A 57,268-nucleotide genomic window follows, 5' to 3' on the forward strand; every position below is an offset into this window, starting at 1 on the left:
CACCTAGGGGCTGGGAAGATGGCCCAGTGGTAGAGCGCTTGCCTTGCATGCCTGAGGCCCTGGGTTCGATTCCTCAGCACCACATAAGCAAAAAGAAAAAAGCCGGAAGTGAAGTTGTGGCTCAAGAGGTAGAGCGCTAGCCTTGAGCTGAAGAGCTGAGGGACAGCGCCCAGGCCCAGAGTTCAGGCCTCACGACTGGACCCAAAAAAAAAAAAAATTAAAAAAAATAAAAAGCACCTATTCTAAGGCTGGGAAGGTGGCTCAGTGGTAGACTGCTTGCCTTACATGCATGGGGCCCTGGATTCAATTCCTCAGTACCACATAAGCAGAAAAAGCCGGAAATTGGCACTGTGGCTCAAGTGGTAGAACACTAGCCTTGTGTTGAAGAGCTGAGAGACAGTGCCCACTACCCAGAGTTCAGGCCTCATGATGGAAGAAAAAAAAAAAAAAAACACCTATTTTACCCTTGTGACAGCCTTATAGTGCCACCTGCAGTTTCTAGCTAAGACCACGTTAACCATACACCTCTTGGGAGCATAGAATCCATTGTTTAAAGACAAAAACAAAAAACTAAGAAAGTAAATTCAAGTCATGCATCCTCAAAACCCTCCTGGGATAAAGCAAATATAGCTTTAAGACATAGTGCCTAGGAAATGGTCTAAGGGCCTCTATTGGCTACTAGGTCAATGAGTCACATATAGCAAAGAAAAAAGAAAGAGAGGAAAAAAAGCTAATACATTCTAGGCTGCTTGATTTAAAGGATGATATATTGTACAGACCTTGAGAACTTAATAGCCCCACAGTACCTTGCTCTGTCTGAGAATTGCATTTCATTCTGGACACTACAATTTAAGAGCAATATTGACAAGAGCTGTAAAAATGGTCATACCCTTTGACCTAGTAATTTCACTCTTGGGAATTTATTCTAAGGAAATAATTCAAGAGAACAGATAAATTAGAGGCATGAAGATATTGGTGCAACATCCTTCAAAACACTAAGTACGTATGCATCTGCATATATAAAATAAATGTCTCTAAAAAAAGAGGTTATTGCACAGCATTAAAATAGAATAGTGGGCCAGGAATGTGGCTTGGTGGTAGAGTGCTTGCCTAGCATGCATGAAGCCCTGGGTTCGATTCCTCAGTACCATATAAATAGAAAAAGCCAGAAGTGATGTTGTGGCTCAAGTGGTAGAGTGATGCCTTGAGCAAAAGAAGCCCAGGGACAGTGCTCAAGCCCTGAGTTCAAGCCCCAGGGCTGACAAAAATAAATAAAATGTGAGGCCAGGCACTGGTGGCTCATGCCTATAATCCTAGATATCCTGTAATCCTAGTACTCCTCCTGAGATCTCAGGATTGTGGTTCAAAGCCAACTTGAGTAAGAAAGTTCATGAGGCCCTTATCGCCAATTACCCACCAGAAAATATGAAATGGAGCAGTGGCTCAAAGTAGTAGAGCTCTAACTTTTAACAAAAAAGTTCAGTGAGGGGCTGGGAAGGTAGCTCAGTGGTAGAGCGCTTGCCTTGCATGCTTGAGGCCCTGGGTTCAATTCCTCAGCACCACATAAGCAAAAAAGAAAAAAAGCCGGAAGTGGCACTGTGACTCAAGTGGTAGAGCGCTAGCCTTGAGCTGAAGAGCTGAGGGACAGCGCCCAGGCCCAGAGTTCAGGTCCGGTCCCAGACAGACAGACAGACAGACAGACAGGCTTATACCTATAATCTTAACTACTAGAGGGATGAGATCTAGGGATCACAGTTCAAAACCAGCCCAGGCAAGAAAGTCTGTGAGATTCTGTGTGTGCGTGTGTGTGTGTGTGTGTGTGTGTGTGTGTGTGCGCGCGCGCGCGCACTGGTCTTGGCCCTTGAACTCAGGGCCTAGACTCTGTCGAGTTTTTATGCTCAAGGCTAGTGCTCTACCACTTGAGCCACAGCTCCACTTCTGGATTTTGTGGTGATTAATTGGAGAGAAGAGTCTCATGGACTTTCCTGCATGGGCTAGCTTTGAACTATGATCCTCAGATCTCAGCCTCCTGAATTAATAAGATGACAGGCCTGAGCTGCCAATCTCTGGCTGAAAGCATTTATTTATTTGTTTATTTATTTATTCTCTTTTATTTTTCCCAGTACTGGGGCTTGGGCTCAGAGCCTTGATCTTGCTTAGCCTGCTTGCTCATGGCTAACACTCTACTACTTGAGCTATACCTTCAATCCAGTTTTTTGCTTAATTGGAGGTAAAAGCAAGTAGATTTTCCTTCTTTGACTAGCTTTGAACTTTGATCCTCCAGATCTCAACCTCCTGAGTAGCTAGGAATACAAGTTTGAGCCATCTATTCCCAATTTATTAAGTTACCTTTTATAGAATGAAATATGCTTCCCAGCTACACAAAAAGAGTCAAATAACCTTCTTCCATCACAATGCAGTGAACCAGAGGTGGGATAAGGTGTATAGTTTCAAAGTTATTTTATTTGTTTTTATAATATGCCTTTAATTTTCTATTTTTAAGAAAATATGATCAAGAATACAATAACTAAGGGGCTGGGGGTTTAGCTCAGTGGAAGGGTGCCCGCTTGGCGAGCACAAGGCCCTGGGTTTGGTCCTCAGCCCTGGGGAAAAAAAAAAGAATACAATAACTAAGACTTTTTAAAAAGTTCAAAATGCAAGTATACTTTCTTTTCCTTTCTTTTTTTCTTTTTTCTTCTTGCTGGTCCTGGGGCTTGAACTCAGGGCCTTGGCGCTGTCCCTGAGCTAGTCTCAGGGCTAGTCTCAGAGCTAGTCTCCTCTACTACTTGAGCCACGACTACTTCTAGCTTTTTTTTTTTTTTTTTGTAGTGGAGCCTGAACTGTGAGTCTGGGAGCTATCCGTGAGCTCTTCAGTTCAAGGCTAGTGCTCTACCACTTGAGCCACAGCACCACCTCAGGCTTTTTCTGCTTATGTGGTACTGAGGAAATGAACCCAGGGCCTCATGCATGCAAGGCAAGCACTCTACCACTGAGCCACCTTCCCAGCCCTTCTTCTAGCTTTTTGTGGGAATAATTAATTAGAAATAAGAGTCTCATGGACTTTGAACTATGAGTCTGGCTTTGAACTGTGATCCTTGGATTTCAGCCTTCTGAATAGTTAGGATTACAGACATGAGCCACCAACACCTAACCTTTCAAGTACATTTTCATTTCATTTTTTTCTTTTTCCTTTTTTTTGGGGGGGCCAGTCCTGGGGCTTGAACTCAGGGCCTGGTCACTGTCCCTGAGCTTCTTTTGCTCAAAGCTAGCAGTCTACTACTTGATTCACAGCGCCATATCTGGCTTTTTCTGTTTCTGTGGAACTGAGGAATCGAACCCAGGGCTTCATGCATGCTAGGCAAGCACTCTACCACTAGGCCACATTCCCAGACTACAAGTAAATTTTCTATCACTATCTTTCTCACTCTGTAAAGGTTTTCCTCATTTCTACTGAAAGCAGTTTCTTTAACATTGGTAGAATGTCCTATATGTACAAAGCCAGACTTGATACATTGCCTGGATCTGCTAGAAGTCCATCCTCTGAGGGAAGATTTTTCCTCACTTCCTGGGTCCCCTGGATTTCCTGGGCTGATTCAAGATTTCATACGCAGCCTGGATCTCCAGAAAGTGCCTTTGGGCCTCATCCTTCTGGTGCTGATTGTGGTCAGGGTGCCAGACTTTTACTAGCTCCCTGTAACTCCGATGTATTTCTTCATTTGTTGCCCCTTCTGAAAGGCCCAAAACCTTAGGGAAACAGAAGTTGACAAATCAGAATATGTCATTTTTTTTTAATTTTTTTTAATTTTTGGGTCCAGTCATGGGGCCTGAATTCTTTTTTTTTTTTTTTTTTTTTTATGGGGCCTGAATTCTGAGTGTGGGCGCTGTCCCTCAGCTCTTCAGCTCAAGGCTAGCACGCTACCACTTGAGCCATAGCACCACTTCCGGCTTTTTTTTTCTGCTTATGTGGTGCTGAGGAATCGAACCCAGGGCCTCATGCATGCAAGGCAAACACTACCACTGAGCCACCTTCTCAGCCTCACATTTTTTTTTTTTAGAGTAACTAGGTCTCTCTCTCTCTCTCTCTCTCTGGTCCTTTGATAAATCAGCCTAATGGGTATCTCTTGAACAACCTAGAATCTCAGATTTGAAAAATGCCAATCCAGGAGTGGTGGTTCATACCTGTAATCACAGTACTTGCTTGAAATTGTAACACTAGGAAAGCTAAAGGAGAAAGATATTGAGTTTCAGCCTAGCCTAGGCTTATCTAGTAAGATCATATCTCAAACAAAGATGTCAGATACAAAGGAATACACAGTAAAGAATTCCATTTAGGGCTGTGAAGGTGGCTTAGTGGTAGAGTGCTTGCCTGGAATGCATGAGACCCTAGGTTTGATTCCTCAGCACCACATAAACAGAAAAGGCTGGACGTGGCACTGTGGCTCAAGGGGCAGAGCCTTGAGCTGAAGAACGCAGGGACAGGGCCCAGGCCCAGAGTTCAAGCCCCATGACTGACCAAAAAAAAAAAAAAGAAAGAAAGAAAAAAAAAAGAATTCCATTTATTTGATGTTAAAGAATGGACAGCCGGGCGCTGGTGGCTCACACCTGTAATCCTAGCTACTCAGGAGGCTGAGATCTGAGGATCGCGGTTCAAAGCCAGCCCGGGCAGGAAAGTCTATGAGACCAATAAACCACTAGAAAACCAGAAGTGGCAGAGTGCTCGCCTTGAGCTGAAGAGTGCAGGGACAGCGCCCAGGCCCAGAGTTCAAGCCCCACAACCAACCCAAAAAAAAAAAAAAGAATAGACAAAAATAGCGCACACACACACACACACACACACACAAAAGAATGATTAAAAATTTATTAGGGAACAGGGCATTGGTAGCTCATGCCTGTAGTCTTAGCTACTCAGGAAGTTGAGATCTGAGGATCACAGTTCAAAGCCAGTCCAGGCAGGAAAGTCCATGAGCCTCTTTATCTCCAATTAACCACCAGAAAACTGGAAGTGGTGCTGTGTCTCAAAGTGGTAGAGTGCTAGCCTTGAACAAAAAAGCTTAGGGACAGTGGCAAGGCCTTGAGTTCAAGCTGCACAACCAACAAAAACAACAAAACAACACCAAGGAAAAAAAAAAAAAACTTGTTAAGAAGCTGGGCACCAGTGGCTCACACTTGTATTCCTAGCTACTCAGAAATCAAAGCCAGGGGCTGGGAAGGAGGCTCAGTGGTAGAGTGCTTGCCTTGCATGCCTGAGGCCCTGGGTTCGATTCCTCAGCACCACATAAGCAGAAAAAGCCAGAAGTGGTGCCTTCAGCTGAAGAGCTCATGGATAGCACCCAGACCCAGAGTTCAGGCCCCACAACAGGCAAAAAAAAAAAAAGAAAGAAAAGAAATCAAAGCCAGCTCAGGCAAGAAAAATTCTGTGAGACTCTTATCTCCAATTAACCAGCAAAAAGAGTGGAGCTGTGGCTCAAGTGATAAGAGTTCCAGCCTTGAGCAAAAATAGCTAAGGTACAATGTTCTGACCTTGAGTTCAAGCCACAGTACAGCACCAATATTTTTTTGTTAGGGCTAGGGATGTAGCTCAGTGGTACAGTGCTCACCTAGCATGCACGTGAAACCTTGGATTTGATCCCTCATCCCCAAGGAGGAAAAGAAAGAGAGGCTGGAGCCAGTGGCTCACACCGGTACTCCAGGCTACTCAGGAAGCTGCAATCTGGAAATCATGGTTTGAAACTAGCCTGAACAGAAAAATCCTTGAAACTTTATCTCCAATTAGCCAGCAAAATGCCATGCTAGAGGAGTGGCTCAAGTGGAAAACTGCCATTTGTGAGCAAGAAAGCGGAATGAGAGCACAAGGTCCTAAGTTCAAGCCTTAGAAGCCGCATCACAAAGAAAGGAGAAAAAACACTATGGTATGCAGAAAGCTTTTTGGTGGTTCCATGCCTTGATTTGCATTGTATATGCATAAAATAGTTTATTTTATATATGTTATACCTCAATAAAAGAAACTAACATAGACATACATTTCTCCAAGAGTGTGCCCAAAGAAACCTTTGAAAATACTTGGGAAGGGGGGGTGGTAGTGGAGACACTAGTTCTGACACCAGTTCTAACAGACCTCAGACAAGACAACCACTTGGCCCAGAGAAGAAAGCAAGCCTTACCTGGTAAGCCAGCTGCCGCTTCTCATCCTGAAAACTGTGAACAAACTCATAGAGCCTCTCCCACTCCTGGAAGTAGCTACCATTGAAGCCAAGATCTCCTACCAGTAGCCACCAGATCCGGTAAGGCAGAAGGAGTATAGTCTCCAGGAGTCGGCCAAGAAGGGGGAAGAAGCTGAACCAGCTCAAGAAAGTGCCAAGAGTTTCTGCTACATAGCTGAAAGTGGCAGCTGTGTTGTACAGGGCACTATATGCCAGGGGTCCAGTGAAAGCGAGGTAAGCTAAGCCTAGCCGGTAGAGCCGCACACTAAGCGTCTCTGATGCCACTGAAGCTTTGTAGCGGCGATGCTTCTGGGCTGTGATACTGGCAGCCAAGCTGATGGGTAGAATGGCTATAGGACGGCCATAGAAAATAGGGGAAGTAAGGAATGCTACCCCTAGAGTGTTCTTAAAGTCGGAGGTCTGGTTGCCAACAGCAGACACCAGCAAGACTCCTAAGCCAATTGCCAGTGGGAGACCAACAATGTAGAAGTTGGCCATGGAAGAGAGACTAATCAGAGCCACAAGGCCAAAATAGATGCCCACTATTATCTGGGCAGTAAAGCGAATAAGACTGAGGGGAGGTGTCCCCTTTCCTGGGCTCTGCTTCTGCCCCTGGAGTTTGTTGGCTTGAGCTACGAAGCTTGGAAGCTTCCAGAATTCCCATAGCCAACCCAATCCACCACCCCCCAGAGTAAGCATCCAGAGTAGGGCATGGCTGTCTCTTCCCAGGTATAGATGGTGGAGTCCAGCAGGACCCCCAACAGCCCAGAGGACATAGGTAATCAGAAGTCCCTTGGCCATCCTCTAGGGTAAAGGTCTCAGAACAAATCCAGTGGCACCTGACATTGCTTAGACTGCAGAAACTTCAGGGTCCTCTGTGACAATAAAGACCACCATAGCCCCAGAATTTATCCTTAGATCCTAAGAGAATGGGAGAAAAAAAAAAAGGCAGGATCATAAGACTATTACCAGGTCCCAACACAGCAACCGATCCCCCTTCCAGTAAAAGTCATGTCCAGATATACCACCATATCTGTGGAGTGCAAGGGTTTCATTCTTTTTCTAGTACCTCAATTCTATTCTTTACAACCACAGTGACTCCAAATTTAGGAGAGGAAATTGCAGAACTCAGTGCAGAGATTAAAAAAAAAAAATCAGGTCCAAAAAGAAATGTACTCTGTACTTGACTTATGTAACTGTAACCCCTTTGTACATCACTTTTATAATAATAAAATTTAAAAAAATAATCAGAAGCAGCCAGGCACCAGTGGCTCATGCCTGTAATCCTAGCTACTAAGGAGGCTGAGATCTGAGGATCACTGTTCAAAGCCAGCCTAGGCAGGAAAGTCCATGAAACTCTTTTTTTTTTGGGGGGGGGGTCCAGTCGTGGGGCCTGAACTCTGGGCTTGGGCACTGTCCCTCAGCTCTTCAGCTCAAGGCTAGTGCTCTACCATTTGAGCCACAGTGCCACTTCTGGCTTTTTTTTTGCTTATGTGGTGCTGGGGATTCGAACCCAGGGCCTCATGCATGCAAGGCAAGTGCTCTACCACTGAGCCACTTTCCCAGTCCATCCATGAGACTCTGATCTCCAAAACCATCAGAAAATTGGAAGTGGCACTGTGGCTTAAGTGGTAGACATTAGCCTTGAGCTGAAGAGCTGAGGGAGAGCGCCCAGGCCCAGAGTTCAAGCCTCCTGACTGACAGGAAAAAATAAACAGAAGCTTACTTTTCAGACCTTTCTGCAAACCACTAGTAAGGAAATATCTCATGGGTAGGAGAGGGGAGGAAAAGGACTAGGTAGGATGCTTTCCCAAACCCATACCTTTCCTTCCCCCTTAAAGTTGTCTATGACTCTTCTCAGTCACCTGGCTAAGGTTTTAAATCTCTCTCCAGCTTTCTCCCCTCTCCAGTCCATGTTAATTCCCCACAAGTTAAGCTTAGAAGGAATCCTGACTTCTCATCCATTAAACATTTTGGAAAATGTTTTATCTAGTCCTTGGCACCCCACAACTCAGCCACCTCCTCTGAGACAGGCCTCTCCAAAGAAACTGGACAAATCCCCAGAATATCAAACTAGATGCCAAAGCTTGCTGGCCTGACAATCTGTCTCCTCTAGGTCCATGGGGCCTCCTTTCCCGCCAATCCCAAGTGGAACAATACCTGGCTGCCCAGGCTCTCAGCACACCGCAATCCAGTCATTTTCCTTTGACCAGAGAGTCAAAATGGCCCCTCTCATTCGGCTCCCACTTCCATCCAAGTGGACTTTGCCTCTGTGTCTGCTGTGTCACGGAAGTCAGGCCTCTCCCCAAAGCCAGCCCCTTTGGGGGGGTCACCTTTACAGCACACACTCTTCTGGCCTGCCCTTTCGGATAAACTGAATGGAAAGCTTTCCCGGCGGACAGCACACCTGCACTTTGTAGGGGCTGGAATCTCCCCTGTCCCACCCCAGCCAGAAAACGCCTCTGGCAGTGCAGCACTGCAACCGCCAGGTGGCACTGCCGTTTACAGAAGAGAGAGTTGGGGAGGGTCGTCTCAAGGCCGGGGCACACTAGCTCAGAATAGTCCCTTCCGAGGGTCCTGCTCCCCCGCTGTCGAATCTGTACCGCGAAGAAGAGGAGAAAAAGAAGAAGAAAAAGGAGAAAGAAGAGGACGAGGACGAGGACGAGGAAGGAAGGAGGAGGAAGGAAGGAGGAGGAAGGAGGAGGAGGAAGGGAGGAAGAGGAGGAAGAGGACTTAAACAGGCCAATGGTTGCTTATTCTCACCGCCACAAACTGGACCTCAGCACCACAGGCTGCGCTCTTCCTGCTGCATTGCCCTCCAAGAATGCCCTGGTTGGTGGTTGGTTATAGTTCCCATTCCTCTAAATCATAGAAACCCACTGACAGTCTGCACACACGCACACCACGCACACGCGCACACAGGCACACTACTACTACCACCACCACCACCACCACTAGCACACCACACCTCTGAGTTCCCACCACACCTCTACCCTTCCAGTGGATACTGGAAACCCTGAGGCTGCTCTGTCCCATAAGCTAAAGGTGAAGAAGAAAAAAGACTAATTAAAATAAGAACAGATGGGCTGGGAAGGTGGCTCAGTGGTAAAGCGCTTGCCTTGCATGCCTGATGCCCTGGGTTCGATTCCTCAGTGTCCCATAAGCAAAAAGAAAAAAGCCGGAAGTGGCGCTGTGGCACAAGTGGTAGAGCCTTGAGCTGAAGAGCTGAGGGACAGCGCCCAGGCCCAGAGTTCAGGCCCCACGACCGGACCCTCCCAAAAAAAATTTAAAATAAGAACAGAGGATGGGAGCGCCCCACTACGGAGAGTAAGGTGTCAAGGAGACCGCAATCGTCCTTCCTCCAGCCTGAGTGCTAGAAAGGAGCAGGGGGTGCAAGACGCCTTAGTCTCCACGTCCCTTGCTCCAATCCTGGGTTTCAGCTCTATGACCTTGGCCAAATCACACCGCTTCTTGGGCCTTGCTTTTCTCTTTGTAAAGGAGAGGGGCTTGGATCCCCCGAATCCCCCCCCACTTTTGACTTAAGGGAGTTCTTGGGTTCTCTCCAAATCCCTTGCCCCTTAGTGCACCCCCTTTGCGGAGCTGAGGAGGGGGCTGGAAGGGGGAAATGCCGCACCCCCTCCCCATGGAGGCCCCTTCGGGGTTGGTGAGGGGCCTGGACAGGGAGGGACAGAGACGCAACTTCTCAGTGGCGGGCTGGGGGCGGGGGAAGACGGGGCACTGAATAATGAATGAGACTTAATTGGGCCCGCACTGCGCGCCGGCTCGCTAAGCTTGGCAAATAGTGCGGGCAGCGGCGGCAGCCACTGGACAAACAAACTAGCTCTGGGTGCGGGGAGCGGAAGGGAGGAGGAAGACTCCGAGGCAGCCGGAGGGTCGGGGGGTAGAAGGTGTGTGTGTGGCGCGGGGGGGGGGGGGTGGAAGGTGCGCAGCTCGCCCCAGCTGGGCGGTTCAAGGCACCCGGAGAGTGTGAGGCTACGCTGGCTTCCAGAAAGAGCTGGGAGGGGAGGGAACGGGGCTCGCAGCTCCTCTCTAGAAGCGAGAACTGGGGAGGGAAAAGAAGCGGATTGTGCGGGAGAGCCTGGGGCCCAAGGGCAATGTAAGCTCAAGGAAGAAAAAAAGATGGAGAAAGGAGTGGAGGGCGGAGGAGAGAGGGAGAAGTGAGCGAGGGGAAATTTAAAACACACACACACACACACACACACACACACACACATCGAAGCGCACCGAGGGAGTGGGAGTGGGGAGGAAAGCGGTTACGGAGAGGAAAAGGGAAGAGCGATGGAGGAACAAGCGAAGGGAGGTGCGGGCAGCTGAGAGAAGAGGAATTGGAGAGGAGTCGGGGAGAGACGAGGGAGGTGATCAGAATGAAAACAAGGTTTGGGGGGTGGGGGCGGTGGCCCAGACGGGCGCGCGGCGCCCCAGCCTGCGCCTCGCCCCGCCGGCGCTCCCGCCCTAAGCGCTCTCTCCAGTCGCCCGCACTCACTTTGTCACAATTACGGGGCCGTCACTCGGCCGGGATTGTTTTCCCCAAATTGTTGTTCTATAAACTGGCGCAGAGTGGGGAGGTGGGGGATCTGACAAGCTGGAGCAGCAGCCCAGGAAGCCTGGTGGCCTGGGTTTGGGCCCGGTGAATCAGAGCTCCGGCTGGGACTTCTAGATGGTACCGTCAGCCTCCTCACCGAGGCTGCTTTCACCCTCCAGGTCCATCTTGGCCTTGGCTACCTCGGTTTCCCCAGCCGAGCGCATTGGAAGGAACATTTGGAGTTGGGAGGCCAAGAAGCAGCCCGAACTGCCCTGACCACTCCATTTTTCTTTCTTTCTTTCTTCACTACCCAGATGTGCCTGGTCACCTTCCCAAGCAGCTTGGTCACCCTCGGGTCCCCCACTAAGTCTAGATTACCTTCCACCGAGCCCACTCTCTCTCGCCCCCCCTTCCACGGTGTCCCAGGCCACCTTGCTGTCCTACAATTCCGCAAACATCTGTTGCGCGCCCACTGAGCGCCAGAACTGCGTCCGCCAACCTCCCTTCCTTCCCCTCCCCCTTCCCCTCCCCGGCTCACCCTCCTCCACCCGCCCGCCGGGCCTGTCGGCTCCGTGACAGCCGCCGCCGAAGCCCAAGCCCCGCGGGAGCGGCCGGAGAGGAGCCGCCGCATGGCTGGCTCTGACACCGGCCCTCCCGGGCGGCTCCAAAAGCAACAGAGGGTGGCGGCCGCTGAAGCGAGACCAGAGCAGGCCGAGAGAGTTGGCAGGGCTAGACGGGGGAGGGAACAGGCCCTGGGTGGGCTTCTCTCTGGTTCTCCAAATCCTGCGGTTCTCTTTCGGTCGTCCTCAGGTCTCGCCCGGGGCCTCGACCCTGCCTTGGCTCCCGCGTGCCCGGGACGCAGTAGGCTTCCCGGCTCCCCTTCCCCCCAGCCCCGGTGATTTACACGCGGTCTCTGAGCAGCGGCCGCTTCCCAATCAGGAATATCGACCCCGGGCGGGGCCCTCGGGCCGCATCGATCCCTCTAAGGCTCGGGATTTAAAAATGTCAAATTTGCCTTTTCCAGGCGGGTGGAGGGGAGCAGGGGCCAGGAGGAGGGCCTTTTGGAGGAGGAACGGACAGCAGGGCATCGACCTAGTGCTTGTGTCCAGAATGAGAAGTGACCCTGCTCGCCCCAGCCCTAACATAACCTGGCCTTCGTTGGATAATCAGTTGCCTCTGAATATGAAGAAGGAAGTCCTGCTCTCCCCCCAAGCCATCCCCATTGAAATGGAGTATTTCTAGAGGGCAGAACCCAAGAGGGGCAAAGATCCTTCCCAAAATTTAGGGAGGAAAAATTGGAAGAGATCTGTAAAGGTGGAAATATGCAGACAGAAAGATAGGGACAAAGACAAAGATATACAGGCTCCAAGGAGAGCCTAGCCTGGCTAAATAAAACAGGGGGCTAGAAGCCCCAAAGCACCTCAACTCTCTGCTCTGCTGGCACACATTCTACACAGTATAACAACCGGCCAGGCAGCTAGGCTCAACTTCTTCCCGGTTTGGGAATGGGGAAGGAGAGTAGAGACAAAGCTAGGCGAAGAGACCGGTATTTTAGAAAGGAGAATTAATAGTATAATCAGCATTATCCCTCCAAGTTGTCAAATAATAGCCAACTATACCTGAAATTCAAAAGGTTGCTGAGTGCTGGTGGCTCATGCCTGTTAGACTGGCTACTAAGAAGGCTGAGATCTGAGGATCATGGTTTAAAGCCAGCCTGGGCAGAAAAGTCTGAGAGATTCTTATCTCCAATTAATCACCAGAAAACCACCAGAAGTGGAGTGGTAGCTCAGAGTGGTAGAGCACTAGCTTTAAGCAAAAGCATTCAGGACCCCCCACCCCAAATTAAGGTACCAGTAGCCAGGTCTTCAAGAGGTGTCTACCTTTTGGAAATGAGGTGTGTCCCCTCTACTTCTTAAGCTTTAATACAGGTATCTGGTGTCTTTTCATCATCCTTCTCTCAGAAGATCAGCAGCCGAAGAAGACCAATTGGAGATCACATTTTGTATTGGGCACTATATATATATATATATATATATATACATATATATGTATATATATATATATATATACACACACACACACACATACATATATAGAGAGTTATGGGCTGTGAAGAATGCTAGCAGTAATCGTCAGGCTTTGGAAAAGAAAAAAAAATCCATTACTTGTAATGCTTTGGGAAGGGCTGTTTGTGATGAGGTGGTAAAAGAGAGTTGTCCTGACCAGCACTCTCACAGTTAACATATATCACACACCCCTCAGCAACACACCTCAGCTGTCACCAAGCTAGTGCACTGCCATTTCCTCCAGAACTGCAGACAGAACTGACAGCAAGGAGGGGGGGGAGAGGCACACACAGGGCTCATCCTCAAACACAGGAAGCTCACACCTCCACTGACAAAATCAGGCCCACACGTCTCTGGCATTGACACATACAGTCACTGATCCTGACGGCCTCTACACTTGTCAATCCCTGCCATACACACCATCTCTGAGCAATCTCACACAATCCCTCCGGGGCTATCCACACCCTTTCTTAACATCTCAGACCTTAAATGCCTAACCCAAGGATAGACTCTATGTCCACCACTCCTCCACCCGCTCCTCCACCTTCCTTAATTCTACAATCAGAGCCAGGGCCAACAACTGGGAGGGTGAGTTCAAGGAAGTCAAGTACCAAGGTCTAGGTGATGAACCATGAGCAAATAGAGTGATGGGACTGTTAAAACCTCCCTCATTCCCCCTCCTGCCCCTGGCCTCTTTCCTGGCACGTCCACTCTGGCCGCTTGCCTGGCCCGTTGCCCGCCTGTCAGTGGAGTAATGAATGCGCACTCCGGGCCCTGGGCCCCGCCCTCTCTCCCCCCCAGTCGTTCATCACTGCCAGCACCGCCCACCTCTCTGCCTTCCCGCCGGGAGGGTTCAGCAGCCAGAGCCGCGAGAGCCCCTCTCCCCGCACCCCACCTCAACCACTAATTGTCAGATTGAGATGTTGATTTGTCAGTTGGGAGCCAGCGCCAAAGAATCCACAGTAAAACCTGGATTCCTTGAACTTGCTTTTGACTCCACTCAGCTTCGCCCGGATTTTGGAGCTTTTCTTGATTTGATATGGATGGGTTGGATTTTTTTACCCGAGTGAGTGCGTATGAGCAATGCAATGGCACTCTATTCCGATAGGAGGCGCCATAAGCCAGAGAGCCTCAGTTTTCCTCAAATGGGTGGTCTTGGGCTTCCTTCCACTTGTTGGGCCCGGGGACCTTAGGAAACCGTCCTGGAGTGCCCGGCAGGGGGCACCCTGAGCCTCGATCCTTCGGTCTCGCCTGTCTAGTCCTATCTTCTCGGCAAGAAGACCTCAGGCTACCCGACCCAGTCTGGCTTAGAAGACGCCTGGGGGCAAAAATCTTCTTTTCCAGTCGCCTCCGGCTTCAGTCCTGGGCTCTGGCGCTGCCGAGGCACCTGCTGCAGGTCCGCCCTTGCCCGGCCCTGGGCGCCTAGGCTGCAGGCCCAGCCCCGCCCTCTCCCGGGCTCGGGAGCTCCCGGGCGGCCGACTGAGTGACGGGCAGCCGGTGATTATGCGGAAGGGGGAGCGGGGTGCGCCGCGGGCGGCAGCGCTGACCCTTCACATTTCCGATCCGCCGGGACCCTCATCCATCCGAAGCTGCTCTTTGTCTGGCCGCCTAATTGCCGGCGGACAGGATGGATGGCGGGACCGACAGCCGCGGAATCCCTAATAAAGGCCGCGGCCGCCGGGGAGGGAGCGTAGCAAGGGGGGGGGGGTGGTGGATGAAGGAAAAGGATGGTTAGGAGGTGGGAAGGAGGAGCTCGGCCGAGCTTCGAGACGCTGACTTGAAGAGCCCTCTGCAGCCCAGGATGGGGGTCCCCTCCTGCCCAGGTACTACTGTGGGTGTGAGGCTCGTTAAATCTACTGCTGGTCAGGGAAAAGAAGAGAGAATTAGGAACCCCAGGGAGAGAGACATCCTAGGGCCTACGCCAACTTAGTTGAGCCCTAACTAGAGGCTCCTGGCCTCGGAGCTTTCACCAGCCCACGCCCCTCCCTCAACTCCCCGCAACACATTCCCCTCCTTCCACCTGTCGGACTCCCTGTGCGCGATCCAATATCCTGAAATGAGGGGCCTGACAGCTGTCTGTGCAGCCAATTGCCACAATTCATTAAGCGGAGCATGCAGAGGGCCAGGGGTGGGTAGGAGGGGAGCGCCTAGGAAGATGGTGGTGGTGGAGGAGGGGGGGGGGGGGAAGGGCTAGGAGCTTCACCTGATTAGGGTTGGAGAGCTTCTTCGGAAGGGAGTGGGCCACAAGTTTTGTCCTACCAGACACCTTGTGATTTCTACCTACACGCTAGAGAGCTGAAGAGTTGCACTTCAGCCCCAAGGCCCCTGATGCAATCTTTTGATCTCACTGATGCATGGAGTGAGAACCCTGGGCCTGGTTGGTTGCACCCTCTGTCCCCCATGGAAGCATAGACAGCAAAGTATGCTCATGTTCTTGGACCACTCCTTTTTTCCCAACCACTGCCATGGAGGAACCGGCTCAATTTTCTCTTCTGCAACTGAAGCAGACTAGTTCTCTTGTTTTCCACTCCTTTCTTTTCTTCTTACCCCCCTCCCCCCCAACCAAGGCTGGAACTCAGGGTCTCACACTCTCACTTGGCTTTTTTTTTTCTTCTTCTCAAGGTTGGCATACTACTTGAGCCACACCTCCATTTTAAGATTTTTTTTTCTGATTATTTAGAGAGAAGAATCTCTCCAGTTTGTCTTCCTGGATTGGCTTCAAATCACAATCCTCAGATCTTAACCTCTAGTAGCTAAACTTAGAGGTCTGAGCCACCAGTGCCCGGCCATTCCTTCCTGTTTCCATACCTTCTCCTCCTCCTCCATCTGAACAATTCTCTGTAAATAACATTGACTTCCCTTAGCCAACAGTTGAGTCCTGTTGGGTGTCGGAATTGACAGCATTAGGGCATCCAATACCCCACCATGTTAGCCTCATGCTTACAAATTTCTCCAATCAAGTCTTGATGGATGCCGAGTTTGATTCTGTCTCTTCCTCCCATTACCTGGGATGTACTTCTGCAGAGCACTGAGAGGAAAGCCAAGAACATCCGAATTCCACTTTTGAGACTTTTCCTTACAGGGTGGTAACTGGATACTGGATAAACTATTTTCCCCTTCTGGGCCTCAGTTTCTTTATCTGTAAACGAGGGATAATAATCTGCCTCTCAAGGACGGATTGCCAAGTCATAGATTGCCATCCAACGAGAGAAAGTAAGCATCAGATACCTAGCCTTGGACAAAAGAAAAAAAAAACACCTCTAAAATAGAGCCCCATACAAGTGGCTCACATCTGTAGTCTGATTCTGATCTATTCAGGTTTGAAGCCATTAGGAAGAGAAAAGTCTGAAAGACTTTATCCCCAATTAACCAGCAAAAAATGATGGACTGGAGGTAAAGCTCAAGTGGTAGTATGCCAGCTATAAGGGGATAAAGCTAAGGAAACACTTGAGGTCAAGCTTGAGAACCTGCACACACACACACACACACACACACACACACACAATACACACATACACACACACACACACACCTCTAAAATATGCTAAGCATTTGTGATATTTCCATGTATTCTCTTCATCTCAAGTGGACAAATCCTTTCTCTTCTTCATACTCAGAGCTTAGTAGCAAGAAACCCAATCTAGCTGGGCACCAGTGGCTCATGCCTGTAATCCTAGATACTTAGGAGGCTGAGATCTGAGGATCACCTTTCAAAGCCAGCACAGGCAGGAAAATCCATGAGACTCTTATCTCCAATTAACCACCAGAAAACTGGAAGTAGCGCTGTTGCTCAAGTGATAGAGCATTCGCCTTGAGCTGAAGAGCTGAGGGACAGTGCCCAAGCCCAGAGTTCAAGTCCCACGACCAAAAAGAAAAGGAAAGAAACCCAGTTTAGATCCAGTTTATGTCATCTCTGATAATGGGAGCTGACTGCCAGAGTGTGAGAGGGGAAGAGAAAAGCACTCCTTGGCTGGTCATGAAGATGTGGAAGAAGAGAGAATGAGAACAAGAGGGGAAGTACTGCTTTGTTATACCACTAGATAATTTCTTTCTTCTTACAGATGAGGAAACTGAGGCTTTACAAGTGGTGGCAGTATATCACACTTCTTGTCTTCCTCCCATGGGTCCTTTGCTGCTTACCTCCCTCACCCCCTTTCTTCCCTTGGGTGGGGGGGCTAGGTCAGTGACAAGAAGTGTGAGAGAAGGAATAAAAAGAATGTTCAAGGAGCCAGGACCTTTCCAGGAGACTTCATAAAAATTTAATACAAAAACTTCTGCAGAATAGAAAGCATATAAAACATGCAAATCATATGCTAATAACATGCTAATCAAAAGTCTGGTCCTTGGAGAACTCTGACACACACTAGGCTATAACCCTAAGGGATATTCTAGGGGAAAGCCCTGGGTTCCAGGACAGGTGGGGATATACTTTAGGGTCAGGTTATGGAGTTAAGATTCAGTTTAGGATTGGAGGGGAGTGAATTTGGGACTAGGGTCAGGATTAGTAAAGGTTAGTACAGATAGAGGTCAGTACAAGATTCAGACTAGGTTGTGTTTTCCATTGGGGGATCAGAGGAAAGTCCTCCATATTAAAAACTCGAAAATACATCAAGCTTTCAATAACATTATTTCCTCTCCTCTCTTCTTCCCACCAACCCTACTCCCACCTCCACAGCCCTTTCTTTGTCCTGCAGCACACCTTGCCTTGCTTGCTTCCCATCCCACACACCTGTGCTAGTTTAGCCAGGGGTCCAGACCCCCAACTGTACTGAGGTGTTTCCTTTTGGCTTTGGGGACCCTAGGAGCACTGGCTGGTGTTGGCCCTACCCAGATCCTTTCTCAGACCCAATGTGACAGCTGCAGGGGAAGCAATAAGAACCTGGTGAGCTGGCAGCTTCATTCCAGAGCCCAGAGCATGGGGAAAGAGCAACAGAACATGAATAAATTCATGGAGCTGGCCCCTCGGCTCCCTGTGAGCCAAGCCTGCTCCCCCCCCCCCACTCCCCACCAACCACCACACACACACACACACACACACACACACACACACTGCCATTTGCAGCCCTGCTGGTCACCGCAGCTCACCGCCTGGGCTGGGGATAGGAGCAGAGGGGAAGCTCTAGAGAGAAGAGGCCCTTCACCCGAAAGGGGCTGAGGTGAGGGGCTCCAAAAGGGGACACTGGGAAGCAGGATGAGTGGGAATGGGAAACAGGGCTGGGCACAGAGGGAATCTGGTGAGGGAGGGAGGGCAGAGGGTATCTGGACTTGGGGTGGATGGAGCCTGACTGAGACTATGGCAGGGGAGGCTGATGTGAGCCTGGGCCTGCTCTCTCTGACCCATCCATCATCCAGCCTGGGGGAGCAGATCTGGAATTAGACATGCACGGGGCTGACACGGCCCTCAGCCCCCCGAGGAAGACAAATGGTGACAAAGACCTTGAATAAAATTTGTATTTATGGTTGGAGGAGGAGGAGGCCCCTCCCCCACTGACTGCCAATCCATTCCCTCCCAATCCTTTCAGGCACAGGGATCTCTCTACCCACACTGATACTGGACATAGACCCAGACTCAGCAATCTCTTCCGTCCACCATTCATTGTGACATGTGATAGGAAGTGCCTGGAAGGAGTATGGGAAACTGGGAATGAGGAAATCACCTTCTACCCAACAATCATGCCCTTGTACCTTCCATTTTACATGAAATATTCCATATATCACACTCCTGGCTTATCTGGTCACCAAAAAGCCTTTGCAGCTATCCATCTATCTCCAAGATCTCCAAACATCTCCACTTTTAAGGGTCCTAGACTTCCTTTTCCTAGCTTCTGGGTTTGGGTCCCCAGAGGAGATGTAGCAAAAGGCTTTTTCAGCAGACCCTGAGGATTCTGATCTTTCTAAGGAGGAGTTCCTCAGAAATCAGATTCAATCACTTCTTACAGGCAGGAGCCTAATACCTAATCTGCATTTCAGTTATGTTACTATGCATAAACAGCCAAAAGCCCATTATGTGGGGTTTAATTTCTTTGGGTTTCATCTGATAGCAGATATTTGGGGAAGGGAGAAAGAGCCAAGATTTTAGGTCAGGGACTTGAGCAGTCTAGGTCTAGTGCAGGATGGATTTGGGCTGGGCCTGGTGGGCAGTATTACAACTGACTCTTTCTTCCCACAAGGTTACCCATTCTTCAGTCCTGAGATAGGAGAATGGACATTTCTGGGGTTCCAAATTTAGAGGCCAAGAGAAAGGAAGGCATATATATATATATATATATATATATATACACACACACACACACACACACACACACACATACATGCACACACACACCTTTATATGTATTCTTTCAAACAACCCTCACACATATATATACAAAACAACACAAAATCCATAACCCCACTCACCCAGGGACACACAAGACCAGGATCCCATGGCTACCTCCATACTTTCCAGCACACTGTCACAATGCACAGGCCCAGAGCCTACTCTGCTTGCGGAACTGCCCCGCCCCCGCATCTTCCCTACAGTTGATATGTCACATTGGAGTCCGAACACGGACCTGGGTGTCTCTCTGCAGCGCGCCATTTACATTTCTCTCTCTCCCTCGATCTGTCAACCTGTCTCGGCTTCTGTCTCTCTCTGTGTCTCTGTCTCTCTCTCTCCCCCTCTGGGGCTGTCAGTTAGTCTCTTTTCGAAGCTTTATCTCTGTCTCTGCATCTCTATCTGGCTTTCTGTCTCTTTGATTTTTCTGTCGCTCCTTCTCTGCTTTTCTGTCCGTTTTCAGCTCCTTCCCCCGGGCGCTTTCTCTCTCTCTCTCTCTCTCTCTCTCTCTCTCTCTCTCTCTCTCTCTCTCTCTCTCTCTCCCTCCCACCCTCTCTCCCTCCCACCCTCTCTCCCTCTCTTTCTCTGTGATCCCCCCCCCTTGAGTATGGGGAGTCAGGAAATGCCTTTCCTATTCAGGTCAACAAGTATCCCTTGAACCCCTTCCCATATGGGTATTTGGTATTCAGTTGCTGGCAGCGAGAGGGTATGGGGTGATGCATTTCTTTTTCTTTCCTTTCTTGTTTTATTTAGTTTGTTTGTGAGTCCCTCATTTCCCCCTCCTTTTTTTTGTTTTTTAGCTCTGCAATCCACCTCTGTCTTCTCAGTGCTTGTGGCATGACCCATGTTTATCCCAGCGCTTTTTCCAGCTTCTAAGAATGCTAAACTCAGGATTGAAGCGGAAAGTAAAGATTTTAGGGTGCAGGCTAGGGATCGCTGCTGAGCCCTGAGAACAGGCAAGGAACCTTAGAGGCCCGGGGCTCCGCTGGGAGTGGCGGGGGGCTGGGGGGGGGGGGTGGAGAGCCGCTGCCTGCCCCGCCCCCGCGCTTCCCACTGTGGGCGCCAGGGGTCGCTCTGCCTCCGGCCGCTTATAGTGGCTCCCGCCGCGCGGCTACCCACACCACCCGCACTGCCGCCCCGGGGAGGAAGGTTAGGGGACGCAGAGATCCAGAGAGAGCTTGCGGGGGAGAGAGTCGCCCGGACAGGGCTCCAGCAAGGGCCGCAACCCAGGCTGAGACAGGAAGGCGGGAAGCGCTTTCCAAGAGCTAGAGAGAGCAAAACCTCTGAGGAGGTCGCGTCCAGTGGACGCCACCCGCAGCTCAGAGCCTGGGACGTCCGGAGCACAGCAACAGTCCCCCCTCCCCTCGCCCCCTCGTTCCAGCCCCGAGCAATCTGTGATCTGGGACCCACCCCCCAGGATCGTGAGGAAGCAGCTGTCTGGAGAGCAAACATCCTAGACTTGTAAGAAATCAGCCGTCCAAGAAGCGGCGGACCTCGCCGCCCCTATCGGATCGGATCGTTCGGACTGCACCGGAGGGTAATAGAAGACTACGGGGGTTTTGAACTGTGGGACCTGTACCTGGCCCAACTCACAAGGTTAGGGGGGTTGGGGACGCAGGGACCCCTGCCTTGACGGTCGGCTGGGGAAACCCCGCACATCGGCGGAGGGAGGGAGCCAGTAGAGGCAGGGAGGCCCGTCGGGGGTGGGTGGAAGAGGGAATCCAGACCCGGGCCCCAACCCGGCCACCCTTTCTCCTGGGCCCGCGGGGAGTCCCGGGCCTCCCGTCGCCATTGCGCCCAAAAGCGAGGAGGATTTGCTGGCCCTGGCCGCGTCGCGGCTGAGCCGCCGCAAGCGGGTGGCGGGCGCGGCCGTCGGGGTGGCCATGGTGCTTCTGTTGCTGGTGGCCATCCCGCTGCTGGTGCACAGTTCCCGCGGCCCTGCGCACTACGAGATGCTGGGTCGCTGCCGCATGGTTTGTGACCCGCACGGGCCCCGAGGCCCGGGCCCCGACGGTGCACCTGCTTCCGCGCCCCCCTTTCCACCAGGTGCCAAGGGGGAGGTGGGCCGGCGCGGGAAGGCAGGTCTGAGAGGACCTCCAGGACCTCCAGGTCCCAGAGGGCCCCCCGGAGAGCCAGGCAGGCCAGGCCCCCCGGGTCCTCCTGGTCCAGGCCCAGGAGGGGCTGCTCCCCCTGCCGGCTACGTGCCTCGAATTGCCTTCTACGCCGGCCTGCGGAAGCCGCACGAGGGTTATGAGGTGCTGCGCTTTGACGACGTGGTGACCAATGTGGGCAACGCTTACGAGGCGGCCAGCGGCAAGTTCACCTGTCCCATGCCGGGCGTCTACTTCTTCGCTTACCATGTGCTCATGCGGGGCGGCGATGGCACCAGTATGTGGGCCGACTTGATGAAGAATGGACAGGTGAGGTGCCCCTCCGCCGCTAGACTCCGAATTCACCCCACTGGTAGTTTCACAAATCTCCCTGCCCTCAGGCCACAACTCAGTTCCTTCCTGGAAGCAGCACCAGGAAATCCAGCAACTCCAGGCCATTAAGAGCTCATACCTCGTTTGTTTAGTCAAGGAGGAACTGGGGAACTAGAGAAAGTCCTACGCCCAGGGGGCTCACTGGGAATATTAGGAATCAGTATTATAACAAGGGACTCAAAACTTCCTATCTCTGCAGCAGAGATTCACACTCCAACTATAGGCAATCACTCCAATGATAGAAAACCACACCAAATATCTTTGGTGTCTCACCCTACCAATTGTAGCTCCCTTCCCCACCCCCAACTCTTATCTTGAGCTGTGCTCTTTTTTTGAGAGGGGCAGGGGTGCCTCCTGGCCTTGATTTCCCAGTCTGGCATGGGGAGAGTTATCCAGAATCTGGTTCTATGAGATTAGAATGGAATTTGTGTTTTAGTCAGCAGGCCAGGCGGTAAGGGCTACTGTTGAGTGTAGGGGCATTCAGCTTAGATTTTCAAGGTGAAAAAAAAAGAAAGAAAACCCTTACTTGCCCACTTGCCAGTGCTATCTTATTTCTTACTCCAGAGCATAGGGCCAGGCTTAGGCTGGACCTTGCCCTCCAATAATACCGATTCTCAAATAATGAGCTCAAGCAGAGGTGGGAAGTGGTTAGAATGGGAACAGTTAGGTGGTGGGTTTGGAGGAAGGAGGCAGCAATGGGGACAACTGATGCCTGGTCACAGGCCCCATATCCTCCCTAACAATCTCAGCCTCCATGTTCTGCTGCTTGCTGCCCTTGAAGACAGAATCAGAGTTATTGTCCCCTTGGCTTGGGGGAGAAGCTCTAAAAAAATCTAATCTGGGGCTGGGAGTGTGACTTAGTGGTAGAATTCTTGACTAGCATGTATGAATTTAGTACCAAATAAACAGAAAAAGCCAGAAGTGGTGCTGTGGCTCAAGTGGGATAGAAGTGCTTAAAGCCTTGAGCAAAAATGAAGCTTAGGCTGGGCACCAGTGGCTCAAGCCTGTAATTCTAGCTACACAGGAGGCTGAGATCTGAGGATCATGGTTCAAAGCCAGCCTGAGCAGAAAATCCTCGAGACACTTATCTCCAATAAACCTCCAGAAAACTAGAAGTGGTGCTGTGGCTCAAGTGGCAGAGCGTTAGCCTTGAGCTGAAGAGCTAAGGGACAGCAACCAGGTCTAGAGTTCAAGCCCCATGACTGACAAAAAAAAAACAACAACAACAACAAAAAAGCAGCTCAGGACAGTGCCTAGGCCTTGAGTTCAAGACTCCCCCCCCCAAAAAAAAAACACCTTATCTGATCCAGTCAGGAGCTGATGATAGCTGCGGAGAGGCCTTAGGCTGGGGTGGAGGGAGCTGTCTGGGAAGTGCAGGCTGAAGCAAGCCGGGGCTGGGCAGTGACCACACGTGGCTTCTAGAAAGGAAGTGGTGCCTCCCCCCAAATGTCAGACCTAGTCTTAGGGTTCTCTGAGCCTTGGGCCTTGCTACCTTTGCAGCACCTGTATACACTCAGGAGGACACGACTGCACAACCATCTCTGGCACATGTTTTGGGGTCTCTTCCCAGCAGAGAGTAAGAGAAGATATGTGTGAGATTGAGATAGTGTGTACAGAAGTGTGTGTGTACAGAGCAGGAGGACGTGAGTAGAGCCATGGTATTTTTCTGTATGTGGCATCTAGTAGGTAGGTAGAGTAGGTATACTTGGTACACACAGGGTGTGGGGGAAGGGGAACACAAGTGCATAGAGTGTGTTGATTTCAGCAGGGTGTGGGGGGGTGGCAGATAGCTTCTACTCTGTATTCCACAGCGCAGGCACTGCGGCCCTGGGGACGGTAAATAATGATTAAAATAATGATGAATAATTAATGAGTTAATAACCAGCCCGGTGGGACAAAAAGAGGGGGGCTGGGGAGGGGGCTGGCAGCCTGAGGCGAATGCCAGAGGAGAGGCCAAAAGAAAGGCAGAGCTCTGGGTTCCCACAGAAGGCACTAGCTACCACTTGACAGAGAAATGGACACCCTAGAGGCCAGGACACAACAGTACTTCTCAGGCCTGCACACCCACAGACACACAGATGCAATGCCCCAGCTCCCAGGAATGCAAATGCACATTTGGAATTTACATGTTGGTCTAAGTGGGCACAACATCCTAGAAAGCATCCTAAAGGCTAATATTATTTTTTAAAGTGAGAACAGTAATAGCAACCGCTGTATAAGGGTTTCTCTAGGCAAACCACTGTTCTGAATACATTCCACATACCATTCAATCCTAACAGCCGAACAGGGTGGGCTCTATTATTCCCCTTCCATTCTCTCAAACATATACTTTATAATTCAAATTGAGACTCGAGGCCCACAGACAGCCTGACTTGTGCCCAAGGCATTCAGCGTTCAGCAGAGTGAATGGCGGTCAGGTCAGCGAGGCTCTGAGCTCCCCTTCCTTCCCCGACTTCCTCCTCAGCACCTACAGCTTGCTGCCCCTGGGCCGCGCTGGAGCCCCTAGACCCGACGCCTGCACCCCAGCCCTAAGCAGTGATCTTTTGAGTACATCGGTTTCTCCCCCCTCTCCCCGCCTTCCCCCAGGTTCGGGCCAGCGCCATTGCTCAAGACGCGGACCAGAACTATGACTACGCCAGTAACAGCGTCATTCTACATCTGGATGTGGGCGATGAAGTCTTCATCAAGCTGGACGGTGGGAAGGTGCACGGAGGCAACACCAACAAGTACAGCACCTTCTCGGGCTTCATCATTTACCCGGACTGAGCCAGGAACCTCCCCCCCACGCCCTCCTTACCCCCTCACTCCCATCTTCACCTACCACCAGCAGGCCCCACCCCATCGTTAGTAAGAACTTGGCGATGGGGCGGAGCCTCCAGCTCTGGGAGGTGGCTAAAATGGCCGGATTAGGGGCGATCAAGGTTATGTGTCGTGTCGGAGGAGCAGTTCCGCTTAGGAAGGGACCATCTGCAGCCACGTGAGCTAGTGAAAGCCGATCCAGAGAGGGTCCTGAGGTCTTGGTCCTCTCTTCTAAGTAGAGCTGGGGAGCAATCTCACTAGGCAAGCTCAGCTCAGAGGCCCAAAAAGCAGGAAGGATGCTCTGGCAGCTTGAGTCAAAAGACTAGAAATCGAAAGGAGCCTGTTTAGGTGAGAGATGTTAGGATAGGGTATCCCTGGTCAGACCAAGACAACTTTGTCTCTGCATCTCCCTTCATCTTCATTTTAAGGCTCCAGCCTGGCAACTTTCCTATGAACTGGAAGAATCAGTGAATTCTTTCCTAGCGTTTAAAACGCATTCTGTACAGTCTCCCCTCTCCCCTCTCCAGGCTAAGTCCTGGGGCTACACAACTACTGTTGCCTCTTCCAATAAATTGAGGTTGGGGGATTGTGTGTGTGGCTGCTTAACTCGATGCATGGTGGGTGCATAGATTGGAGGAAAAGTGGCTGACCCTCTCTAACACCCTGAAAGAACTCCCTCCCAGTTGGTCAGTTTCCACTAGTGGTAAGATTATTCCTTGCAAGACTGTCTCTGAGGGAGAAGGGAAGCAGGGTAGCCCAGGCTCCTGCTTTGCTATGGGAAGGAAGGGGAAAATATAAGGCCAGCCACACAGGATTCCAAAGGTTTTCAATCTGGTGTTCCTGCCCTCCTACATACTAGAGAGAAAGAGAGAGAAATTAAGACTGTGTGTGTGCGTGCGCGCACCAGTCCTGGGGCTTAAACTCAGGGTTTGGGGCCTGTCCTTGAGTTTCTTTTGCTTAAGGCTAGTGCTCTACCACCTGAACCACAGTTCCACTTCTAACCTTTGGTAGTTAATTGGAGATGAGTCTCACAGACTTTCCTACCTGGGCTGTCTTCAAATAGTGATCCTCAGATCTCAGCTTACTGACTAGCTAGTATTATAGCCACCATTTCAGGCTTCTTCTTTTAAGTGTTCTATGCTACTAAGGTTGGCCTCTAACTACTGACCTCATGTAATCTTTCTGCCCCAGCCAACTGGTGCACATCTCTCCTGACTGTTCTAGCAGAGGAGCTCTGGGAGATGAGTGGATTAATTGATGGCTCTTGGAAAAGGGGCTTATTTCAAGGCTGAGAGAGAAGCACAGGTCCCACAACTGTCACTCACCCAAAACATTCAAGAGCTTGCTGAGAAGGTGGGCTGGACACAGTGGGAAGAATTCCTTTCTTCAGAATAGCCACTCTGGTTGAGACCTAGCACCCAGAGGCTTCTAACTTATAGCACACTGCCACCATGTGGGCAAACAGGGAGCAACAGCAATGGCTGCCCTATCTGGACAGTCCTAACTCACTAGCTGAACCGGTGATACTTTGGAAACTTTATTAAAGGTTAAAAAGGGTGTTAGCACTGAGTTCTATTGGTTGTCCAACAATAAATATGGGCTAGAAGGTGAGCTCAGAAGGGCAGGAGCAGGTGATGGCTGGAGCTTCATGATGTAGAGTCCTGAGAGGCCGTAGAACCAACTGGAATAAAACGCTAGAGAGAGAGAGAAGTCTGTCACAATCTTACTATCACTCACTGAAGGAGCTGAGGTTAGTCCCTCCCACTATCTCCCCCCCACCCCCTCGACTTTTCACAGGTTGGCTGTGCAAACAGCGTCTGGTTGGACATTGAAGCTCACCAGGGCTTCTTGCCATTCAAGCAACTCGGCCACAGGGTTGGTGCAGACCCGAGTGGTGCCGGGGGGAGGGGTCCGGCTGGTGTAGAAGGCACACTCATCATCCAGGCGGGCCTCATGCGAGTGGTGGATGGCAGTGAGACAGGCTTTGAGGCGTTGCCTCAGGGCCAGTGTTCGAGGAGCCAGACTGCTGGGACCTGAAGGTGGGCCATGGAGAGATTAGAAGGCTCTGGAGTCTGCACTGCCCTTCTCCCTCCCCCAAGAAAGAGTAATAGAGGTGTGTGTGTGTGTGTGTGTGTGTGTGTGTGTGTGTGTGTGTGTGTGTGTGTGTGTGTGTGTGTGTGTGTGTGTGTGTGTGTGTGTGTGTGTGTGTGTGTGTGTGTGTGTGTGTGTGTGTGTGTGTGTGTGTGTGTGTGTGTGTGTGTGTGTGTGTGTGTGTGTGTGTGTGTGTGTGTGTGTGTGTGTGTTGGTCCTGAGGCTTAAACTCAGCCTGAGCAATGTCTCTGAGCTTTCTTGAACAAGGCCAGTGCTCTGCCACTTGAGCCACAGTTCCACCTCTGGCTTTTTGTTGGTTAATTGAGGATAACTGTCCTGCCAAGGCTGGCTTCAAACTGCAATCCTCAGATCTCAGCCTCCGGAGTAGCTAGGATTCCAGGTGTGAACCACCGTTGCCCAACTAGCTCCTTCCTTCTTTCTGAGAGCCAAGCTGTGGTTGGTGGGATAGCATCACCTGGCATAGTCCAGGGGACTGCTCCCAGTGACAGGATCCCCTTCCTTCCTACCCGTTCCCAGATACCTCCTTACCTGCCTGACCTGTCGGGGGCTTCTGAGACTGAAGTGAGTGGATAGGGGGGCTGGCACAAAGTGGGCGTTGGGAAGAGAAAGTCAGGTTGGTGGTTGCCGGTGTCCCCTGATTGCAGCGGAGCCACAGGCTGGAATCTGGGCTTTTAGGTTCCAGGGAATAGTAGGCTACTGATGCTCCCTGCTCTACCCTAGGGCAGGCCTCTGGGAGTCCAGCATGTTGCTCATGGGGACTAGACTGATGGAGTCCAGGTAGTGCTGAAGTACAAGGCTCTGGGATCTCAGGCTGTTCCTGGGAGAACTCTGGTGTCTCTGGCCCAATCCTACAGCAAGATTCTGGGGGCCCTGGCTCTGGTGGAGGGCAAAGCTGTGCCATTTCAGCCTCTACTCCAAAAAAGGGCTGTGGTTCCTCACGCTCCTCTGGGAGGCAGGGCTCTGGCAGCCCAGAATGCTTTGACAGTCCAGGAAGGTAGGATGTCCCAGAATTATGCTCCGGGGCATTCAGAGTTTTCGAAATCTCAGTCAGTAGAGGCTGAAGTTCAACCATATCCAAAGAGGAGCCTCCATTAACAGGAACACACTTGCCCATTGCCAGCCCCTCCATCTCCTGTTGCAACAGCTGCTGCAGGATACTGATGCGCTGTGGTAGAAGAGAGTACCCAGTGTGACATCACTGTGAGTTCACGTGGTCTACCCACATGGCTCTCTTCCCATACTCCCTGTGTCCTCCCAGCTCCCGCAACTGTAGCCCTCTCATACTCCAGTAGGCTTCAAAGCTGCCACCCTACAGACCCACCTGCATCCTTAGTTCTTGGAGGTTGGGGTTTAGACTTGGGTGTGGTCCAGAAGGATTTGACATAGTTGGGCACCCAGACCTCTCCTGCATCCTGACACAACCATCCTGGTCAAACAACTGTACAGCAATCTGCTCCTGCCACACAGGAGGAAAGAGGGGGCAGGTGAGGAAGCCAGGCAGAGGCAGGAAGATCAGTCTGAATTTCACCACCATAGGAATGATCAAATCCCTGAGAGACTCTAGAAGAGCATATGCCTTAAAAACTAGTTTGGGGGGCTGGGAAGGTGGCTCAGTGGTAGAGCGCTTGCCTTGCATGCATGAGGCCCTGGGTTCGATTCCTCAGTACCACATAAGCAAAAAAGAAAAAAGCTGGAAGTGGCACTGTGACTCAAGTGGTAGAGCGCTAGCCTTGAGCTGAAGAGCTGAGGGACAGTGCCCAGGCCCAGAGTTCAGGCCCCACAACCAGAACCCCCCCCCCCAAAAAAAACCCCAAAAAAACTAGTTTGGACCTATAATTCAGCACTCCTACTGCTTCAATCCTGAGACAGTAGGGTTGAAAATTTGAGACTAGTCTTGGCTACTGTCTCAGAAGAAGAAAAAGGGCCTGAGAAGCAGCAGAGAAGCAGGAAGAGGTTGGTGAGACACAGTTTCTTAAGACAGCACACTTGCCTCAAACTCAAACTACCAGGCCTCCAAGCCAGTGGAACCATGCCAAAGACAGAGTAATACATGGCTTCTGATACTTACCCAGGGTGTGGCAGGCTCTCCAGGACAAGACTGAGGAGAGAGGCCACTGGACCATCGGGCCTGTAAACAGAAGTGAAAAGTCAGCAGGGGCAAGCACCTTTGACTGGAACCCAGTCTCTCTTGCCTTTGTCTTTCCCTCTTGCCCTATGCTTGCTAGGATGGCATAATACAACAGATAGATATTCCCAGCTCTGTTTTTTTTTTACTTGTTACTTTTAGGATAGGTTCTTACTCCTCCCCCAGCAAGCATCTGAGCCATACCTGCCTTTTAATTTTTTGTCAGTGGTAGGGCTTGAACTCAGGGCCTGGGTGCTGACCATGAGCTCTTCTGCTCAAGGCTAGCACTCTACCATTTTGAGTCACAGTGCTATTTCCAGTTTTCCGGTGGTTAAATTGGAGATAAGAGTCTCACAGACTTTCCTCCCTGGGCTGGTTTTGAACCATGGTCCTTGGATCTGAGCCTCCTGAGTAGCTAGGATTATAGGTGTGAGCCACCAATGCCCAGCTTTGTCTCTGTTTTTTTTTTTTTTTTAATTTTTTAAAAAAGAAGACAAAGCAAAGGTATTTATTATCCCAACATTTTAAAATTATATTGTCAAAGATCTAGTCAGGTGGATATGGGTAAATAATACCAATTCCCACTCTCAGTCTTGTCGTCTCTCACCACCTGAGGCCTGAAGGACCCTTCTTCCACCCAGGCTATAGACCCACCTCACACAGAGCCTCTGCCTGTGGCTGGGCTCTAATCAATCTGCTTTTACAGAAGACCAGCAGTTGCCTATGTCTTAACTTCCCTCATAACCATCCATCTCCCTTTCTCCTCAGCTGTGGCCCATGGATGTAACTACCCCTGTCCCTCCCTCCCTACTGCCCCATCTTACCTGCTGAACTCTGGGGACTGATCGGATGGGAGTGAATTGGACTTTGGGTCGAACAGCAAGCCGTCGCAACAATGAATATGGAGTCTGGGGAGAGATATAGGTATCTGAGCAGGAATAAAATGTAGATATAGCAGCAGGAACTTTTTTTCTTTTTGCCGGCCCTGGGTTTTGAACTCAGGGCCTGGGCACTGTCCCCGAGCTTTTTTACTCAAGGCTAGTACTCTACCACTTGACCCACAATACCACTTCCAGCTTTTTAGTTTATATGGAACTGAGGAATCAAACCTAGGGCTTCATACAAGCTAGGCAAGCACTCTACCGCTAAGCCAACTTCCCAGACAGCAGCAGGTTCTTGAGCCAGATGGTTCTGCTCTTGCCAGCCCCGAGGAGTTTTTGATACAAACCAGAGTTGGGAGGCCAGGAGATGGTACGCGCTGTGCCCGTCCAAAGGGTGATGGGTGGGTAACAGAAGGTGGTACCACACGGCCAGGCATAGGCTGGGCCAAGGGGGTAGGGGAAGGCATCACGTGAGAGTCACCACTGACCTGTGGGAGAGGAGAAAAGTAGGAGTGATCTCTTCCCTCTTTGGCTTCCTATGTCTTGCTTTCCTAAGAAGCCAGTGTCTTTTTTTTCTTTTTTTTGCACCAGTCCTGGGGCTTAAACTCAGGGTGTGAGCACTATCCCTGAGCTTTCATGTTCAAGATGAGTGTACTACCACTTTGAGTCACTGCACTGTTTCCAGCTTTTGATAATTAATTGTAGATAGAGTTTTATGGGTTTTTTAAATTTTTTTATTTTGGGTCTGGTCATGGGCCTGAACTCTGAGCCTGGGTGCTGCTCCTCAGCTCTTCAGCTCAAGGCTAGCGCTCTACCACTTGAGCCACAGCACCACTTCCGGCTTTTTTTTGCTTATGGGTGCTGAGGAATCGAACCCAGGGCCTCAAGCATGCAAGGCAAGCGCTTTACCACTGAGCCACCTTCTCAGCCCCTGGAGATAAGAGTTTTATGGAGTTTCCTGACTGGGCTGGCTTTGAACCATGATCCTTAGCTCTCAGCCTCCTGAGTAGCTAGGATTACAGGTAGGAGCCACAGATGCCTGCCTTAGTGTAATTCTTTCTAGACAAGTTAAATCATTCATCTCTCTCCTTGGCTTTCCATACATCCCAAGTAAGAGCCAAGAGCTTGTACTTGTATTTGAGTCCTTATCTAATCCTGTTATTACTGAAACCTCACCTCTTACCCTTCACCTTACTTAGGTTCAACCATATTGGTCCCTTTTGTCAACACACATACAGTACACTTAAGACACACCTCGTCCTTGGGGCCTTTGCACTGCAATTCTCTGGGCCAAGAGTGTTCTCTACTAGATATCTGCACAGCTCATGCCCTTAACTCCTGTTCTTCACTTAAACATAATCTTCTCAATGATATTACCTGGCTCAAATTACTTTACATTCTGACACCAACTCCTTCACTCTCGATTCCCCTTTACTACCTTGCTTATATATTGCCAATGCTACTTGGTTGGGTTGCTTGCTCTGCTGGCACTCTATCACTTGAGACACCCTCTAGCCCTTTTGCTAATTATTTTACAGATGAAGTCTTGGTGGCTTTTCTGCCCAGGCTGGCTTTGAACCTCGATCCTCTGGATCTCAGCTTCCTTAGTAGCCAACTTTACAGGCATGGGCCACTGATGCCCTGCTATTTACTTATTTTCACAGAGAATATTTTACCATATGTTACATATTTTATACATGTGATTGTTTTGTTAATTTAGTGCTGTCCTGGGACTTGAACTCAGGGTCTGGATGCTGTCCCTGAGTTTTATTGCCCTGGGCTAGCATACTAGCATTGAGCCACAGCTCTTGCTTCCAGCTTTGTTTGATGGTTAATTGAGATAAGAGTTTCACAGACTTTCTTGCCCCAACTGGCTTCAAACTGTGATTCTCAGATCTCAACTTCCTGAGTAGCTAGGTATGAGCCACCAGCACCTGGCTTGTGTTTATTTTTTATCTCCCCCTTCTAGAATATGTATACCCAGAGCCTAGAATAGTTCCTACATTCAGTAGCTGGTGAGTAAATATTTGTGGACCGAAGGAATGATGTTCTTGGATGACAAGTATTAGAAGTGTCCTATCATTGACCTGACAGTGATACAAATACATATCAGGTCTTAGACTGGGAAACAGAGCTCAGACCTATTCTGGAGAAGGCCTAACTAGGAAAAACTTAGACCCAATAATGTTCTGACTACCTGATTCCACCCACATCCTAAGTGCTATCCCTGTGGGATTTCCCCAAACACTTCCCCTACTCCCCACCTGTATTCCAGAAGGGTCCCATCTTACCCTGGTTTGTGTTATCTCCTGTGTTTCTCTTAAGGGTACTCGCTGGGCCAAACCCAGGAGGGCTCCTCCTCCTTCATCAGAGTGAGGGATAACCTCAGGTTCTTCAGAGAGAGAGGAAACTGAATGGAGAATGGAAATTTGCAGTAGTATCAAGAACATCCACCTAATTCTGCCATAGGGCTTTGAAGCCTCTGAAGAGAATAGGGAACTAAGGACAAGGACCCAACCAGCGTCCCCTGAGAGCCCAATACTACCTCAGCAAACATTTGGTATCAGAATACCCTGAGTGGGCTGGGGGGGTGTAGTGATAGCTCTTAGGAGCTAAGGACAGAACCGTGGGTAGAAGGTCAATCTTGCAAGGAGAAGAAATAGAGACACAAGTAAAATTGGGCCAACCAGAAGATATTCTTTTTCTCATTTACTTTCCTCCCTCCCTCCATCTCTCTCTTTTTCCTTCCTTCCTTCCTTCTTCCTTATAGTGCTAAGGATCAAATCAATGCTAAACAAGTACCACCAATCCAAATCCCAGCTCTCCTGCACCATCCCCCATCTCCCCACCTCTTCACACTGCTCCCATTCCCCAAGCCTACTAAGTTTCCCCTTGTCTTTTTCTTTTGTGCCAATGGTAGGGCTTGAATTCAAGGTCTGGGCACGGTCTCTTAGCTTTCTCTGTGCAAGACTGGAACTCTACCACTTGAACCACAGCTTCACTTCTGGCCTTTTGGTGGTTAATTGGAGATAAAGAGTCTCATGGACTTTCCTGCCTGGTCTGGCTTCGATCCTCGATCCTCAGATCTCAGCCTCCTGAGTAGCTAGGATTACTGGTATGGGCCACGGGTGCCAGGTTTCCTCTTGTCTCGTTCCCTGTGGCAGGCAACCCCTTGTTCTCTCTTCATAGCCAAACACTCACCAGGTTGCACAGGGGTCTCCAAGAGCAATCTTGAGACCTGTTTCACTGAAGTCCTGATGATAATAAAGGGCAACAGCAGTCACTGAGCACCATTATGGGCTGGCCACATGCTAAGTGCTTTACAAACATCACCTCATTTGCAACACTCTCCAATAATGGTACAAACATTTTCTTCATTTAACAGATAAAGATACCAAAGCTCAGAGAGATTAAGGTGAACTTGCCTAACTACTAATGGTAAGAGTCAGAAATTGAATTCAAATCTCATTTCAATCTACACTCTAGCCAAAGAAATAGCACCTCACTTTTTTTTTTTTTTTGGGGAGGGGGTTGGTTATACAACTTGAGCCCTTGGCCTGGGTGAGCCACAGTGCCACTTCCAGTTTCTGGGTGATTAATTGGAGAAAAGAGTCTCAAGGACTTTCCTGCCCAGGCTGGCTTTGAACCCTGATCCTCAGATCTTAGCCTCTTGAGAAGCTAGGGTTATAGGCATGAGCCATCAGAGCCTGGCCTAGCACCTCACATTTCTGAACCCCCCCTTTTCTTCCAGACTATGAAGGCTTGGCCCCTATTCCTGGGTGGTCGTAGGTTTCTTCCATTCCTTCCTGGGCAGAATGGGATTTCTAAAACTACTAGAAGATGCTAGCTCTAGAGGGCCCCTTTCTCAGACACTGGTTCACTTTTTTTCCATACCCTTCTGCCACATTTCTCCTTACCGGCTGCTGCCTCCTGTCTCTCTTCTTAGCTCCTGTAAGCTAGGACGAGTAGCCTGAAGGGAAGATCCTGAAGGTGGATTCTGATACACAGGATAAGAGGCGAAAGCAGAGTCAGAGGGAAGCCCCATACTTTCAGAAATCATCACCAAACATACCTTCCTCTAAATTACTTAATTCATCATGAGGTACCTTCTCTCTCAGGATTTACCTTTGTCCCAAGAAGAAGCTTCCAGAAACACAGAAGGTCAGACCTTCAAGGGCACTCACCAAAGCTTCTAGCCTCTGAGGGTACAAAGTCCGGCCTCGAGGTCCCGGTCCCTCCAACCTTGAGAAACAAGAAGCCCTAGCAGAGTCCAGTTGGTGGATGGGGGTCCTGGGGGCTAGGTATGCAGAAGCCCGAGCATTCTGGAACCCAACAGAAGCTATCAGCAAGATGTTATGACTTAACCCACCCAGCCTATCTTACATCCTGTCTTATTACCTGACCTCTCCGGGTGGTGCCTTCCTTGCTCCCTCGAACCAGTACTCTTTGAGCCAGACTAGACTGGCGCCCCAGGGGATTGTTCTTCACCCCCTCACCTGACAGGATGGTGGCCAAGGCTGCAGGGTCAGCCACAAACTCTATGGCCTCTGGAGCCCCTGCAAGGGAAGAGGAGACAGGAAGGTGAGAAGGAATTGGAGAGGCTGAGGGGCCAGGGACCCTAGAATAGTCACCCTGTGGTGCAAGAATGAACAGAGAGGACTAGAGGCATGGTTCAAGTGGCAGACTCCATGCCTAGCAAGTTCAAACTCCAATATTGGGGGTAGGGGAGGTGAGCAAAATAGACTCATTCAATTGAACATAGCTCACCAAAATTTTGGAAGACTCTAATGTAAGAGACCATTCTGAACACTTTAATTAAAGACGAATGAGGGCTGGGAAGGTGGCTCAGTGGTAGAGTGCTTGCCTTGCATACATGAGGCCCTGGTTCGATTCCTCAGCACCACATAAGCAGAAAAAGCTGGAAGTGGTGCTGTGGCTCAAGTGGTAGAGCACTAGCCTTGAGCTGAAGAGCTCAGGGACAGTGCCCAGGCCTAAAGTTCAAGCCCAATGACAAAAAAAAAAAAAAAAGAAGAAGTTATCATTAAGCCAAGTGCTTGCTACTCAGAAGGCTGAGATCTGAGAATCATGGATTAAAGTCTGTCCAGGCAGGAAAGTCCATGAAACTCTTACCTCTAACCACCAAAAAGGTGGAAGCGCAGGTGTGGTACAAGTGGTAGAGTACCAGCCTTGAGCAGAAATAGCTAAGGGTCAACACTCATGTCCTGAGGTCAAGGTGGTACTAAATTCTTTTTCTTTTCTTTTAAAAGACCAATGGGCGTTGGGAAGGTGGCTTAGTGGCAGAGTGCTTGTCTAGCATGCATGAAGCCCTGGGTTCTATTCCTCAGTACCACATAAACAGATAAAGCCAGAAGAGGTGCTGTGGCTCACATGGTAGAGTGCTAGCCTTGAGCAAAAGAATCTCAGGGACAGTACTCAGGCCCTGAGTTCAAGCCCCAGGACTGGCAAAAAAAAAAAAAGACCAGGGGAAACTCAGCAGAGGTTAGACGGACAGTGTGAAGTGAAGAGGTAGGAAAGCTAGGAGGGAGCAGCAGGAGAACTAGGGAGATAGGTTGGTGGTAGAGCACTTACTTAAGAGTTCAAGCCTCAGTACCAGTACTATCATTAAGTAACAGACTGATATTGAGAAGTAACAGTAGCAGACTGAAGCCATTATTAAAGAAATAGTGCAAACTATTAGGACAATACAAAGTAAATAGCTGTAACTGGTGGAACTAGAAAAAGCTTCAGAAGAGATCACTTTTGTGGAAGAAGAGGATTGCTTCTAATAACAAAGAGCTTTCCAGGAGTAGGGCACAGCACTCATATAGTATGCAAGAGACCAGGGGATGTGCAAAACCCACACGCCACACTATGTGCCTTTCCAGTCCTCCAACAGATACCTGTCTGGGGAGGGGGCCCAGGCCCCACATTTTGTCTCCCAGGGCTTGGCCTGAGCTCTTCCAAAGGGTTCCGGGGTTGAGTAATCCCCACCAAACTCTGTGACTTTTCTGTTCGGTGTGTGGCTTTCAACTTGGGGCTTGCTGAGTCAACGAGGGAGCGTTCAATACCGAGTGGTGGCTTCTGCACCAGGCTCTGGGGAAGGAGAGAAAAAGAAGGAAAAAAAAGCTGGGATTCAGCGTTGGGGTGCAATGCTGATGTGTTCTGTGTCTCTTCATCTACCACAACCCTCTTACCCTTGGATCCTGGTTCTCCTGGTCCAGAATGTCCAGCTTCACTGTGGAGAAAGGCGGGCGTCTCTGAGAGCGGATGGGAATCTTGCTAGGAGTGGGAGATACACCTCGGAGGCGGGGGTGCTTTGTGGCTTGGAGGGTGGTCATGACGACTACAATAGAAATGGGCAAAGAAAGGCAGGCAGGATTGGGGATTCAAGTCAACTAATTCTCGGGGTATGCGTGCTGACATTCTTCAGACGTCCGCCTCCGAACAAATCCATGCGTCTAACATGCCCCCCGGCGCCTGCAAGGCCGCTCCCTGGCCGCCACCCCGAGAAAGGCCGTGCCGGGCCAGCTCGCCCCAGCCTCCCGAACAGCTCTCCTCCCTGGGAGCCACTCAGCCCTCACACCCTTCAGGGTCCCTGGGTCGCACCTTTCCGGGAACTCTAATGGAGGATGGAAAATAAATAACGATTTCAAGTTTCTCAGGGTTGCCTCCGCTCTTTTTTTTTTTTTTTTTTTCCTTCCCCCGGATCTACTGGGCTTCTGCTGCTGCTAATTTCCCAGTTTGTAAAATACGCCAAGGTGCTGATTGGCTCGTCTGCGCTGTCACGCAAGCGCGTGACATCGGGCTCAGTCGTCCAATCCGTAAGCTCCGGGGGCGGGGCTAGAAGAGAGACTACTTGTGGAACCGCTTTCAGGCCCGGAAAAAAAAAAAAACTGACCCACCTCCGCCAGCCAATCCAAGAGCCGAGCGCGAGTGGAAGGCTGTGAGCTGAGGTAGGCGGAGGCCGTCCTGAGGCCGGAAAGGCGTGGCGCTGTGTCTGGGCCGCAACGGGCACCGCCGTAATCTCGCGAGGTCTCAGACATAGCTCGGGAACGATCTTCCGCTTCGTGGCTGCTAGGTTCTGGGGAGGGTTGGTTATCTTGGCCCGACCCTGCCCGTAATGTGGGAGCCAGTATTGGGGTTACTACTTGTAAAACATATGTGCACATTCTGCCCAGGATGAGGAACCACCTCCAAAAGGGCAAAGAGGACTGAAAGGAATGGAACTGAGCCTTACAAAAACGAAAAGAAAAACAAAAAACCAGGCACCAGTGGCTCACACCTGCAATCCCAGCAACCCAAGAGGCTGAGATCTGAGGATCAAAGCTAGCCAGGTCTCCAGTTAATCACCAAAAAGCGGGAAGTGGAGCTGTGGCTCAAGTGGTTGAATGTCAGTCTTGAGCAAAAACAAAACACCAAAAAACTCAGGGAGAGCTCCCAGGCCCTGAGTTCAAGTCCAATGACTCAAATAAACCGACAAAAAACAGTTGTAACAACTTGAAACTCAACACCAGCACTGACAGAGAGAGCCTGAAGGTCTCCCCACTTCTGGGTTTGGTTTCATTTAGCAGGCCTACAGGATGGATTGAATGCTGGTTAGAGACAGGATGGGTGTGAGGCTGCCAAATCGCTTTCCTTACCACAGCTGGCTTAGAATGGAAAGGATAATCCTTAATAGAGGACTAAAATTATTTCAAGTTGATCAGACAGATAGATTTTTGCTTTTGACCACAGTGGTTCTTACTACGTAAGTCAGGACCCTGGGACTCCTTCCTAAATTTTCAATAACAATTGTCAGAAGATATATTACTCGTGGAACATCACTCCCCAATTCTTTTACAAGTTTAATTCATATGAGTTGACCCAAGATCTACTCTTGTAGTCTTTGGGTGCTCTGTGTGTGTGTGTGTGTGTGTGTGTGTGTGTGTGTGTGTGTGTGTGTTTGGTTGTGGGCCTTGAACTCTGGGCCTGGGTGCTGTCCCTGAGTTTTTCCACTCAAGGCTAGCACTCTACCACTTTGAGCCACAGTCCCACTTCCCGTTTTCTGGTAGTTAATTGGAGATAAGAGTTCTAAGGTCGGAAGTGGTGCTGTGGCTCAAGCGGTAGAGCGTTCACCTTGAGCTGAAGAGCTCAGGGACAGCACCCAAGCTCAGAGTTCAAGCTCCACAACCGACAAAAAAAAATGCAAAAGGTAAATAAAACATAATCCAAAATATTTAGGGGCTGGGAAGGTGACTCAGTGGTAGAGCGCTTGCCTTGCATGCCTGAGGCCCTGGGTTCGATTCCTCAGCACCACATAAGCAAAAAGAAAAAAGTCGGAAGTGGCGCTATGGCTCAAGTGGTAGAGCGCTAGCCTTGAGCTGAAGAGCTGAGGGACAGCGCCCAGGCCCAGAGTTCAGGCCCCACAACCGGACCCAAAAAAAAAAAAAAAAAAGTTCTAAGGTCTTAGAGTCAGCTTGCCGATTAAGGCCCCTGCCTTGTGTCCACCTGTTTACAAAAATATGTTACTATTTCCGGATACTGTTTCTCCAGTGTGACTACAAATTCCCACCCAAGTTGCAACAGTCTAGCTACACTCCTTCTCGGAATGTGACTCTCTCCCAATTCCTTTTCTTTTTAAATTAAGTTTTTTATTGTGAAAATACTGTACAGAGGGGTTACAGTTACATGAGCAAGGTAATGAGTACATTTCTTATTTAGCATTGTTGCTCCCCCAATTCCTGTAGTCCATATAACACCTTCATAATGCCTCTTCTCTGAACTGACTGTATCCCCAAATTCCCATAGCCTATGTAATGTGACCCATGTGACTGCACCCTAAATTCAGCCTACACCTGTCCATGGCTGCTGCCTCCATTCCTTCTTGGAGCAGCATGGCAGGTCTGCCCCCCAATAAAGCTTTGAGTTTGTATTGGTTGCTCTTGCTTGCCTCTCATTCTTACTAGAGTCTCATGGACTTTCCTCCCTCGCTGATTTTGAACAGCAATCTTCAGATCTCAACCTCCTGAGTATCTAGGATTACAGATGTGAACCACCGGCACCAGACTTTGGGTGTTTTTGTGAAGCTACTAAGGCTTGAACTCAGGGCCTTGCACTCTCATTTTTCACTCCAGGCTCTACCACTTCAGCCATAGCTCCATTTTTGGCCTTTCAGTGATAACAGTTGGAGTAAGAGTCTCACAGACTTTTTTGTTGGAGCCATGATCCTCAGATCTCAGTTTCCCAAGTAACAGGCATGAGCCATCAGTGCCTGGCTACTCTTGTAGTCTAACAAACTAAGTTTCCAAGTCCATGAAGTTGAAGTAGAAATCTGAATTTTGTAGGCTATCTGAAAAGCACATAAGCTGGGTGCTGGTGGCTCATACCTGTAATCTTAGCTACTTAGGAGGCTGAGATCTGGGGATCATGGTTAAAAGCCAGCACAGGCAGGAAAGTCTGTGAGACTCTTATTTCTAATAAACCACCAGAAAACTCTAAGTGGTACTTTGGCTTAAGTGGTAGAGCACTAGCCTTGAGCTGAAGAGCTGAGGGACAGCACTGAAGCCCAAGTAGTTAAAGCCCCATGACCGCCCCCCCCCCCAAAAAAAAAGCACATAAAACCACTGTGCAGGGCTGGGAAGGTGGCTCAGTGGTAGAGTCTTTGCCTTGCATGCATGAGGCCCTGGTTCGATTCCTCAGTACCACATAAGCAGAAAAAGCCAGAAGTGGTGCTGTGGCTCAAGTTCTAGAGTGCTAGCTTTGAGATGAAGAGCTGAGGGACAGTGCTCAGGCCCAGAGTTCAGGCCCCATAACCAGGAAAAAACAAACAACAACAACAACAAAAACCACCCCACAGTGTAGCTAATTTCCATTCTAGTGACTCCTCATGCTTCAAATACAGTCTATACTTTTCTGTATTCCAACTGCCTCATACAGGGCCTTATAGTTAATAATTGTATGATATTTGGTAGTAGCCATCTCTTAATGTACTGGTTAGGATGAGGCACATTCATAGTGCCTGATATGACAATGGAATGAGATATCCATCTTATTTCCTTACTACCTTACTCATCTTATTTCCTACCTTTCCTACATTTTGCCTACCTATCCCTGAGAACTCAATACTGTCTGAATGCTCCATATTTCTATATTTTTTATCTTCTTGCCTTTTAAAATACTTGCTTTTACAGATATTGTATAGAATGAACACACATTTTTATTTCCATTGCCAGAGGTCAGACCTAGAGCCACATGCCTCATGCATGCTACACAAATGCTCTACATCACCTACATCTCAAACACATCATCAACCTGCCTTTTTTTTTTGTCCCTTATGCCAGTACTGTGGCTTGAATTCAGAGACTCACTTTCTTGCTTGGCTTTTTCACCTAAAGTTGGTATTCTACCACTTGATCTACACGTCCACATCCCCTCTTTCTTTCCTTCTTTCTTCCTTTCTTTCTTTCTTTCTTTCTTTCTTTCTTTCTTTCTTTCTTTCTTTCTTTCTTTCTTTCTTTCTTTCTTTCTTTCTTTCTTTCTTTCTTTCTTTCTTTCCTTCCTTCCCTCCCTCCCTCCCTCCCTCCCTCCCTCCCTCCCTCCCTCTCTCTCTCTCTCTCTCTCTCTCTCTTTCTTTCTTTCTTTCTTTCTTTCTTTCTTTCTTTCTTTCTTTCTTTCTTTCTTTCTTTCTTTCTTTCTTTCTTTCTTTCTTTCTTTCTTTCTTCCTAGGGCTTGAACTCAGGCTGGGCACTGTCCCTGAGCTTCTTTGCTTCAGGCTAGCGCTTTACCACTTGAGTCACAGTTCTATTTCTGGGTTTTTCTTTTTCCTTTCCTTCCCCTTTCCCTTTCCTTCCTTCCTTTCTTCCTTTTTTTTGTGGGTTGTGGAGCTTGAACTCTGGGCCTGGGCACTGTCCCTCAGCTCTTTAGCAAGCACTCTATCACTTGAGCCATAGTGCTACTTCTGGTTTTCTGAGTGGTTTATTGGAGATAAGAGTCTCACAGACTTTCCTGCCCAGGCTGGCTTTGAACCATGATCCTCAGATCTCAGCTTCCTGAGTAGCTAGGATTACAGGCGTGAGCCACCGGCGCCCAGCCAGCCAGCCTGCCTGCCTGCCTGCCTGCCTGCCTCCCTCCCTCCCTCCCTCCCTCTCTCCCTCCCTCTCTCCCTCCCTCCCTCTCTCCCTCCCTCCCTCCCTCCCTCCCTCTCTCCCTTCCTTCCTTCTTTCCTTTCTTCCTTCCTTCCTTCCTTCCTTTCTTTCTTCCTTTCTTGTTTCATCAGTTGTGGGGCTTGAACTCAGGCCTGGGCTCTGTTCCTGAGCCTCTATGTGCTCAAGGCGAAGGCTAGTGCTCTACCACTTGAGCCACAGCACCACTTCTGGCCTTTTCTGTTTATGTTACTGAGGTGCTTCATGCATGCTAGGCAAGCACTCTACCACATTCCTACCACAGCCCTACTTCTGGCTTTTTGGTGGTAAATTTGAGATAATAGTGTTATGGACTTTCTTGCCCAAGCTGGCTTAGAATTATGATACTGAGGGTTACAGGGGTGAGCCAGTAGTTCCTGCTTTTGCATCATCTTTATTACCATCACCTTCATCTCACCTAGAGGACTGCAAGAGTCTCCTGGGTGGTCTATCCTGTCTGTTCTCTTTGGCCACATGAATCCCTCCTCCTCCTCCTCCTCCTCCTTCTTCTTTTTTGGGGGGGTCTGGTCGTGGGGCCTGAACTCTGGGCCTGGGCGCTGTCCCTCAGCTCTTCAGCTCAAGGCTAGCGCTCTACCACTTGAGCCACAGAGCCACTTCCGGCTTTTTTTCTTTTTGCTTATGTGGTTCTGGGGAATTGAACCCAGGGCCTCATGCATGCAAGGCAAGCACTCTACCACTGAGCCACCTTCCCAGCTCCGAATCCATTCTTCTTTGTAGTAGCTAGAGTCATATTTCCAAAATGTAAATCTGATAATCATACTATTTGGGATCTCATACCTCCCTCCCCCTTGGTTCTCTGACTTCCAACTTGATGGCTTCTTTCAAACCTCTTCTAGTCCTTCTGTCATAGGTGGCTATTTTCCTTATATTTTACCTATTGATGTGTTGAAATTAATATCCATTGTTTCATCCCCAAAGAGGCTTTCCTTGAACTTAACCCAATCTAGGAAAATTTTTTTTTTTGATGGGGGTGTCCAGTCATGGGCCTGGGCACTGTCCCTCAGCTCTTCACCTCAAGTCTAGCGCTCTACCACTTGAGCCACAGTGCAACTTCCAGCTTTTTTTTTCTGCTTATGTGGCGCTGAGGAATGGAACCTAGGGCCTTATGCGTGCAAGGCAAGCACTCTACCACTGAGCTACCTTCTCAGCCCTTAGGAAATATTTCTTGAGATGTTCTCAAAGAGTAGCATGCATCTCTTCGGAGCATGTATCTCAGATGATAATTATATATTCATCAATGAGAACATAACATATGCTTATTAAACTGTCTCTCCTGATAGAGTTCTAGGATAGTGATGGGGAAAATCTCTATTTTTATTATTAATTTACTTTATTGTTATTATAGAGCTGATATACAGAGAGATTACAATTATATGAGATAGATAATGAGTACATTTCCTTTTCTATAGTGTTATCTGTTCCCTCATTCTCTTCCAGTTCCTCCCTCAAAATAAAAAACAAAACAATAAAAAAAAAAAAAAAAACCCTCCAAACCGGGCGCTGGTGGCTCATGTCTGAAATCCTAGCTACTCAGGAGGCTGAGATCTGAGGATTGCAGTTCAAAGCCAGCTCGGGCAGGAAAGTCCGTGAGACTCTTATCTCCAATAAACCACTAGAAGTGGCTCTGTTGCTCAAGCGGTAGAGTGCTCGCCTTGAGCTGAAGAGCTGAGGGACAGCACCCAAGCCCAGAGTTCAAGCCCCATGACCGACAAAACAAACAAAAAAACTGTTTTACTAACCATCATGAGCTCATGCTTGCAGTGAGCCCTAGTGAATTGCTCAATCTGCATTGAAAGAGTCAATGGATGGATGGATAAATAATTGAATAAATACATAGAAAGACAGGGAAGATCTACAAGAAAAAGTAATATTAGAAGTTCTTTAAAAAAAAGAAAATGTAGCCAGGCACCAATAGCTCACACCTGTAATCCTAGCTACTAAGGAAGGAGGCTGAGATCTGAGGATCATGGTTCAAAGCCAGCCTGGGCAAGAAAGCCCATGAGACTCTTTTCTTTTCTCTTCTTTCTTTCTTTTTAAAAAAATTTTTAAAATAATTATTTATTTTAAATGTGGCTGGGGCTGGGCGGCACTAGGAGGAGGAGAAGGAGGAGTAAGAAGAAAAAGAGGAGGAGAGGGAGAGCGCACAGCCGGTCGGAGGCTCTGCTGCCGGAGGAGGTGGAGGAGGCTTGTCGGTTGTGGGTCTTGAACTCTGGGCCTGGGCTCTGTCTCTCAGCTCTTCAGCTCAAGGCTAGCATCCTACCACTTGAGCCATAGCATCACTTCTGGCTTTTTCGGCTTATGTGGTGCTGAGGAATTGAACTCAGGGCCTCATGCATGCAAGGCAAGCAGCCTACCACTGAGCCACCTTCCCAGCTCTCCATGAGACTCTTATCTCCAATAAACCACCAGAAAACTGAAAAACTCAAGTGGTAGAATGCTAGCCTTGAACTGAAGAGCTGAGGGACAGCACCCAGGTACAGAGTTCAAGCCTCAGTACTAGCACCAAACAAAAGAAAGAAAGAAAAAAGAAAAAAGAGCCAATGCTCAGAATACCTGCCACATTTATCAGAGCATCTAGGCTGTTTTGTTTTCCATATTTATATTTTTGTTTTCAGTGCTGAGTATCAAACCCAGGACTTACAAATATTAGGCAAGTTTTCCATTGAGCTACCACCCTTATTCCATTCTCATGCTCACTTGAAACACTGCAACTATTTCCTTACTTGTAAGGAATATAATTGATTTTCTATACAGTAATCTTAATGAACTCTTTTCTTGGTTCTTGCAGTTTGTCTATTGATTCTATTGAATTTTCTTTTAAAAACAAAATTAAATTTATTTTCTTTAAAACTCTTAATTTATGAATTTCAAAATCATGTTTTTGCTGGTGGTGTTTTTGTTGTTGTTGTTTGTTTTTGCCAGGCCTGGGGCTGGAGCTCAGAGCCTGGGCTCTGTCCTTGAGCCTCTCTGTGCTTAAGGCTAGCTCTCTACTACTTAAGCTGCAGCACCACATCTGGCTTTTTCTGAATTTTTTTTTTTTTTTTTGTCCGGTCATGGGGCCTGAACTCTGGGCCTGGGCACTGTCCCTCAGCTCTTCAGCTCAAGGCTAGCGCTCTACCACTTGAGCCACAGTGCCACTTCCGGCTTTTTTCTTTTTGCTTGTGTGGTGCTGAGGAATCGAACCCAGGGCCTCAGGCGTGCAAGGCAAGCGCTTTAACCACTGAGCCACCTTCCCAGCCCCTGAATAATTTTTTGGAGATAAGTGTCTCCTGGCTGGGCGCTGGTGGCTCACATTTGTAATCCTAGCTACTCAGGAGGCTGAGATCTGAGGATCATGGTTCAAAGCCAGCCTGGGCAGGGAAGTCCATGATACTCTTATCTGCAGTAAACCACTAGAAAATCAGAAGTGATGCTGTGGCTCAAGCGGTAGAGCACTCGTCTTGAGCTGAAGAGCACAAGGACAGGGTCCAAGCCCAGAGTTCAAGCCCCACGACCGACCAAAAAAAAAAAAAAAGAGTCTCCTGGACTTTCTTGCCCAGGCTGGCTTCGAGCTGAGATCCTCAGATCTCATCCTTCTGAATAACTAGGATTACACGAGTGAGCCACCAGCTTTATATCTATCTATCTATCTATCTATCTATCTATCTATCTATATGTATGTATATTTATTTGGTCGGTCGTGGGGCTTGAACTCTGGGTTTGGGCACTGTCCCTGTGCTCTTCAGCTCAAGGTGAGTGCTCTACCTCTTGAGCTACAGCGCCACTTCTGGTTTTCTAGTGGTTTATGTGAGAAAAGAGTCTCACAGACTTTCCTGCCCGGGCTGGCTTTGAACCGTGATCCTCAGATCTCAGCCTCCTGAGTAGCTAGAATTACAAGTGTGAGCCACCGGCACCCGGCTCAGATGCTGATATTATGTGCCAGGCTTCTTTTTATAGTCTTTATGCCTTATTGGACATATTCTGATTTTGAGTTTGTTCCTGCTTTTGTGTGTGTGTGTGTGTGTGTGTGTGTGTGTGTGTGTGTGTGTGTGTGTTGGTAGTGGGACTTGCACTATGAGCTTCATGTTTTTCCTTAGCTTTTTCTGCCCAAGGTTGACAATCTACCACCTGACTCACACCTCTACTTCTGGGTTTTTGTTGATTAATTGAAGAAAAGAGTCTTTCAAATTTGGATGGCTGGGCTGGGTTGGACCTCAATCTTAGATCTCATCCTTCTGAGTAGCTAGGATTACAAGTGTGAGCCACCAGCACCTGGTTCTCTACTTGCTTTGAGTGGAGAATGTTATTTAGAAACTAAGATCTGCTCATTCCTAGATAGAGCTAAGAGGTATGTTCTACACACACACACACACACACACACACACACACACACACACACACACACACACACACACACACCTATATTTACTTATTTATTTATTTATTTATTTTGGGTCCGGTCATGGTGCCTGAACTCTGGGCCTGGGTGCTGTCCCTCAGCTCTTCAGCTCAAGGCTAGCATTCTATCACTTGAGCCACAGTGCCACTTCTGGGTTTTTTCTTTTTGTTTATGTGGTGCTGAAGAATTGAACCCAGGGCCTCAGGCATGCAAGGCAAGTACTCTACCACTGAGCCAACTTCCCAGCCCCATACTTCTAAACTTATTCTCTATCTATCTATCTATCTATTATCTATCTATCTACATATAGGAAAACCATGAGCTCTATACTAGCCCTTAACTGCTATATTATCAAAATACTTTAAAATTATTCTATCATCCTTAGAATACTTTTACCAAATATTTTAGAATCTTGCTGAGATAGGGTTAGCTTCTTTGCTCTTTGTCAGATCCTATATTTTTTTTTTTATTGTGAAAATACTGTACAGAGGGGTTACAATTACATGGGCAAGATAATGAGTACATTTCTTTTTTTTTTTTTTTTTGCCAGTCATGGGCCTGAACTCTGGGTCTGGGCGCTGTGCCTCAGCTCTTCAGCTCAAGGCTAGCGCTCTACCTACCACTGGAGCCACAGCACCACTTCCGGCTTTTTCTGTTTATGTGGTGCTGAGGAGTCGAACCCAGGGCCTCATGCTTGCAAGGCATGCACTCTAGCGCTGAGCTACCTTCCCAGCCCATGAGTACATTTCTTATCAAGCATTATAGCCTCCTCCTTTGTTTCCCCTTCCCATCCCTTCCCATCCTCCAACTGCCCCCCCACCCAATCCTCCCCACTCCCCCCCCACCAAAGTTGTAAAGTTCGTTTTCGACATAACAACTTGTACATCTCATTGTTGCAATGGGTCCACCTGTATCCCTATTTAAACGATTTTCAGATCCTAATTAATAACTTGAGATTTAAAATTTTTATTAAAAAAATGACGAGCAATGACTTCTTTAATACCAGCACTTGGGAGATTGAGGCAGGAAGATCATGAGTTAGAAGCCAGCTTGGCCTATACAAAGAAAATCTATCTATCTAGAAAGAAAGAAAGAAGGAAGGAAGGCAGGAAGGAAGGAAGGAAGGAAGGAAGGAAGGAAGGAAGGATCTGGATGCTATTAACTCATGCCTGTAATCCTAGCTATTCAGGAGGCTGAGATCTGAGGATTGTGGTTTGAAGCCAGCCCAGGCAAGAAAGTCTGTGAGACTTTTTTCTTTTTTGGTCGGTTGTAGGGCTTGAACTCAGAGCCTTGATGCTGTCCCTGAGCTTCTCTGCTCAGGCTAATGTTCTACCACTTGAGTCACACTGCTCCTCTGGTTTTTAAGTGGATAATTAGAGATAAGAGGCTCATGGGGCCTTTTCTGCCTAGGCTGGCTTTGAACCATGATCCTCAGATCTCAGTCTCCTGAGTAGGTAGGATTGAAAACATGAGCCATCAGTACTTGTAGATAGATAGATGGGAGAGAGAGGGAAGGAGATGAGAGAGAGAGAGAGAGAGGGAGAGAGGGTGGGAGAGGGAGAGGTATAGAAGTAAATGAAGGGTGTGTGTGTGTGTGTGTGTGTGTGTGTGTGTGTGTGTGTGTGTAGAACACACCTTTAGCTCTATCTAGGAATGATCAGACCTTAGTTTCTAAATCAAATTGGCATCTCATTTCATTTTCCAATTTCAGTACATTTCTCCCTCTCTACCTTTTCTCCAGCTTTATAGACTGCTTTCATTTTCCAGCTTTCTCTTACTACCAGGCTGAGTTCTCTACCTAGAAATTCCTGTCCTCTTCCTGTTCACCCAAGTCCTGCTCATTCTCCAGTGCTCGGTGTGATATCACCTCTTTGAGATACTCTTTTTTTTTTTTTTGTCGGTTATGGAGCCTGAAATCTGGGCCTGGGCACTGTCCCTCAGCTCTTCAGCTCAAAGTGAGTGCTCTACCACTTGAGCCACAGCGCCACTTCCGGCTTTTTTCTTTTTTGCTTATGTGGTGCTGAGGAATCGAACCCAGGGCCTCATGCATGCAAGGCAAGCACTCTACCACTGAGCCACCTTCCCAGCCCATAGAACAAAATATTTAGGGGCTCTAACCTGGGCTTGGAAGATAATAAAGAGTATCTCAAGGAAGGAAGGAAAGAAAGAAGGAAAGAAGGCAGAGCAAGCAAGCTGGGCACTGGTGGCTTAGAACTATATATCTAGCTACTCAGGAAATTGAGATCTGAGGAGCACCACAGTTAGAAGGCAGCCTGGGCAGACAAATCTGGGAGATTAATCTCCAATTCACCAGCAAGAGGCTGGAAGTAGAGGCATGGCTCATGTTGTAGAGTGTCAGCTGTGAGCAAAAAAGTAGAACAAGAATGAGAGGTCTCGAGTTCAAACTCTATTACTAGTAAGAGAGAGAAAGAACAAAACCAGTCTTAACAGAATTGAAGTAGATAAAGAGAGGAAGGTAAGATGAGTGACTTCTTTCCTTTTTTCTTTTTGTCAATCGTGGGACCTGAACTTTGGGCCTGGGCAGTGTCCTTCAGCTCTTCAGCAAAAGGCTAGCATTCTACCACTTGAGCCATAGCACCACTTCTGGCTTTTTCTGCTTATGTGGTGTTGAGGAATCGAACCCACACCTCATGCATGCAAGGTAAGCACTCTTCCACTGAGCCACCTTCCCAGCCCAAGATGAGTGACTTCTGATTATATAAGACAGATCCCTGTGGTGCCTTCTCTGGGGGGTGAGAAATCCAAGAATAGAAACATGAGTGCAGATAAAAGGAAGTGAGAAACTTTGAAACTCATTGAATTTGTGTGTCAGTACCAGAGCTTGAACTCAGTCTTTTACCCTGACACAATTTTTTCACTCTACCAGTTGAGCCACAGCTTCACTATGGCTGTTGGCTAGTTATTTGGAGATAAGAGTCTCACAAAGCTGTGTGCTAGTGGCTCAGGCCTGCAATCCTATTTACTCTGGAGGTTGAGATCTGAGGATTGTTGTTTGAAGCTTGGCTGGGCAGAAAAGTCTTGAGATTCTTATCTCCAATTAATCACAGAAAAAGCTGGAAGTGGTACTGTAGCTCAAGTGGTAGACTGTTAGCCAACACACCCAACCCAGAGTTCCAGGCCCAGGATCAGCACAGAAACAAACAAACAAACAGCAACAAAATGTCTCACAGACTTTTCTGGGCTGGCTTTCATTCTAATCATCAGATCTCAGCCTCCTGAGTAGCTATAATTACAGGTGCCAGCCACTAGCACCCAGCACATCTAGACATTTAAGGCTGCAGTGGAGAACTGTAGCTGAGAAGAAATAGAAAGGAAAACTCAGCAAGGTACACAGGAATCTAGATGCTGAGACAGAGTGAGTCAGAGAAGAAAGTCAGGGAAGAACTGCTGAGGTTCCTTTCCTCCGTCTTCCCCACCCCTTCCCCTGGACACAGATGCACTAGAGAGGATTCTCTTCATAGCAGCTTTATTTGACTCCATAGTGAAACTCAGACCATGGCCCAGCCTGCTGATCATGGGATCCATCTGGAGCACAGTCATCCTGGGGGGTCAGGGGCCTCTTACCAGGACACAGAAAGGAAAGCATACATGTCACACCTATATATCAGGGCAGGGAGAGGCCCAGCTACTGCTGGCCAAATAGGACTTGGCTATAGGCCAGGGGCCGGGGAGGTCTGATACCACCTCATAAACACATGCAGAAGGAAGGGCACTAATTTAGGACTAGTGCTAGGGTTTGGGCTTTAAGTAGGCTTTGGGCAGGGTCAGAGTGCTCTCCACCAACAGGCTCAGTAGCTGTGAGTAGAAGACTTGTCCAGCTCATTATGCTGTTCCTTCTGGGACTCTGTCACCACCTGCTGTGGGTAAACACACAAGTTCAGCACCACTTAGCATCACCAGCTGAGGCTCCAGCCAATGCCCCCATCAATCTCCTGGCTCTTCCCCCAAATCACGTACCCACACACCCTAAGATCTGCAGCCAGACTAGGGCTCAGAAACAGCATAGGAAATGGTAGGTAGGGTCCTGGGTCAGGGAACCTAGCTCACCTCTCCATCCCGGGTCTCAATGGTCCTGATCAGAACCATCTTGCGGCTGTGGCTGTCCTGGAGAGTCTCCACCTCAGGCACTGGAGAAAGCATGTTGAGGGGTAGAATGGGAAAGGCTTGGGGTTTTTTCTTTCAGATTCTCACTCCCAACCCTGAGGGCTAGGTACCGGCTTGGCCTGAGGAGTAGGAGACAGTCTTGGCCAAGACTCCATTCCTGGGAGAGAGACTCTATCCCTGAGCCCAAGCTATCGCATAGAGTCCAATCTTTATGGCAAAAGGGAGGGGCAGACGTCAGTGGTTCACGCCTGTAATCCTAGCTACTCAGGAGGTTGAGATCTGAGGATCTCGGTTCAAAGCCAGCCTGGGCAAGAAAGTCCATGAGACTGTAATCTCCAGTAAACCACCAGAAAACAGGAAGTGGCGCTGTAGCTTAAGTGGTAGAGCCCTAACCTTGAGCTGAAGAGCTGAAGGACAGTGCCAGGCCCAGAGTTCAAGTCCCGCGACCAAAAGAAAAAAAGGGAGGTACAGGCTGGAAGCCAGGCCTGGAACACTCACCAGTAGTCTTTAAACTAAACGAAGCAAAGGAATGGATGGGAACCGAGATCCTGTGGGGCAAAGCGCGTGGTCAGCCCTGTGACAATGTCACTTGTCTGTACCCCCAAGGAGGGATCATTTTCGACTCCACCCAAGCAGCCCCCACTCCCCCCTTACCGGCTCTCTTCACCCTCCAGCAGCTTCCGGTAGGTGGCGATCTCGATGTCCAGGGCCATCTTGACGTTCAGGAGCTCCTGATACTCGCGCAGGTGCCGGGCCATCTCCTCCTTCAGCTGCCGCAGCTCCTCCTCGAGGCGTGCGGCTCCCGCCTGGTACCCACCCGCCTCCAGGGCGAACTGCTCCTCCAGCTCCCGCAGCTGTCTGAGCAGCGCCTCGTTCTGGGGGTACGAGTGAGGTTAGAGATAATCAGTTGCGGAACCCATCATCATCATCATCATCCTTCCCGACCCTCCCCCGGGGCACTTGGCTTAAATGCTCACCGTGCCACGCAGCCCATCCACCTCGCACGTCAGGCTCTGGATCTGGCGTCGAGATTCATTCATCTCCTGCTTGGCCTGGCGCAGGGCCTCGTGGTTCCGGTTGGCGGCGTCGGATAGGTCTGCGTACTGTAGAGTTGGGGAGCAAAGGGAGGGGGGGTGTCACCCAGGCTAGAGAGGGCTGGGACACTCGACACCTCCCAGTGCCTGCCCCTCCTGGGGGTTCCTGGGCTCTCTGGAGCCCTCACAGGCTTGTCACACCTTGGATTTATACCACTCCTCGGCCTCCTGTAAATTCTTCGCCGCTATGTTCTCGTACTGAGCACGGATATCCCGCAGCGCCGCTGTCAGTTCCGGCTTCACCATCGCCTCGACCTCGACCTGCTGCTGCACCTGCTGACTCTCCACGCTCACTTGCAGGTCTCGAAGCTCCTACGGCCAGGATAAGCAGAAGATGAGCACTCAGCGCAAATCTCACGCCGGCTGTGCGCAGTTAGCCCAGCGAGCCGGGGTGCGGGAGAGGAAGGGAGCGGAAATAAAAAACCAAAACAATCCCCACACACATTTGCATGGACAGAAGGGGGCATCAGGGAGCGCGCAGCGTGCGCGGGTCTGCCCGGCTCGGCTGGCGCTAAGCCAGATGTGAGGTTCGGGATGCAGATCCCCTCGCTAGCCAACAGGTGGCGCAGGGGTGGGAGTCAGTCAAACCACCTGTAAGACCAGATTGGAGTGAAAGCGCCGGATCATCGAATTTCCCATCTCGCTCCCAGCGTGATTCCTCCATTCCACCCGCTGGCCATCGCCCCACCCACCTCGATCTGGGTCTCCACAACTGGAGCAAGGAGGTCCCCAAGCCCTCCTCTGACATGCACGCCCACCCACCTCCTCGTGCAGCTTTTTGAGGAACTCAATTTCATCCATCAGGGATTCAATCTTGCGCTCCAGTTCCAGGCGAGACAGGGTGGCGTCGTCCACGTCCTTTGTGGGATAAGAGTGGGGGGAGTTAGAACACACACACACAGAAAAGGAGTCCTTGTTCAGGTCGAGGAAGAGTCTGTCCTTCTCTCTTTGCCTCGAGACATCTAGTTGCCGCTTCCTCCCCCATGCAGGCCATGGATGGGGGTAGCTGGCTGTGAAACTCGACGGGTGTGTGTGTGTATGGGGTGTGGGGGTGCCCAGGCTCACCTTACGGAAGAGCACCAGGTTGTGTTCCGCATCCTCCCGCTTGCGCATTTCGTCATCCAACCTTTGGGCAGAGTGAGTAGGGACTGAGAGTTGAGGGGTCACCGCCTAGCCCTTGTCCGCAGACCTCGGCCTCGCATCCTCCCCTCACACTCCCTCCTCTAACCTCTGCTGCAGCTGTCGAGGATTCTAAGGGGAGGGGTTCAGGCTGTCTGGTGGAATTAACCTGACTTTCTAACGGGCTGGGAATTGAGATGGAGAGGGGTCCCCTTAAAATTGGGAGAGCTTTCCCACCTCCCTAGGCACTCAGGAGTGAGGGTGCTGTGGGATCCGGCTCAGGTTGGTCCTGGGGAGGGCCACGCCCTTTGGCTGCTGGGGAGCTGGGAAGGGAGGAGCCGGCCGCCACCCACCCCCAGGCCTGCCTCCTGCCCCTGACCTCTGCTTGAGCGCCGCCAGGTCCTCCGCCAGCCCATCGCGCTCCACCTGCACCCGATCGCGCTCGCGGCCCAGCAGCTCCAGCTCGCGCCGCAGCTCCCGCAGCTCCTGCTGGCACAGCTGGTCGGCGCGCGCCGGCTCCTGGCCCCGGGCCTGGTTCAGTTCACCCCGCAGGGCCGCGTTCTGCTGCTCCAGGAAGCGCACCTTCTCGATGAAGTTGGCAAAACGATCGTTGAGTTCCTGCAGCTCTTGCTTCTCGTTGCTGCGCGTGGCTAGGAACTCCTGGTTAAGGGCCTCGGCCATGGAAAAGTCGAGGCGCTCCGAGGGCAGTCGCAAAGCACCCGCCCGAGGGGCACGGAAACTGCCCAGGCGCACCGTGGAGCCCGGGGACGCAGAGCCCAGCAGGCGGCTGCTGGAGAAGCGGGAGCTGGAGGAGTAGGAGAAGGCCCCGGGGGACAAGGAGGGCGGTGGCCCGAAGGTGCGGCGGTATGAAGTGGAAGCGATGCTCGCCCGGAGACCCGACGGGTGGTGGTGGCTCATGGCGTCCGAGGATGGCAGCCACCGCTTGCACAGCTAGGCCACCCGGCCGGGAAGGAGCCGCAGACCGCTGCAAGGCAGCTTTATAGCCCTGCGGTCTCCAGGGGGGGGCACGGGCAGCTCCGCCCACTGGCCTGACTAGAGGGGGGGGGCTGTGGGGAGGGGGATGCCGCACCCTGCAGAGCACGGGCGGGCGGTACCCTCCCTTTCCTGGATGCTGGCGCTTGGCCTGGCCTACTTCATTCCTCCTGTTGCTGATGGGGAGAAGGGGGTGGGGGAGGATGTGACCACAGGCAGAGGTGTATATGTGTGTGTAGGGGGGTGGGAGGGGGCTGCCAGTAAGTATCTCAAACTGGAGCGTAGAGCAGAAGGGCTGGGGTACCTGCTTGGAAGAGCTGGTTAGAATTAGAGGCCAGGAGGACAGAAGAAAGGCCAGGTAGAGGGAAAACTGACCTGGCCTAGGCCCCAGAGCTAAAGTCAGCAAGTGCTCCCTGTTTCCACCTACCCCCTCCTTCAAGCACACCCAGGAGAAATGGGGGACAGGAGGGCAAAGGCAGAGGGGGTTGGGGAAGGGCTGGTCTCTCCCTATTCCCCAGGGCCCTGTGAAGGGTTGGTGATTAGAGCCGGCTCTGCAGCTAATGGACTGACCAGCTCCCTTCCCCCTCTCCTCTGCCCAGCAAAGGTTGCCTGCTGCTGTTTCTGCCTTAAAGACACAGCCCCCAAACCTGGATTTCCCCCAGGTCTCTGTAAAGGTGGGTGTACCCTCACAAAGGGGAGAGGGGCTGAGGATGGATCCCACACTTAAGGGGCTGTGCTATGGCAGACATTGAGCTGAATGCGTTTGTAGTGTGCTGTGGTCTTTACTGGATTCTCTCTCCCCTCCCCATCAACTGCTGCTCAGTCATGGGCTTTCCGGGAACCAGGGCAATTCTTGAGGTAGGAAGGGGAGGGGTCTGAGAGGCAGCAGTTGTTGCTAAAGACTGAGAGATGGACAGACTGGCAGGCACCAGTATCGAGTACAGAAGTGCAGGTACCCAGGGGATCCTGTGGCTGGAGGGGGAGGAGAGAGCAAAAGGGTAGGTGGCCACCCCCAACCATCCGAAAGAGATGGCCACTAGCAACCCCACAAACAGATTCATATACTTAGTACCTGCGTATTTGCACAGTGCAAACACAGATGCACAATCACACACTTCTGTGCTCCTCCCCCATGGTTAGCAAGAAGCTGATGTCTGGCCTTTGTGTGTCACACAGCTTCCTCTGGAGTGGACAGGGACATCTCCAGTGGGCTTCAGAAACCTGGGTGCTGAGACCATTTGAGTTTGCCAGGAGCCATGAGGTTGCTGCTGCTGCAGCTGGAGGCTTGGGAGTCTTCAGCAAGGCAAGTCCATTTTGGGTTAGTCCTGAGAACAAGAGTTGGCTGTCTAGGAAGTAGGTTTAGGGCTCCAGGCCTGATCACTGGATAGGGTAAGGAAGATGGCTCCCTGGTTGGCCAGCTCATCTCTACTGCAGGACAGAGAATTCCCTCCACCCTTTGTGTGTCCTCTGAGATGGGCCAGAGCCAACACCTTCTCACTCACATCACTAAGCTTTCCTTGGCTCTGCAGGCCCCTCCTTTCTTCCGGCTATTAGTCTCTCCCTCCCTGCACAGCTGCCAGGTCCTTCTTGTTGGGTCTGGTTTGGTTGCCAGGGGGATGGGAAGGAGGATGGGAGAAAGGAGACAGGATGGATAAACCAGGGCCTGTCACCTCTGCCTCAACTCATGGCTGTGAAGAGAGGTAGGATTCTGGGCTGGGCTGGGGCTGGGGGACTTTGAAAGTGTAAAGGGGAGTTGGGGAAGCTTAAGTGCTTTCTACTGCAGCCCTGGGCACTGAGCCCTCAGCTACCATTGGTCTCCAGCGCCATCTCACCCCAGAGTCAGCCACACCCTCCAGGAGCAAAGTGGAAGCCAGTTCTGCAGATAGGGAAGGGGAGGGCCAGGAGGGCCTGGCTGGGACTAGCTCAGGCCCTGTCTTTTTTTTTTTTTTTTTTTTAAACAGGGAGCTGATGGTGGACCTGGGACTTTCTTCTTCTTCTTCCTTATTATTATTATAAAGGTGATGTGCAGAGGGCTTACAGTTACATGAGTCAGGTAATGAGTAGATTTCTTCGTTTCTTTTTGGACAATGTCATCCCTTCCTTGCTCTCTTCCAGTTTTTCCCTCCCATTTCCATCCCCAAGTTGTAGAGTTCATTTTCAACATAGGATCTAGTGAGTACCACCGATGCATTTGTCCCTCCAAATGCATCTGTGGACCTGGGCCTTTGTGAGTGTGTGTGTGTGTGTGTGTGTGTGTGTGTGTGTGTGTGAGAGAGAGAGAGAGAGAGAGAAAGAGAGAGAGAGAATCTATGTGCCAGGACTAGGTCTTGAACTTGGGGCCTAAGCACTGTCCTTTATTTCTGCTCAAGGCTGGTACTCTACAACTTGAGCTATACCTCCTCTTCTAGCTTTTTGCTAGTTAATTGGAACTAACAGTCCCAAGGATTGACCCTGCCTGATGTGGAGTGAGCCTGGGTGGAGGAACTACAAGGCAGAGGTGACTCCTCTGCTTACTGGGAAGCAGCCAGGCCCAAGAGGATTTGGGGGTAGCAAGAGTCACAGGTAAGAGTTGATTTAGCTGCTACACTTCCTATCTGATTCCTCCCCCCCATTTTACCTCTATCATACAAATTCAAATTCAATGCTATATTCTTCCATGTCTCTCGGTAAAACAGGGATAACTAACTTCTACCTTTTTTTTCTTTTTAGTTGTGAGACTTGAACTCAGGGCCTGGGTGCTACCCCTGAGCTTTTTTACTCAAGGCTAGTGTTTTACCACTGTGTGTGTGTGTGTATATGTGTGCGTGTGTGTGTGTTGCCACTCCTGGGGCTTGAGCTCAGGACCTGGGCACTGTCCTTGGGCTTCTTTTGCTCAAGGCTAACACTCTACCACTTGAGCCACAGTGCCACTTGCGGCCTTTTCAGTTTGTATGGTACTGAGGAATCAAAGCCAGGGCTTCATGCATGCTAGGCAAGCACTCTACCACTAAGCTACCTTCCCAGCCCACTCTACCACTTGAACCGCAGCTCCACTTCTAGTTTTCTGGTGATTAATTGGAGATAAGAGTCTCACAGACTTTCCTGCCCCTGCTGGCTTTGAATTGTGATCTGCAGATCTCAGCCTGCTGAGTAGCTAGGATAATAGGCATGAGCTACCATCACAGGGAATAACTTCTATCTTGTAGTGTTGTTGGGAGAAATAAATGACCAAACACAAGTATACACTTACCACATACTGAAAAGGCTAAGAAATGCAAGCTAGTTTTGTGCATTATAATTATCTCCTGAGTGACTTCAGTCCTGATGATCCCTGCTCCTTTTAGATTGTCCTCATTGGTGGCTGAGAGAAATGCTGGACCCAAGGTGGGGAGAGCCAAACACTGGCTGGGCAATTGCTGAAGAGGAAGGTGGCCTCATCCTCTCACAGTGTGTTAGAACTCTATGCATGACTGCTTAATGTGTTGTGTGTATTCTGTATATTCAGTGTGTGTATCTACTTGTATTGTATGTATTTATTATTATTATTTTTGGTGGTATCAGGGTTTCAAGCTTTCCTCTTGCTCTCCTGGAACTCTACCACTTGAACCACACTTCCAGCCTGTGTTTTGCTGGTTGATTAGAGATAGAGTCTCTAGGACTTTTCTGCCTGGGTTGGCTTTGAAACTCGATCCTTCAAGCTCAGCCTTCTGAGTAGCCAGGCATATAGGCATGAGCCACCAGCACCCAGCTCACCCCATATTCTCTATCCATAAATGGATAATATGATAATAATAGTACATTGACAGTATTGACTTACAATATGCAAAGCACTTAGCACTTGGCCCATTGTACATGCTGCATAATGTAAATGAAGTTGAAGTTACTGCGTTGGGTATTAAACAATGGGCCTGGACCCAAAGCTAGACTAGGAGGGGAACACAGGCAAGAGAGGCCAGGAAGCTGGGCCTACAAGAGGTTGACAACTAGACTCACTGGAGAGGCTGCACAGTCATAGAAGAACAAGGGAACAAAAGGGGTCTCTGAGAGGAAAGAGGTTGTTTTCAGACAGCAGAAAGTGTGTATTTGTGACTTGGGTGCTGCAGTATTTGTGGATAAGGTTCTCAGGGTATTTCTGAGGGCAAGAGCAACTGAAGCCAAAATAGACTAAAGGGAAAAATCCTACTAGCCAGGCACTGGTAGCTCACGCCTCTAATCCTAGGTACTCAGAAGGCTGAGACCTGAGGATTGCAGTTCAAAGCCAGCCCAGGAAGGGAAGTCTGGCAGACTCTTATCTCCAATTAACCACCCGAAAACTGGAAGTGGTACTGTGGCGCAAAGTGGTAGAGTGTTAGCCTTGAGCAAAAGCGCTCAGGGACAGTGCCAGGCTGAGTTCAAGCCCCACAACATGCTCAAGCTACTCTTCTAGATATTTATGAGCTATGAGGCCCTGAGTGAGTTGCTTGTTCCCTCTGAGCTTCAACATTCTCACTTATAGAACAGAAATAAATAAGGACATCCTCCTTTGAGGTTCATAGTAGGTACTTAATAACATTGATTGCTTCCCCCCCCCACCCATACTGTAGCAGAGAGGGAACAGAGACAGAAGCAATGATATTCCCATTTGTTTATAACTACATGTCTGCTGAGGACCTTCCTCTCAAAGCCGGTGTTCTCTCCAAGATTCCTTTTCTGGTCAGGCTATATAACAACTGCCTGAAGTTCCAGCTACTTAGGAGGCTGAAGATGTAATTTTTTTTAAATTTTTTTTGTCAGTTGTGGGGCTTGAACTCTGGGCCTGGGCGCTGTCCCTCAGTTCTTCAGCTCAAGGCACGCACTCTACTACTTGAGCCACAGTGCCACTTCTAGTTTTCTGGT

General features: G+C 49.7%; 4 protein-coding genes across 4 annotated transcripts; 1 reads left to right on the forward strand and 3 right to left on the reverse strand.

Annotated features, from left to right (window-relative positions):
* Positions 1-2,443: 2,443 nt before the first annotated feature.
* Dnajc22 (DnaJ heat shock protein family (Hsp40) member C22) lies at positions 2,444-8,543 on the reverse strand. The gene is made up of 4 exons (XM_042677615.1): positions 8,361-8,543; positions 6,162-7,121; positions 3,517-3,744; positions 2,444-2,603 (listed from the first exon to the last, which is right to left on the reverse strand). Exons 2-3 carry the CDS (start codon positions 6,999-7,001, stop codon positions 3,559-3,561), a joined length of 1,026 nt encoding a protein of 341 aa, XP_042533549.1. The 5' UTR covers positions 7,002-7,121; positions 8,361-8,543; the 3' UTR covers positions 2,444-2,603; positions 3,517-3,558.
* Positions 8,544-20,925: 12,382 nt separating this feature from the next.
* On the forward strand, positions 20,926-24,430 carry C1ql4 (complement C1q like 4). The gene is made up of 2 exons (XM_042677725.1): positions 20,926-21,545; positions 24,195-24,430. Exons 1-2 carry the CDS (start codon positions 21,009-21,011, stop codon positions 24,372-24,374), a joined length of 717 nt encoding a protein of 238 aa, XP_042533659.1. The 5' UTR covers positions 20,926-21,008; the 3' UTR covers positions 24,375-24,430.
* Positions 24,431-25,931: 1,501 nt separating this feature from the next.
* Positions 25,932-36,075, reverse strand: LOC122106364 (trophinin associated protein). The gene is made up of 14 exons (XM_042677748.1): positions 35,720-36,075; positions 35,426-35,618; positions 33,924-34,081; positions 33,710-33,847; positions 33,443-33,522; positions 32,727-32,779; positions 31,817-31,935; positions 29,873-30,013; positions 29,469-29,552; positions 28,588-28,647; positions 27,841-27,975; positions 27,048-27,684; positions 26,247-26,440; positions 25,932-26,101 (listed from the first exon to the last, which is right to left on the reverse strand). Exons 1-14 carry the CDS (start codon positions 35,861-35,863, stop codon positions 26,054-26,056), a joined length of 2,184 nt encoding a protein of 727 aa, XP_042533682.1. The 5' UTR covers positions 35,864-36,075; the 3' UTR covers positions 25,932-26,053.
* A 12,478-nt stretch (positions 36,076-48,553) lies between these two features.
* Positions 48,554-52,379, reverse strand: Prph (peripherin). The gene is made up of 9 exons (XM_042677749.1): positions 51,801-52,379; positions 51,368-51,428; positions 51,065-51,160; positions 50,444-50,614; positions 50,186-50,311; positions 49,863-50,083; positions 49,707-49,756; positions 49,152-49,231; positions 48,554-48,961 (listed from the first exon to the last, which is right to left on the reverse strand). Exons 1-9 carry the CDS (start codon positions 52,337-52,339, stop codon positions 48,893-48,895), a joined length of 1,413 nt encoding a protein of 470 aa, XP_042533683.1. The 5' UTR covers positions 52,340-52,379; the 3' UTR covers positions 48,554-48,892.
* Positions 52,380-57,268: the final 4,889 nt, after the last annotated feature.

The sequence above is a fragment of the Dipodomys spectabilis genome, unplaced genomic scaffold (assembly GCF_019054845.1).
Source record: "Dipodomys spectabilis isolate Male_0828 unplaced genomic scaffold, ASM1905484v1 ptg000039l, whole genome shotgun sequence".
In the NCBI taxonomy this organism is placed as follows: Eukaryota; Metazoa; Chordata; class Mammalia; order Rodentia; family Heteromyidae; genus Dipodomys; species Dipodomys spectabilis.

Coding starts and splice junctions, on each gene's coding strand:
- Dnajc22 (XM_042677615.1), bottom strand. CDS start 7,001: ATGGCCAAGGGACTTCTGATTACCTATGTCCTCTGGGCTGTTGGGGGT. Junction 3,745..6,161: donor AGCGGCAGCTGGCTTACCAG/GTAAGGCTTGCT, acceptor TGTTTCCCTAAG/GTTTTGGGCCTTTCAGAAGG.
- C1ql4 (XM_042677725.1), top strand. CDS start 21,009: ATGGTGCTTCTGTTGCTGGTGGCCATCCCGCTGCTGGTGCACAGTTCC. Junction 21,546..24,194: donor ACTTGATGAAGAATGGACAG/GTGAGGTGCCCC, acceptor GCCTTCCCCCAG/GTTCGGGCCAGCGCCATTGC.
- LOC122106364 (XM_042677748.1), bottom strand. CDS start 35,863: ATGACCACCCTCCAAGCCACAAAGCACCCCCGCCTCCGAGGTGTATCT. Junction 35,619..35,719: donor AGGAGAACCAGGATCCAAGG/GTAAGAGGGTTG, acceptor CTCCTTCCCCAG/AGCCTGGTGCAGAAGCCACC. Junction 27,685..27,840: donor TCCAAGAACTAAGGATGCAG/GTGGGTCTGTAG, acceptor CTTCTACCACAG/CGCATCAGTATCCTGCAGCA.
- Prph (XM_042677749.1), bottom strand. CDS start 52,339: ATGAGCCACCACCACCCGTCGGGTCTCCGGGCGAGCATCGCTTCCACT. Junction 51,429..51,800: donor CTGGCGGCGCTCAAGCAGAG/GTCAGGGGCAGG, acceptor CTCTGCCCAAAG/GTTGGATGACGAAATGCGCA. Junction 49,757..49,862: donor CTGGAGGGTGAAGAGAGCCG/GTAAGGGGGGAG, acceptor TTTGCCCCACAG/GATCTCGGTTCCCATCCATT.